Consider the following 72,089-nt stretch of genomic DNA (forward strand, 5'->3'; position numbering starts at 1 on the left):
CAAGTCGACTCGTTTAAAAGTTATTGAAGGTTAAAGTTCATCCTCAAGTGGTATACGATGACTTTCACAATTTCTTTTATATTTTATCACGAAATAACGTGTCAAAAACATAAAACATCATATTTTTCGTTAAATTCATCAAGTGTTCTTTGGTAAAACATAAAAATATTTTACGAAATACTAATAATCGTAAGGAAAATCGTTTTGTGAATTACTTGACAAGTTTCTTTCCCTTGAACGTGAGCAAAGTTAGAACTTGACTGAGGCTATTCAGCGTGAAAAAAAAAACAGCGATTTTCACTTCGCGTGAAGTTAAAAATGAATCTTTTTCCACTTTGACCACAATTCACAAGTGCACACAAGCATTTATCCCTGCGAGGTTTAATTTAGTTTGCATCGAATCGACAATACAACTCGGCACTCTTGGTTAAAAACAAGGAGTCAATTAGAATTCCAAATAGCATCGAGGTAGATAATTTTACCGCTAACAGAAACATCGATCGCCGTATCATTCCGCGATCCAGATTCCGCAGAGAAAAAGATGCAGGACACCGGAGGGTGACCCGATTCCCACAGCTCTTCCGCACCGAAGCGAGAGGGTGGAACTTGAACCGGGAACTTGGTCGCCGTGGCGCGAGGTTCAACAAGTTAACGGAGGAGGGTGTTACACACGGAGAGCGTCGAGGAGTCTAGGCGAGCGGAAAGGAGAGAAGGGGAGGAGGAGGAGGGGGTCGCGGGTCATGAATGAACTTTCATTCAAAGTTCCGTCCGCTAGTTGCCGTGCAGGTTGCGGGCATCCGGGGTGCGCAGGCGCAGTTTTATTTTAAATCGATCGGACGCTCGGCCGCGTTCGGTCCTCATCGGTCATTCAAAACTGCTCGATTTTCAACAGTCCGCAAAACCAGCAACCCTCGAAGAGCTACGCAAGAATCCAACGAGCGTTTCGCGCACACGCGTCAATGTCAATCGAAACTTTTTACCCAACATGCTAGCCAAAAATCCTTGCATCCTAAAATCTGGCTCAACTACCGTAAGCGGACTCCGGAATGCTGGGTCGATCTCGATGTGGATATCATATAATTCCTCCCTCCAGTTGCGGCGAGGCTTCGACTCGAGCAAGCCCTGGGGAGGAATCGTGGGGCTCAAATTCGGCAATTTCAAGGCGCAATCGGAGGTGCTCGAGGCAATTCGAGGCGGCCTTGGACTCGTCCGTTTCCGAATCCGCGTTTTCCTCCTCCCCGAAGGTCGATATAATGACTGTTGAAATGCCGGGGCAGCGATTTGGACCAAGTAAAATTTGGGAGGGTAGGCATTGCAGGCAGCAAGCAGCAGCAGCAGCGGAGGAGAGAAGAGCGCGCGTCAGTCGTCACAGTCGGCGGATTCCGTTCGGGTCCGCCACTCGGCCGCAAATATCGAATCGCGAATCTTCGCAAATTTTCGGTACGGCTCGCGCGAGTCCCGGGCTCAGTGTCGAGTGGGCTGCCTGGACCGCAGGCGCCTCTCCGTGAGCCTCGCGTAGCCAGCGAAAGCCTTGAGGTGATATCCTGGCCTTTCGAATAACCGTTAATCCCGGTATTTTGTTATAATATTTGCAAGAGGTATATATAGTATAAACGTAAAGTCGATCCCATGCCCGACGATATCGCATCTCCGTCGTCGAGTGAGTAACGACGGACGTTTCGCGGTGCACGCGATTACCTGTCGCGTTTACGAGTGTACGTACGATAAAGAGGGGAATAAGCGAGGTGGAAGACGCAGCAGCAGCAGCAGCAGCAGCAGCAGCAGCAGCCACATGTCGTGCCGAGTAAAGTGATCCGGGATCGAGAAATGAAGTGAGGTTTTTTTTTCCGCGTAAATCTTCTCCGCCGTTCGCTTGCGTTTTTTTCCCTCTGTTTTCCTTAGCTCTAGTATTATTTATTTATTTATTTTTTGTTTCGAACGTGAATAATGAAAACGAAGGAAGATCAGTGTGCCGGCGAGAAGATGAAGACGGATGAAGAAGGAGGTCGCGCGGAAAACGGAAGGCTGGCAATATTCGAGGAAACGTGCGACACCGCAGCCCGGAATACCCTTAAGATTTTGAATTAACAACCGACTATCAAACACGACGAAGGAATAATTATATTTGCATAGAAAATGAAAATTTGAGTGATTTGTTATTATTATTGTTATTACGATTATTATTCCTATTATCGTTATCGCAATTATTATTTTCTCGCGGGATAGAGAACGTGAGAAAATTAAATTTACAGACCTACGCGTACTATTGTATATATCGTACAATGATGTTTACGTGTTATAAAATTAACGATTGCGATAATAAATCATCAAATTTCACCGATTATTGTCATTACGTTACGACAAAAAGCCGGAGATCGAGTAACAAAGTTGTTTGAATTTTGTACGCGTAGAAATCATTGATGTACACATATATATATTTATATATATATTATAATGAATAGCGGTGATGACTACTTCAGAAATTTTCACGCAATTAACGTCAATCCGAACCTGGACTCGTATAGGACATTACACGACAATTAGGGAATAATGATTATGACAAATTTAGTAGAAACAAATGAGCACGTTGGCACAGCATATGGACTATTCCAAGTAAGTATATACATATATACAAGCACCAAGTGCTTTAGTAACCATTTGTAATCATCGATTTCACACTCCGTTTCACCTTCTCATTCGAAACCTTATCCTAATCGCTTCGTAATTATTTCAAAGTACCAGCGTCAAATCAACTTGCAGTTCGAGCCCCTTAAGATTCACTTACAATGGTCGCAAAGAAGGGGGTTGAAAAATGGTTTGTCGGACGATTTGCAGGTACGTCGAACGGCTGTTGAATTATGTTTAATCGTAAATCGTAGCCCACCTTTTCTCACACCGAGCGTATAATTCGACATTTTGCATGATGGCGGGGGGGGGGGGGGGGGGGGGGGGAGGATTTGCATCAAGGGGTTGCGAAAAGGTTCCATAGCGATTTTTCACAGACGGAAGACGTCGCAGGTGAAAATGAAATGGAGAATTAGTAAAATAGCGAAGAAATGCTTGTGACGTAAGAACAATAGCAGCTCGGCGAATAAGAATGAAAGGAAGAAAGCGATAAACGCATTGCTTTCATTTTATTCCCCATCTATTATATTCCAATACAGCACCTCGCCGTGCCGCAGTTCCTGCGGGGCTGAAAACAAAAGGAGATCCGCAACATCAAACATTTAAATTAGAAACCTCTGCCACTATGCCGCGGATTACCCTTAAATTCATATTTTCAGCCCCATTAAACAATATGCGTGTGTGTACATTTATGCACGCGTATACGCGGCCTTCTAATTTACAAATTCACACGAGTACCAACACATGTTAACATACGTGTATAACTTATACATAGACACGTACGTGCAGCCCTGCGCACGAAATCTGACGCGAGGCCCGTCTGTAATAGATTCACTATTGCTGTATATTATACGTATAGGCGGCACCTAGGCTTCGACATATAGGTATACACAGAATTTGCGCAGTAGTTGAAATTTCTACACGCTTGTTTTCAAATTAATCCTCGCGAGTTTGAGATTTATTGAAAATTTGGCACTTTGACTTAGATGCTTGTATAAAACTTGGGTGTAAAATTTCACGCTACATTCTCATCGTATATATTTCGCATCATTAATTCGCACAGAATTGAAAGAAGCTTGATCATCATGAAATATTTTCGTAACATCGTGTATACGATTATTTCAGAATCAAAGTTTATTCGGCTGAAGTTGCTCTAGCGCGTGCTTAAATCCGGTGAAACAACAAAATGCGATTGCGGGTGAGTTGCTGAGGTTGAAGGGTCGGGGGATAATGTATTTATATTTATTAAAATTTCAATGTCGATCCGCGGTAAGCGCAACGGTTTCATTCGTATTGCGAAACTGACTTGATAATGCTCGGAGCTGTGTAACGCCACCATTTCTTTTTTTTTTTTCGCAACGTCGCCGCTGGCTTTGGAGAACGAATGACGTTATCAGGATCTACGGAACGATAACAATCCTCCCGTGACGTCTAATAAAACGGGTGATACGTTTCTAACGGAAAATGTAACGATACGTACATACAAGCCTGACATTTCTGCACGCGCAGTATACAGAGGCAGTGGATTTAGTAGAGACGACGACGTGATAGTGAGTTTAATTAAAATGGAATGTAAAAAGTTTCACTCTCTGTTATAATAATCTGCAGGTATGAAAATAAAAATAAAAATAAAAAAAAAAAGAAACTGCACTCCGTATCTAATTCAGAATTTAATTATCTCCCTAATACACGTCACCTGTACGTACCTATAGGTGTAACGTATAAGTACTTAAACACAAATGGACCAGAGAGCCTAGGGAATAATTACTGAAGTACTTGCGATTCAGAAAAGAAGACAGACGCGCAAGGCTGCAGCGGAAGTACCGGAAATACGAAAGAACGTTGTACCTGGGGTTAGTATACGTATAACGCGTATACCTTTCGTCAGATTAGCCACTAATCTTGAGGAGAGGTGGAGAGCACTTTTCTCTGCTAAAGTGTATACATACCATGTACATTATACATATACACATAGGTATACCTGTAACTCGAGTTCGGGGTAATGATACGTATATAGGTTATATACATATATATACATGTAGCTATATATATCGTATATATGTAAATTTCTATGCAGAGTGGTTATATGTATATTGACATTGTTCGTATACATCTAGCGAAATAACAAAAGCCGCGTTACGCGTTTCTTCTGAAAGGGAAAAACACACCCCCACAATGAAAGATGAGGAATCAAGTTTCTGTGTAGCTACACCCGCATATCCACTGGCAAACTATTCAAGGAGAAAAAAAAAAAGAAAAAGTACCTGAGATAAGGAACAAGGAAACGGTTATTGGCACCAGACCAGCAGCCAATTAACAATTACAAATCCGATTTCGTTAGTCTTATACATGTAGATGGAAACATATATTTGTTACTTTAGAAAACTTCGCTATACTCTATATATAACGAGTACAACGGCATGATAGTTGAAGATGAGTTTTGAAGCGAATTCATTTTCTTTTTTCATTTTTTCCTCAAAGACAGTGTCAAAACGTTTTCAATAATACCAATCCAATCACGGTTAAATGAAGAATTGAGTAAAGAAATATTATCAGTTCAATATCACGGTAAAATCCGATTGAAAATAAAGCCAATCGTGGTGTGAAAAATACTGAACTGAAAACGATTAAAAACGAACCATCATATACCGAAAAACAACTACTTGTTTCGTGATTTGTTAAAAAAAAAAAAAAAAAAAAAAACTATTATCTACGATCCCGTGCGCAATATTCCCGGTGAATTGGTACAATTTTTTTCCCTCGAATCCCTTTGATTTTACCCATTTTTCAGTTTCCAACAAGCTGAACAAAAGTTCAGCCGAAAGTTTACGACCAGGTCGCAAACCGTGCGTCGTTCCTGAACTTTGATCTGCACATCAGCCGTTGGGGATTCTCTTGTCTTATAAGTATGCAGATACACGACTTTGGTATAAGGCACATGTACGTCTCGTTCCCGCACACGAGGGAAAAATTTTTTCCACCGAATTTCTTTAGGCTTTAGGTATGACGCACATACCTATATACCTATATATACATATATGCATATATATTAGACTATATCAAAAAAATTGATTATTTTTTTTTTTTAATGGTATACTGAAAATATTGTTCAAGATGACGAAAAAGAAATACCATAAAAATTTCAGATTTTAATATTGATATTTAGAAGTGCCTTATCGCGATTTTCTACTTTCCATAAGAATAACATGGCAAAAATGGTTCTTGCTCCTTGCGATTTTTATAACTAGATAACGACGCGTCGTACAGAGAATTCATAAACATGTTTTTGTAGGAAATTGAACGTTCTACTAAAAAGGTCTCTTGTCATTTTACGATAAATCTATTTTTTCAAAAGTTATTTGAGGTCAAACATCAACAAAGGACCTCAAATAACTTTTGGTATATATATATATATATATATTTACCATTTATCATATACCAAAGTATCATTTGAAAACCGTTGAAAAATCAATCGTATCAAATATCTGCAGTCAATACATAGATACTTATACGTATATGTATATAGGATTGTATGTATTTTTATAAATATATTTTTCGTCGCTGTAGAATATTAGGAAATTAATGTCGACGCGATCCATTACCCGATATCTGCATTCGGTATTTTGTCGGAGTAGATATTTAGTCGAAAGCTGAGAATCTTCGTCGGGATAAATTCTTCCTGGCTGGTCAACGAGGGCGGAACCTTTAAAGTTCTCACGAGACATCCGGGCATCGAGTTATCGCCGCCTATCGAACTCCTAAATCAAATAATTTTATTTTTCTCTACCCTCTCCTTTCTCTCCCGCCAAACTAAAGAAAAACCATTCGAGGTAAATCCGTAACAAAATATACGAGGCAGCCCAGGTTTCGGCGGACCACCTCTACAGCCGTTTTCCCCCTTTGGACAACGCAGCCTCCCTTGGACCCATGTGCGTGACTACTATAGCTGTATCTCTGCCGCCACCGTTGCCCGAGGGTACAGTCACCCAAAAAAATACACTTTTATTATTTTTCCGATATCCCCTGAGCGTCGTGCCTCGCCCCTTCCCCCCTCCTCTACCAGTTAACCCAATTTCAGATTAATTAAATGAGATTTTCTACTGTGACTGAATACACACACGTATCCTATTACCTACTCCTATATATACAATATATATATATATTTGTATTGTATATATTTATACATAGATGGAAGACATTCGAAAAACTAAGAAACAAGACGTTCATTCAAAAAGTCAGTTATCAATATTACATAAGTGTAAGTATCGGTATTTTATGCATATATTTATATGTATATGTGTATATGCAAATACGTATAATAACGGAGATACCACAATTTGAAAGGCAAGAAAAACTTTGCCTCGATTTATTGGCTTTATACATTTCTTCCTACGTTAAGAATAAGGCTTATACATACATACATGTATAGTGTTAACCTTAGCCCTGTTATTTCCTTTCACCCCCGCAAAAAACTTGTGTTTTATACCATACATATTATTGGATTTATTTTCCTTTCCTTTTTCTGTTATACGTACATGTATACATATAATGTATATAGAATGCGTGCAGCGTAAGATAAATATACTGTCCATTAAATATTTTGTTGAAAAATATATTATTCCATTCCGCATGCCTCGACTAACTTCTTTTTATTCATACACGATATCAACGGCGAATCGAATATTTTGTTATCCTAACGTAAAATGATTTGGTGGGGTGTTTTTTTTTTTTTTTTCTTTTTTTTCTATCTCTTTTTTTATGTATATATAAAGTAAAATCACTTTTTAACGGATATTGCGTAATTAAAGTCTTATTCGCGTATATATCGAGTAAGAAAAATAATTGGATATATTCAATTTTCATCTGTAAAATCTGAAATGCAATACCTATACTTCGATCTTACGTAAATTTAATTAAGACAGTTATATTGATCACAACAATCGATTTAACAATTCCAGGTACGACGAGGAAGAGACGAATTATAATTTCATCGGTTCAACTTGATAATACACTGTTTCATTACAGATATAGCTAAAATATAATCGATAAGGGTTGAATCCGCGACTGTAATTACTCCATATTATTTACCGGAAAGAGTACGTATGTAACACTCGAATAATAATAAGACAATAGCTGCCGATTTTAAGTAACTAGGCCAATTTCACGGAACCATTGAAAATATGAAAAATCTAATAACTAGACGAACCAGCACGATTTTTCACAGTACATATCCACGGAAAGGAATAAATTAACATTTTCCAGCTAAGCGTAGGTCAGTTTTCGTAAGATCCCAAATAAATCTCTAGATCAACATCGAGTATCGGTCCTCTGATCAGTCGGAGAAAAGATTTTCTCACAGGCATATTTCAGTTTTAGACGAATAATGTGATTAATCGTACGTCAAAACAAAAAAAAAAAGTTGAAACTAGTTCCAGTAATACGAAACATATGGTTGAAATAATTTCTCTTAACGATACAAAAGCAGTTTTCAATTTTTTTTATCAAAATCTCGACATATCTCGACGTATCGGGAAATAAATTATCAATATTTTCCAGCGTTTTTCTGTTTTCTTTTCACTGCCTTTAGAACCGTCCAAAAATCGATTGTAATATCTTCTTCAAATTTCTGACGAACCGATGAAACCTCTCGATCTCAAAGTGCAGCCATCATACGTAAGTATAATTTGAAGGGTCGTTAATTATACTCCCTGCCGTACTACTTTGCCGGTTGAACGCGGTTGTTTGCGAGGAAAACATAGCCGGAAGACCAGTTCACAGGTGTTCTCGTATGGCCAAAGTATGAAGTTACACCGTAATTAGGAAATGTCCGAGACACTCGACCCCCGGGCTGGGATAGTTTGATACCATCGAAACGGGGCACTAACCTTCGTTACAAGCTCTCCTCGTCGTTTCCGGAAGGTATCGGAGCTTTCCTCAACTCTGTTGAGACGACAAACATAGCTGAGCCTTGATTTCTTGTCAAATTCTCAACATCGAACGGTGCTTTCACGATTTATTTTCATTTTCATATTTTCAATATGAATTTGAAAGAGTTTCAAGTTCGTGAAGTATAAATATGGAGTCCGCTTTGTTACGGTTTACCAAATTTCATACAATCGTTAAGTACAGCGAAACAAAGATTTTCTATAAAATTAAATCGTTGAATTAACGTTTCAAACTTGAAATCTAACATAACTCGCTATGCATTCGCGTTGAAAATTGTAATGCGAAAGTGATAAAAATTTGACTGTTTCTCTTCGCCAGATTAACGAGAAAAAAAAGTTTCTTTTCCTTTGAACTAAATTGGACGATTTTGATTTTTTTGTTTAATCGTTATGCACATTCTCGAGTAAAATATCAAATTTTTCTGATGCACACAAATGTCATATTACCTCCGAAACTTTAAAGTCTTTTCATTTTCTCAGTTACATCCAAAAAAAAAAAAGCTTCAAGCGTAAAAAGCATATTTCCAAGAAGAGAAATGCATCCGATATGCTCTCTATAATATTAAAGTATCCCGACCCCAATAAAAAATGTCTGAGCATCTGTGCAGTAGATGCCAAAAAAATTTCGCAAATAGAGAAATTCTCCCTACTCAAGTATCCTCGCCGAAAAATGACCGATAAAATGTCGAAGGTGTTTCTACAACGATGCATTGAATTAAATTAATCAACTTATGCTAAAATAAAAAGAATATTCGTAGAACGCAACTGGTATCTGATTATATTCAGAATTTTTACGGGACGGTTTTTCTCAATGTCTCGTGACTATATCATCCAGCCATCCATTTTTTGAAAATACATATTTTAAGCTCTATATACACACCTTTTAGTGAAATTGAAAATATGCAGGGTTGCCAAAGTTCCACAGATACGATTATCATTTTGGTCTTGAAATTTTTCCAATCGATTGAAAAATAATCCAACCTTTTTTCCAAAGTTTTTCATCTCCTCAAGATTTTACAAAACACAAAAGATTCATCCCTCTAATCGAATAACCCGAGGCTAAACTGATATTAGCTGAGCCACCCAGCACCATGAACCGCCCTGCAAGATGAAACATTTTTTCAGCCCCGTGCTACGTAGTTCCGATTGAAAATTATCCCCCAGCCAAAGTTTTCCAGTCGCGTTCTTCTCTCGCAGGGTAGTGGATGATAAAGGATAAAAAAAAGCACACTACACATAGACAGAGAGATCCAAGGGGCGGGGGTGGGGGGTGGAAAAGGGGCATCCAGTGTCTGCCAGCCTAGCTATATTCTCATTTTTTTTCTACCGTCGCGCCACTGCCGGCGTTATTTAAGCCTTAGCCCGATTCCACGGTTCCTGGTTCTTTGGATGGCTGGTTTGTTCGTTCGGCCGTTCGTCTCAAATTATTATTATTATTATTATTATTATTATTGTTGTTGTTATTATTTATTTTTTCTTTGCTCCGTTTTGTTTTTTCTATCTTTCATTTCTCTTCGACGCTGTCCTCCCACCCCTTCAATACAAACGTATAGGTAGGTAGGTGTGTGTAGAGTACGTGCAATGGAAAAACGAGAAGCTAAAATCGACCGAAAAACCTTTTACTATCCATCTGCCATCCCCTAACCGCGTACATGCAGCAGAGGTGGTGGGAGCTGCGGGTTGCGAGTCTTTTTTTGGTTTGAAACTAGTTCAAAAATTTCAAATACCACTGCAGGGTTATTCAACACAGCTGCTATATAGACTGTTTTTCTTTACTCTGATAAAAGTTTTCATCTGGAGAATATATGTATGGGAGGGTGGGGCAAAGTGGGTACCTTGAAGTTTTTGATGTCTAAAAAATTGGGGAACAAAGTGGGCCTCCTGAAATTTTCTCAAAAAACAAGGGAAAAAATTAACCACCTGAACTTTTTATTGCAATATGAATCGTTCGGAAATCATTTACTCGAGTAATTGCAAAGCTCATAAGTTTCTGAACTTGAATTCATGATTACTTTGCTCTCGAGAAAGCTAAATAATAATTTAACATAATTGTTTATGTGAAAACTAAACATTTTATTCTGATTTTAGTTATTATTTTTTTAAGAGGCCCACTTTGCCCCACCCTCTCCTATGGTATGACTGTTTATTAATATGTTATCAATTACTTTGAAATCAATGTAGATTATACGTATGTTGTGATACGTGTTAAGGAATTTAATGATTGAAACTAGAACAGGAAACAGAAGCAAGAAACGTTTCGAAGGAGGTTTTTTCGAATGTCCGGTGTACCAACATCGCGCCAAAGAAATTCGCTCGAAACACAATGAGAATTTATTCATTCAGAATAGAAGGCACGAAGACAATATTCATTTTAACGTTTCAACAACATTTCTCAACTTCGTTCCCCTTGAATTCCTCTTCGCGATATCAATCCAGGTTTAAAATTCACGCGAGTCCATGAGGGTCGGTTGATTAAAAGATGCCCGCGTTCCATGGTCTAAAGTAAGCCTCTCCTAAGATCACTTGATAAGAAAATTATCCCAAACCTGTTTGATTCAATGTGGGAGTCGATTATAGAGTCGAGAATTCGCAACGTCTATATTCAATCCAACGAGTTGCTAAAGTTGAAAAAATTCTAAATTTTTCTCCATGCCGAACTGCATACGCAGAAAATGAACTGTTATTTTGAAACTGATTTTAAGGCATGAAATGGAACCGAAATTACACCGAATAAAAAAAAGACCCCCAACAAAAAAAAAAATAAATAAATAAATAAATACAAACGAATAGATGAATCGAAACGCTAACGATACTCGGACGAGATCCCATAAGACGATTTGCGTCCTGCGATTGGATCTTTCATGGCTGGCTCGACTGATTGGTTGTTCGGGGAACGACCGAGTCGGTTTCAGCTTCCACAGAGCCGCCTCCATTTTCGGCCCCGACTTCGTCCCTTGACTCCAACCCGGACCTTCGCATCAAGGGATTTCGGTAATTTACCTTCCCAGAGTGCGCAGCTAGAGGCAAACACTTTGCGAAATTAACGATGAACTCTGATAGCGAAACGCGCGGAGAATCAGCGAGTCAAAGCGCGTTTCACATCGCGCTAAATGCTCAAGGCATTCAGTCAAATCCCAACAACATATTTCATTAGAACAGCATTTGCATACGTATATTATTCGTATAATTACAAGAAAGGAATATAGACTGTTTATATATAACTCTTCTAGGCGTTAACTAGACAAGATTTTCACTTAGAGAAATAATAATAACAAAAAATAATGTTTCTTATACACTCGATATCAGAGCAAAATAAATATCCTGCCAAAACTGTTAGGAAAATTGATTCGTTATTCATGTTCTCTCAGATTATCACGGTAGTTAAACTCAATAGTTTTCCTTTTAATATAAAAAAAACTTGCCATCGTCTTAATTTTTCTTCGCTGTGGAGATATAACTGCATATATACCAACATCTTGAAAAGTTCGCAATCGAAATAATCAATCGTTCATACATTTATAATGTAAACTTACATTACAATACCTACACCCTCGAAGAAATGAATAACCGAGAAACTGCAGCACAACGCGACAGATATCCGATATTCCGAGTATAGGAAGTTCGCGTTGAAGTGTGTGCATCGTCTATCTCGTACAGATTATTCCTACATGAAAACGCGATGCAGTAGATAACAGAAGAGGAGGATAAAATGCAGTAGACGTTTGCAGATCTCTGCAGCTGTACTCGAACTTTTGGATAGGTGGTTACAAGAATTGGTCACACTGCAATTCGGATGGAAAATTTAATATTAGCAACGTTTTCAAATCGATGCAGTTATAAGACGGTGTAGAATGCAGCAAAAGTCTATAGGCCAAGCCGCTAGTTGTCCTCGAGGGACAAAAATTTTCCTGACAGTCAAGACTTTTCGACGTACCTAGACGTGGGGCTACCCAAGGTACATACATAGGTAACCCAACGCTCGCCGCATCGTCGACGAGAGTCGAGAGTCGCGGAAAGGACTCTTGAGATGAAATTTATTATTTCATCTGCCCGCTGTGCGGCAATGATATACCGCCGCTGTCGAGGAGAGAAGGTATGTTTCTAGCCACATACGTATATACGTGAGAGAGGTTTGGCGAATTGAGGAAAAGGAACGCACAGTGAACTCATACACGTTATATATCTATATATATATGTATATGTATATACCTATGATGAAGTGTAAGTTGTATAAAGGGATGAAAATTGCTCACCAAACCTCCAAGCACAAGGCTTGGTTCACTTAACTTTGCGCCATTTCAATTTCAAAGGGTTTGTTGACAGGTTATACGTTGTTTTGTCTGTTTTTCCAACTAATTATATATTCTACCGGTTTGATATACGGTGAGTTTCTTTATCTACGGAACGATGCATGCGCCTGATTCAAGCAACCAGAGTTACAGCTCTTACGTTCAGGTTGCGCCGCAGTCATCAAAACAAATGATATTCGACCTTTGGGATGACTATGGCAGGATACGATGCGGTGTAACTCTGGTTGCTTGAACAAGGCGCTCGCATAGTTCCACAGACAGGGAAACTCATTGGAGGTGGCTGGTCATGTGGTTTGAATGTTCCCCAGGGTGCGTGTAACACGTATAATGACACAGATGCATTTGTATATACTTTTTACGAAGATATTATATGTACGAGGATATGTCCACTGGTTAGAGACGTCGGAAAAGATTCCCTCTTTTATTTTATTTTAGAAGACTAAGAAGAAGAAGAAGAAGAAGAAGAAAGAGAAAAAAATTGTACTACTTTTTTCGAGCCTGCGGTAGACCCACGTCAGAACTCTTCGATACAAAAAGAAGAAGAACAACATAAAGAAGAAAAAGAAGAAGAAGAATAAAAAGCGAAGCAAAGTGATAAAACAAAAAAAAAAAAATGAATTACAATCTCCCGTTTCTACCGTGCACGGTTTGATAAATGATTGTTATCACAGAGACGGGCAAGAAAAAGATTAATTCAAATCTAGATGTATTTGGGAAACTTGACACGTTGTACATATACCATCCGCGATCGTAAACGAGAATGTCCTGCAGATAATTGAAATAGTGTTAATAAAATTGGGTTAGAAAGTATCAATTGACTTCATTTCGTAAATAAAAATGAGATTTCCGAACGAAGTTACTCGGGACCGTTTCATAAATCATGTATGCACACAGAATTTACGTGCACTGTCAACCCGAGTTGATATAAATCTTGCTCTCTAATTAGCACATTCGATTCAAATCGGATGAGCTAGTACGCTCGTAAACTCTTCATTCAAATGAATTTATTCACGAGCTGTACGCCTGGCGAATTAACCCGCGTTAAAAACTATAACCGTTTGAAATTATATACGCAGCTGATGTTACAGATATGTTTCTAATTTTACGGATCAATTCTGGTTTCGTCGATTGCACGATTTAATTTTGATTTTTCACCAGGCAAAACCTGGGAATATTAAAAATACCGCAAAACTTATTATTTTTGCAAAACGCGAATATCGGTAACAGTTTCACTCCTTACAATCAGTTTCGTGCCGTGAGTAATACTCTTTTTATTTAAATGATGTCTCAGTGCTCAAAATTTAATACTGCTTCGAATCCCTGCATAAAAACAAGTTTAATAAAATTTAGAACAATGCATATAACCAAAAAGAAACTGTTAGAAAGCGAATTTCATTGCAGATACATAAAATAATTCTTACTGGAATTACCAATTTTTCGAGTTAGAAGTTGGTAAAATTTTCAATCGATTTCTAGGCCACAAGTCTAGTAGAAATAAACTTCTAATAAATTGTATATATAGCAGATTGAAAAATTATGCGCCTCAAGGTTGAAGAAGAGACGAACTTTTTTTTATCGAAGTGACGTTTTTTTCTATTTTAACAAGAACTACAGTATTTTATAGATTCTTCCGCAGCCTGTAAAGGCTACCTGTTTATAGAACAGAGTCATATTCTCGGCTGTTAGTTTCTCACTCTCCGCCCTCATCTCGGTATATTCACCCTGGAATGTACTTACGTCACGTCAATTTCCCGCGGGACCCAGGCTGGCTTTTACCGCGCTAATAAATAAGGCGACGTGAAATATTGCGGTGAAACACATTAGCGGATCCGGAAGTACCCGAAATTCAAACTGCATCACAGGTGCATGGCCGAGGGTCGTGACCAGCCGGAGATTCTGCGGTATATATAGCCACAAACTCGAAGCCTGCATCTTCCACACTTTGGTGTTAAAATCTGGCTAAAAACCTCTGCATCCACTGCAATAAAACACATGCGACATACCCTGATACTATAAAGACGTTCGTAAAACGTTTTCCCATTAAGAGTCTTGTATGATACATGCACACGGTTTTTACACTAAATCCGTGATAAACTGCAGCTGCTATCTTACATGCCATAAAATTTTAACGCCCCTGAACTTTGAACGAAGATTGTTAGGTGCGATATTATTCCACATATCCACAGCGTGTCAGAAATTCTCTGATTGGGTCTCTCGAGGGGAGTATATATAATCTACCTCAGCGATACCTACTATAATTGAATCAGTCAGTTATTTTCATCTCAGTATATTTCCCATCGCTTTAAACTCCACGAGAATCTCATATTCACGTTTCAATTCTTGTACTGATAACGACCTGAATGTTCGACATTATGACTCATCATGCATGCCATAGGTAATACGAAACTGCATGAACCGCGATGTTTCGTTTATGTATAATCCAATTCACCTCTCTTTCCCTGATCCTAAACGGTGTGCAGAAATTTTGCCTTGCTTATCGGCGAAAGGAAATATATCCAATTAATTTGCAAATGTGCAGTTACGTCTTACGAGTGCAGCAGAACGTGAAAGGAATGTTACGTTGCAGTTTCAACGGCGAAGAAACGTATTTCAGAACTTTAAATTACTCTGTAAATGATAATGAAATTAATAAATGATGTATTAAATTTATACTGCAAGAGTGTAACCATGCAGCCGCGAAATAAAATCTCTTCAGATTACCGTTTGGAATAATTATGCGACACGTTAATTGATCGGATTGAAACGTGAGTTATTTACGAACCTCCGATATTCCTTACGGTTTTTTGAATCATCGGTTAATACCTGCAACATATTCCGCTAGTTAATGATTTTTGTTTTACTACATGGTAACGAATTTTCTAAAAAGCAAAGCACGGCTTCTGGTCTATCTTAATAAATTTTATCACTTGCCAAACGACATCGATGTGATGAATTCAACACGACGTTACCACGTAGATACACGTTTATCGCATTACCAAAATTACACATAGATTGAGTGTGCCAACTGTGATGTTTTTTCTGCAAATAAGCGTGATTCGAAATCTGCGCTTACCCACCCGATCCAGATTTTAAATCAGCTTGCTACGATGTCAGAGAATCAATTCATTTCTATAACTACCGTGTATCGGTATTGAACATGCGTGTTTTACACCCATTTTCACGAATACTATATTATTCTGATTTATGCATTTGCAGATCTGAGTGCAATTGAAACCACTATCGAAACGTTGAAATTCTTATTTCATATATATGAAAATTCTCTATCTGGTTTTAGTAATCGCGTGTATCGGAGACGGACTGAAATTCTGTCAAAAATTAAGTTTAACGTTAACAACGAGTACAGTAACGTCGTTGTAGTCGATTCTGCACGTCTAACGAATTAACAAGTGAAAATTATCCGTTTGCCAAAGAAATGCGACCGGTTTTCAAGCGAGAACTCGAGACTGATCGATTTATTGTGAAAATCTCGTCCCGAACGAATGGAAATGAACGACGTTGTACCTAAGCGTAGGAAAAGAGGGGTGCAGATAAAACAGAGGAAACCGGTAACAGTACGTCTAAAAGCAGGTTATAAAATGTTACAGAGGTACGGGAAAAGCCAAGTTTCCAGTTTCAACGACTCGTGGAGTTTTCATTTTTCAATTTCCCTCAAAGGCACCCGAGAGAACTGGGGGGCAGTACGTTTTGCCCGCCATGCTTCATCGTAAACAAAAATTACACGAATTACGAGAGGCTCTCCGTGTAAGTTATTGCGTGCCAACTTCCCGCTCTCCGGATGCTTTAAGGTGCCCCTAGACGTCCACGCGTGAGGACGAGGAACCGCCTTCGTCTAACTTCGCGGTTCATAGGAAATTAGTTTCATTCACAGAATGAATAAGTATATAAAGTTACGGAAAAACAATTGCGCTCGGTTGTGCATGAAATAACTTTAGATTATATAAACGCCAAGTTCCAGGACTTCAAGGATTGCGCGACGATTTAAAAACTTGAAACGATCTTTAATCTTTCTTCGAGGAAAATGTATACTTAGCTATGATTGCTTGAGACTTGATACGTTTGAAGAGTTTAAGGGAACATGTACACCTTAAACTAATAAATTCGAAGTCATTTTCAAAGGAACACAGTTGACACATGGATTCCACCAACAATACCCAGCAATTTCATTCAGAATTTTATTCGACAGTCAATAAACATAGTGATTAGAAGTACTCTACTAAATATGGGCTAAAAAAATGATAAAAATTGTCAAATTCCGAATATAGTTGGTGGAATCCATGCGCATAACTGTTTACTTTATTCATACAAAACTCCAATCATTTCAGATGAAAGATGGCATCGCAGTCATGCACAACGTGATGTAGAAACAAAAACGCGACGGCACCTCTCCAGGGGTGAACCGCTCTTCTTAATATAGTTAGGATATTTGTTTAACCAGGGAAATAATCCCGAAATATAACCCTAAACTCTTATGAAACTAAAATAAATAAAATTTATTCTCTTATCAACTGTGTTCCTTTGAAAATGATCTCGAATTTATAAGTTCAAGTTATATATATGTCCCCTTAACAAAAACATTAAAAACATTTCACAGTGTTTCATTGATTTAACACCCTAATTTAAATATATTTCACAAATTAAATAAAAATAATTCTATTCTATTTTCTAAGCCTCCAACTAGAAAGGAATTGAAAGTATTTCAAAAGTGTTTTCAAATATTCAACGGATATTTCAAGTGCAGATTTTCAAGGATTCCTCCGCCGGTTGCGGACCAGATTTCAACCGTGGTTAACCCGAGTTCGTGAAGAGCAGCTACTGCGCAAACTGTAACACGTCCGAAGGGGTGAAGTGGCCCTGGTTGTGGCCGCGTGAGCCACCCCCTCGTGCCTTCGCTGACAAGTACGTGTTTCGTATATTTGCATTTAGCTGTGTACATCGGCCGTTTTCACTTCCAAGATCACGAAAGCTGGAGAGAGAAAGAGAAAGAGGGAGGGGGGGGGGGGAGGGTGGAGTCTCGTCAAGTTGGTTGCTGGTAGAGGAGCTTCGGGAGGGGGTTGAGAGGATCGAGACTTAAAAGCGATTCCCTCGGTTAATTGTTCGTTAAACAATGAAGGGAGCCGCGAACGGTGAATGAGAAATGGGAGGATGCCAGTTTTCGTATATATTATAATTATTTTAACACCGTGTTTCGAACCGCCCTTCGGTTCTTACTCGAATAAAACGTTGGGGGTTTGCCTTCAGCGGACATTGTCGGGTGAAAATTTCGAGTGCGATGCAGTCGATTCAGGATATGATTAGAAATTGGTTTCGGTTTGTCGAATGCAGGTCGTATTCTACCGAATTCACAAATTTACTGGGATGATTTGGTTTATTTTCGTTATTTTACCCTTGTCATTATATCAACGTATGCATACTGATACTGTACATTTTGTTCATGTGAAGTCATTTTGAAAATTAGTTCAATACCGTTCGAAAAAGCGTTGGTCGATAGATCGTTTTTAGGATTATTTCAACAAATTAAAATGAATCATGCTCAATCAAGCTCATTTGTAACTTCTGTATGTATAGGTCGTTATTTGAAGCGGGGATTTCCAGTGAAATTTGTAACTTGATGAAATATTTTAGAGTTCAAAATTTCGAAGCTTTTATAATTACTTTTATACGCGTATTATTCGAGCTTTCGTTAAACCGAACAAAACCTACGATATCTATGAATCGAAAGAATCGTCCCTCCTTGATAGGAACAAACCTTGCGTAAAAAGATTTTGAAACTATCTTCTGAAATTTTTTTCTATACTTTAACAGTAGGGTAAAATAATAAAAGTTCAATTTTCGGAATTCAGCGTTTAAAATTGTACAAAAATTTATGAATCACAACAGAAGAGAGAAAATATTAAACGAAATCCGAATCTTCGAATCTTTTCAAAAACAAGGCTCATCAAACTTCGGATTCATATTCGAAGAAAGAAGATTGGGTGATAATTTTTCGAGGAAATTTGAAGACTGGATCCTGCGTCGATTTAAGGATTAAATAATTTTGGTTGAGAGCCGCGGCAGGTTTTTCGGTCTAACGTAAAGGTAGAAGCGGATGAACGTTGTTGGAAAATTCATAAGAACCCCAGTCAAAGATGCAAGTAAACCCGCTAAGCCGCGTACATCGGAGACGAATGTAGAGGGTTGTGTTAAGGCAGGGCTAGGTGTGAAGACAAAGTTGGAACGAGGGAACTCTTCCGCAAGTTTTCGCCCAAAATTATCTAAATATGAAATGATGCCCCCGGTGAGCTCGGGTAGGGTCTAAGCTACATGCTTGCTTCTATGTATTATAAGGTATCTACCGGGTGGAAATGTATCAGGACGGTGTTAAAATGGGGATGCAAAGCTTTTACTGCAGTTCCGAAGTTCCACGAATGATAAAAATTGGTAGACGTATATCCAATGATAAATATATGTATTATTCATGCCGTTAAGCATCTGTCCAATCAACTGTTCGACGTACCTCAAAGCCAAACAAAGCTAATTGTCGCCATCTCGCACCTACAACCTTAAAATCGTGGCTCAACCAATATTGCTTAGCTTTGAGAAGAGTCATGAACGAAAATTAAACGATGAAGGATTTTGACGCTGGTGGTATTTGAGAATATTATACCTTACGACTTGCCTGCTTATCTCGTTATTTACCGAGTTATTCCATTTTGCAACATTGTTATCGTCAATAACAAGTTTGCTAGTTACAGTTGTTGAAACTACTCAATCTGAACCCGATTCCCGTCGATGTTATAAATAAATTACGAGAATGCAAAACGGTCGTTCATAATCCGATTGATTTTTTGCTTTTTGCGACTGCAGGTCACGCAGGTCGTAAAGTATATCACTTTTTTTTCCTATCCCAGTACGCTTCACACGTTGAACTGTATTTCTGTAACGTGCAGTTTTGTACACACTTCATACTCGAGTATTTCACACAAATTTGTTCGGGTATGGAAAATCAACTTTTACCTGCCACGGTATATTTTTATTTTATATGTGGACTGAAATTCAATGCGAAATGTGCAGGGATTCCAAATCCTCTTGTATAATAACACTGCCACTGCAGCTTAACCACTTATTCACAAAAAATAACATGAATTTCGTATTGTAGTTGTCGAAATACGCGTACGACTTTTTTCCAATATTGTCAACTTGGTAAACTGAATATTCTATGCTTTAGTGCAAGTTTTGGCATTTTAAAATCATCATTTTTCCGATTTCTTGGTTGAAAAGAAAACATTTATTGCATAAATGGACAGAATTGAAAAATAATTATTCAACCAGAGTTAAAAGGTAGTTATAATTATACGAAAACGTTAAATTTCTTTCAAAAATTAATTAATTGAATTGAACTATCAAAATCTTTGCAAATTTCCCATAAAAATTATGAATATTCAGAACACTCTTCACTGATTGTCACCTGGAACTTTAATCGGTTGAAACACCAGTAACATTTGTTACGTACAAAAAATTTCGAGGAACGATACGCGATTCTGTACGCGAATGAGTGTAAGCAAAAAAAGTACGCAACTCAATTTCAATCCTCCGTAATCTATACATATGCATATGGAACATTGCAATTAGTTGAACTGTATATAACGATATATCGATGTACTGAATTTGATTCACCAATCACGTCGCTTGATTGGACCATTTTGAACCGGTGATCTGAAAATATTCGTTTATAATATTCGAGTGCACGTACGTTGGTCGTTAAACGCGGGGTGAATTGTTTGGAATACGAAATTGATTCACCCTGGGAAGACAGTCGTCTCTGAACTCCCGAAAACAAACCTCCTTTAATTTCTATTTCAAGGCATTAATTCTGGTATTTTAATGAATTTTAGACTCGTGAATTGAAAGCATTTTACTTGATTTGTAAATCCAGTTTCTACTCAGTGGCGTGTTGATTCGAGTTTTAATTTTGAATCTAATTCTCTTTCTGTATTCCCCGTCGATGTCGAAGAGAATTAAAGAAGTTCGATGAACGGATCTTCGATAGTAGTGAATTCCAAAGTTCCGTATTCGTGACTTTTGCTCCTTCTATACAAATTCGTCTTCATCAGTTTGAAAGTTAAAGTGAATTCCCTTTTCAAAATTTCTTCCTTAATAGGGTTGTTTTTAAATTTTTATGCTTCCAAAAGCTTAAACGCGTTCAAATAAATAGAAAAAAATTCCCTGATAATTTCAGCTATCTAAATCAACTCTCAGATAGATCGCTTTGTGATCGAAGTATCTTTCGGAAATAATATGTAAAAAAAACTTTTTTTTCCGAGTAAATATTTTATTGCAAGAGTAATAATGTTTCAAAAAAAATTACATCTGCGAGGTTTTAGCGGAAATTAGTGCTACTATCTGCTAAAAAAAAAACATACATTATCATACCGTACAATCTAAACGAATTGCACTTTCTCAAAATAAAAAAACAAAAAAAATAAAAAATGTGATTCCGAGGGTGTGCGATTCGTCCAGATTGTACGGTATGATGATGTATATTTTTTTCAGATAGCAATAGATACTAATGCTCACTAAAATCTCGAAGTTACAAATTTTTTCGCAAATTATTACTTTTAAAATGAAATATATAATACTGAGAAAAAAAGTTTTTCCCATATTATTTCCATAAGCTACTTCAATCATGAGGCGAACTACGTATCTTATCATGTTAGAGTTAATATATATAAAGAGCCCAAATTTTTATAAATTTATTTTTATTTTTTGACAATGTTTAAGTCCCTGGGAGCATAAAAACTAAAAAACAACCCTATTACTGACCACCCTAATACATAAGTAGAACCAATTGGAAATTTTCTTTAAATGTAATGAACGTAAAAGTAAATATAGTTAGAGAGTGGATCTCGTACGTACACTTTGACGCAATGATTCTGAGACCTCTAATTTTTTGACGAGTCGGTTGTTGCAGTTGAATTTTGTATTCTTTGGTTAGATTTTTTGTAACCATGACCATAACCTCTGCGCGTCGAATTTTATATTCTCGGGTTAGTTCCGACGGTTACGGTTTGTAGCACGTTTACAAAAAATCAAACCCAAAAATACAAAATCCAACGAACATGGGTGCAGATTTTATGTTTACAAAGATCGAGCCTGTTTTGTGAACGATCGGTGGTCAAATTGCAGTTTGAATCTGCATTGCCGACGTAACTGACTAGCCTACAAAATTAGCCATCTTCGTAATGACTGCGGTGAAATGTACCATAATCAACGCTACCAAATTCAATCTTGGGAGCGATCTATATATTATACATGTGTAGCTAACCCTCCGCGGTCACCTGGGGTCGATATGACCCCAGAAACTAATGTGTTTCTTACGGGACGAAAAATAAGAGTGATCACGAAGGGTTTATCTCATGTAACGATATATATGATGAACAGGCTAAAGCCGACATCAGAATTAATTTGATATTCGTCTGAATCAGAGATGTAAGGAATGATCACGTGGGTGATGGTCGGGCTGCTTCTGGCTGCGGAAACGACCTGCGGCAGAAACGTCCAATCCGGGAATGGAAATGAAGACTTGAAACAAAAGAGCAGCGGTGTGAAGGCGACTACCGCTGATGACGAGGAGATATATCGTACGTGGAGAGTATACATATATATATATATACCTATATATGAACATGCATAAAATTTTATAAAATATAAGTATGTATATAAGGGTGGCGCAAAAAAACCGAATATTTTTTTTTTTTTTGAGTCTCGTATGACCAAATGTTAGTTTTTGACGTTTTAATAGCCCACTCCAAAGGACAGCTCAAAAAAAAAAATTTTAAGAGGTCGCTCAAAATTTTTTTAAATTACAAAAATCGTCAAAAATTTAGATTAAAAAAATTATATTTTCAGTATTTTGTTTGATTTTTAATTCATGTCGTGGTGTATTGTTATCGATTCTTTCTTACTAAATTAGAGAAAAAAAATTTATGAATTTATAATATGAATATTAAAAAGGTCGCTCGAAAAGATCTAAAGAAATGCACCAAAAAATTGAAAAAAAATTATCAGCGACCTTTCAAAATTCAAATTTTGAACTGAAACTTTCGGAAACTTATTTTCTTTTTGTCTATAAAATTATACCGTAACGAGAAAAAAAATTGAAAAAAAATATCGATTTTTGACGATTTCTGACGTTTTAAAAAATGTGGAGCGACCTCTTAATAAATTTTTTTTTGAACTGTCCTTTGGAGTGGGCTCTTAAAAAATCAAAAACTAACATTTTGTCACACGAGACTCAAAAAAAAAAAAAAAAAAAATAGTCTTTTTTTTTTGCGCCACCCTAACGTATATGTATAATAGAAGGTACATATTTATTGTACGCGAGCTCGTGGATTTGTGTCCACGTGACAAGGACGGGTACACCTGAACTCGGTGGTTAAATATCATCACGTAGGCGGCAATTATCCGTCGGGCGGTACAAATTCGGGACGGAATTATACCAAGCAATATTAATATCCATACAATCATCATGAATCGGAGATAATTGATTAATTTGATTTCGCTCCCGCAGCAGCTTCGGTCTCCGCAGCTAAATTCACAAGCCTCGTTGATATAGTTGCGCGAAATTTTAGAACGCGTGAAGCTGATCGTAAATCCCACCAAATCAAGGTGAACGACAAAAATATACAGAATAAAGAATGGAAGGTCGAAGAAAAAGTGAAAAAGAAAGAGAGAAAGAGAGGGAGGGGGGACAAAAAAAAAAAAAAAAAAAGAAGAAACAGTAATGAGAAAACAGAAAAAGAGCAGAAAGTTCGCAATATTCTGCGGGGGCGGACCGAAACAAAAGAGTACCTCCGGGGTATTTGGTACATTTCGAAACAACTTAATTTACCGGTATTAACTTTCTTTCGCTTCGTTTATACCCCCGGTTTTGCTGCGCCTGCGGAGAACAGCGCTGTTATACGGTCCGTTGCAGGGGTTTTTAATTTTTTTTTTTTTTTCAAAAATTATTCACTTTTTTTTTTTTCCTCTTCTCTATATGTACCCTCCTTTTCAAAAAACTTTCCTCAAATATTTATACCTATATCTATATATATATGTACATACATACTTAGATATAAATGCACGTCAATTAAAATTCCGCGGATTTTTTACTAACCTTTTTCTGCTACACGCACACACGTTAAGTATATTATTCTGAGAAATGTTTTTTTTTTTTTTTTTTTTTTTTGTCCACGCTCCAAGTGTCACGGTTTCGGATGACAAGGAGTAGTCGATGGCGGTTTCATCCCAAGGTTTCTCATATAGGCTTAAATTATTGGTTAATATCCTCGTAGGTGCAATGAACGTATAATAGAATAATACAAGCGGGTTGAAGTAATGCGATCGATAGGATTAACGTATCATCTCTGTGGCAGTACAAAATCGTCTACTTGTTCATCTCGTCGAGCTCCGGTAAAGCTCGGCGACCTACCTGCTCACAAACGAATCATTGCAGCCTCTAGACCTATAGCAGCTGTGTACCGCGGTAATTTTACTTCGTTACCGCTGACGGTATATACATATACATATACATGCATTGTACATATATACCTCAACGTGCATAGACTGCTCGGAATAACATTGTTTAATTTTCTGTTCGTTAACTAGGCCTGACCTGCTACACCTGCGTCAACGTCAGCGACAACCAGGTACGTCTACATAGTGTATATATAACTTCGGAACATCCATCTTGCCTTTGACGGATGAATTTTGTCGATCAACGACAGACTCCAAGAATATAGACTGCAATTTTTGTATCGCGAAACCGTTTACTGCAGTTCACGACTTAGAGATAAAGGAAAGAGGATATTTGGTGGAATATGGATGTAGATCAAATATATCGAATCTATGTTTCAAGTCCATGCGAGATGATGATATAATTGTCAACTGCACGATTTCAATCGCACTAAAATCTGACAGTGATGACCAAATGACGGGAAATTAACGACGAGCAGCAGATTTATACTCGTGGGCGGTTACAAATTATTTAATAAGCGATAGAATCACGGTGATATATATGTATATATATATATATATATGTACAATACGTACAGAGCGTGGATATAAGGACACACTTCTTTTTTTCATGACAAAGTGTTATTCATAATGAAAAGGGTTCCCGGTGGACCCTTTTCGCGATAGATGCTGCAGGGGGATAAAAAATGATACCTGCACGCATCGTCTATATATATATATATATATATATAAGAATAATAATCACTAGAGATAACGCCGATATTACCTAATGAGCCTTTTGTAACCGAGGCTGCTGCCGCACGACGCGACGACGGTGGGTTGAGAAAATCTGACCTAAAAGTGCTCGATGTGCTTTTTTTCCTTACTTTTTTCAAAATCTCCTCTCAAAAAAGCTCCCTGCACCGCAGCGCTTTTGTCGGGGATGAAAAAGAAAACAAAACCCAGTCCTCAAAGCCCTGCAGGGGCCAAAGGCTCCCCGATCGAACGACCTTTGTAAACTGTAATTCGGATTTCTACCCCACTGCAAGATATACGCATTCGAGTTTCTCAATTTATTATTAAGGGGTAGTCAAAATTCAGTCTAAAAGGAACGATCAATCTTATCGAATGACCGAAGTTCCATTCGACTCTTGTCTCTCGGACGAAAAAAATTTATCCTCGAACTCATCGTTAGAACGGTGTGCCCAAGTCCTCAACCACCTGAATAATTCCTTGTACCATACATATAACAAAATTCCAAGGGAAATATCAAACAACAGAAGTAGTACGCTTGGAACGACGAATTTTAATGAATTGGACTTGGACTTTTAAAATTTTAGAGTTTCAACTTCTCTGCGGCACGATTTCAAGTATCCCGAGAAAAAGTTAAGAAATTCTGAGAGCTACTCACGGAGCCAACTTTGAGTAGAATAAACTAGGCGGGGTGGGTTAGAAGTAACGAAAAAAGAACTTTAAATACCCAATAAATTTCTACGACAATCACGTGGTTAGAATTTTGTAGTATAATTAATATGTCTGTTGCGGAAAATCGGCTGCGAGAACCGAAATTTTCTTTTCTAAAATCAGATACGCACGGGGTGAGATATTCTTCGTCGAACTTTCGCGATTTTTACATATCAGACAAATACATCAAGAACACTGTGCGAAAGAGAAAAATGAAAAATGAAATGGATATGTTAATACGTGTGTGTTTCCGTAATATCGTCTATCTTGCGGCCAAACTATCCCCCCAGCCGGAAGTGACGTTCCGCGTTCTGCTGTTTTAATCAATAGGAGAACGTAAGAGGGTTGGACGCGGAGCCGCGGAGTTGGAAGCGACCTGGGGGCCGGGGTTGACCTGGGAGCGACCTGGAGCTGCGCGATGTCAGGGACGGGGGTGGAATACTATTGTAACCGTATTAAGTCTCGTTGCACGCCGTAAACCACCGAAGAAAATCTCTCACATCCATCCAATTTGAAGTGATGTATCCTCGGGGTGCAATTTATAATAAATGCATGAATTCCAGGCACCATTGCACCCCGATTTGCATCCTGCACTTTAGATACTTCAGATGCTGCCAAGAATGAAGTACAGCGTATTCGCTTGATTTTTGACGGAAAAATTGAGCATTAGGAAGGAAAAGGATAGAGAAAAGCGAAGACCATGATTTTTGTTTCGAATGTTATTCCTTCACTGCTCAAATACAATAGTTCAGTAATTTTATGTAACATGAATATGCTCGTGTTGAACACCGCATGTTTAAAAAATGTAACTGTTTCATACATTCGAACTAAATTTATGAACTGTTGCCCTGTATCTTCATTTCCTACGATATTTATAGCGTTACATTAACGACACACAATTGCAATTTAGAAATTATTTCATTTTTTATTCTCTGTAGAGTTCAAGTTTTATGACAAATAAATTGCACTATTGAAGTAGCGTAGAGGAATAAAATGGTTAACATTTCGTGGATGGAATTTAAAATGAATGGATGTAAACAACATTGCGATTGAAATATCGGGAAACGACTCAACATTAGAAGCTTCGATCAATAAAAAATTATGATTTAATTTTCGCATCTCATCGTTGATCATTAAAACAGATTTCATGGCAGCTTGTGTTCTTAATCGAACCTCTAATGAAACTACGCTATATTATACATAATTCTTGGTCGAATTTTGTACATAACAATTCGTACAACGCGTCGCTTGATTTCTAACAGTACTGTACTTAAAACTAACTCCATGCGGCCATACTTAATTTTGGCGCAAACATTCTTGTAACTACTGGAAGTAAATCGGTGTAATTTCTTCCAATTACAATTACCTCGTTATAACTCAGCGATGCCTCGAGGCTATTATATAATACGATCGTAGGGATTGATTAGCGTAGAAGACGCGCTAACTTCGAACCGCGAGAGTTTAGATTACTGCACGTGGCGAGTTTCTTATAATATACGTAATGAGCCCGCAAACATAGACTCCGTTTTATCCGTTAACGCGGAATTATACCGGGTGTTGAGGTGAACAACGTAGATTCAAATTTATTTTCCACCATCAGTGAAGCGTACATCGCGCAGTTTCAAGTTCAGCTCCGGGCGCTTTTTCATCTGATCGCAGTTCTTTGTCTTCTCCTGGTTAGCGGCAGAAACGCATACAGGAATCCTCAAGTTTCAATGATTCAGGTTATTGCAAAAGACAGAAAGTAACGGGCGTTTTCCGTAAGAAGTTTAATTTATGGATCAATTATTATTAAGGATAAATTGGAATTCCGATCGTCCAGTAGTACGCAAATATTTTTCAAAGATTCAGGTATATATAGTAAGTATTCAAAAATGAATTTATGCTGCTATAAATTGCGACTCGGTGGGGTGATTGAATAAATTGAATTAGCTAATTCCCTTGTTAAAAGCTTACTCAAATCTGTACATATTTCGAACCAGAATCAGACTGTAAAAAACTTTGTGCAAAATACCAGAACTAAGAACATTCGTTTTTCCTCAACTAAGGATTGGTTAAGGGGACTATATCGTAAAAGTAAATAAAAATCTAACATCCTGCGATCATGCGATTCAGATATTATGAAAAAGAAAATTTTCCAAACAACAAAGATATTATTGATGATTGCAGTTGTGCGTATAATGATCACTAGCTCGATCCCATTTACGTATACATATATATAAATGTATACAAATAGTAAATTATTCGGTTGTTATGATAAGGGAATAACAAAAACAAACAATAAACATGAAAAGAGAAACAAAAGAATGTAGGGAAACGAAAATAAAGGACTGCGAACAATGCGAGGGAAAAGAACAACAAGAAAGAAAAGCTCCCCGGTTGTATTATCCCTGAAAAGGGTGGTACAACGGTCGAGTTGGTACAACGCTGCGATATTACATCACGTATACCTTATAAGCATCTCTCACGTAGCTCTCCCTGTCTCTCTCTCTCTCTCTCTCTCTCTCTCACTCTCTCCATGGCCTGGCATAGCATCGAAATATATTCAGATACGTGTATCGTTACCGGTGAATATATCATATAATCCACACAGTTCGCATATGTTTAAATATTTTTATCTTCGGGTATTTGTGACCAGTTGGAGTCCCTAACAACTATATGCAGGGTGTTTCCAAATAAACACCGCAGTATGTTGGGTTGCCTACAGCTAAGGAGAATAAATGTCGGTAAAACAGGCCTACCGAATCATTATCACTTCAGTCAAATCAAGTCAAGTTACACAACCACTTTAACGTGACTCCGAAACTCGATCATCACTTAACGCTTCAGCGTGGGTCATAAACGACGAAATAACTTCTTGGCTAAATCCAAATCGCACTACCTACCGATAACTCGTATGTACCGATATTTGTTCACCTCAGTATGGTAGGCAACCAAAAACACTGCGGTGTTAACTCGGAAACACCATGTATATACATTAGGGTGATTCAAAATAAAAAAAAAATTTTTTTTTTGCAGAAACAGGCTTAAAAGTTTTATTTAGGTATAAAAGTAAGCCTATAAAAATAAATTTGAGCTCTTAATATTAATATTAAGATGCTCCTCATCACACATTTCTATTTTACATAAGAATAACACGAAAAAAATGGATTTTGCTCTTTCTGATTTTTATGACTAGCCAACGACGCGTCGTACGGAAAATTCATAGACATATTTTGGTAGAAAATTGAACGCTCTAGAAAAAAGATCTCTTGTCATTTTTTGATAAATCTACTCTTTCAAAAGTTATCTAGGGTCAAAAATGCGACGTTGCATACACTCCAAGGGAACAACGAACTCCTTTGATGCATTATATATACGGATAGGTACAGAAGATGCATTGTGTGCTGTAAAAAGAATTTAAACCCTATGCATAGGCTTGGTAATCAGGAATCGATTCCATAGCTTCTGGAATCTCTAGAGAGGATCAAACGAGAAAGAGGGAATAAGAGAAAGAGGCGGTGGGGGGTGGGGGGGATGGGGAGGGGGGGAGGGGGGGTGGAAGCTTCTTTGACGAGTCTATTTTCATAACTTTTTTGCTTCTTTTCTTATTTTACAGATGTGCAACGAATGGGCGATAGACACTCCGTGCCCAACGGCGGGCCGGGATTTTTGCCGATCTTTGCACGTTCTCGACAGCCGTGGAAACAGCGTACTGGTAAGGAGAATTTATCGGTTTTCTCCAGAACTACAACCCTCGAGTTGCTGAGATTTGGCATGCTTCATCTTTTGATCATTACTAGCACACTGAGGTCCTCCAGCCTCTGAACAGTTTAATGGTTTTCGAGTTAATCAATTAAATTATGTAATATCTTTTTGTACAAAGTCTCGGAAATGTCAGAAAATTTTACTTTCGTAAATGAAACTTTGTTCTGATTTTCACTCGGTTTTTAGATTTTTAAAACTCCGGAAAAAAGAGCTATTACGGAATCGTAAGATTTTGATCATTTATTTAATTAGGAGGTAACTGATCACATGAACTTGAGCTCCACGATTCAAATTATTTGAAAATAATAGATCCAACGTAGGTCGAAGAAATAAGAGGAACTTAAAAATACAATTAGACAAAAACGGTAATTTTTCGGCGTACTTAAATGAATTATTTATTCTAAGTCAAGCAAGATCATAACTCGGAGGATAAATTCTTCACGAGAGGCCAAAAAAAGTTTCCAAACCAATATTCGTATATACAAGCAATTTTTTTCCGGATTCCATTTTACTCCACATTGAATTGATCAGGTTTCATCTCAGAATTACAAAGTCAAATTTGCATGATCATATAAAACCAAAAACTTGTGAGACCCATTCTCATCGAAGTCACGTAAATTTTCGAAGTTCCCTCACTTATCGTCCATCGAATTGTTTCCGCTGTTTTGAACTTTAGTCTTTTTAAGGCCGGACCCGTAATCAGTGATCCCGAAAACTTTTTGAAAATTGTTTACTTTTCGGCAGACCCCTGCGTTACTGAGCATAAGGTTTTAGCATTTCCGTCTTTTCAGCACTTATCGTTATAGTTCTCAAGATCATGTTTCCCCCCAACGCGTTTGCGCTACGCATCACAGACGGTGATTTTTCGATACATACGTGCATAACATTGAAAATTTGATGTAATGACGAACTTGTGTTAAAGGTGAGCAAGAGCTGTGCAACGAGCGACGAGTGCGGTCCAGCATCGGTGGGATGCGTACCGATCGACACTCAGAAGGTACGAAATAGCGAATTTGTTAAAAAATCGTCGAATCGATCGATCAATAAATTCGGTTATTTCGTTCCAGATATGTATTAGCTGCTGTGATGTTAGCTACTGCAACGTCGAGTCACCAACGAACGCGACAAATGCTATTTTCTCAAGGAAGAGACGTACGAAATCGAAACCCAAACGTAAACCGCCACGGAATAGCGCCAATGGTAAAACAGGAAGCGGCGTTCCCTCGTGCAGTCCCGTATATCTTATGACCGCGTCACTTCTATATGCATATCACTCATGAAACGGAAGACGAATATAATTAAATCAATTGAACCGTAAATAAATTAATGAAGATTAACAAGTATATTATATATATATATTATACACATAACGATTTCTAATGCCAGTTTAAAAATTAAGTTACACTATGTGAATCAAGGTTACCTTAATCGATTGAAAGAATATAATAATAATAATAATAATAATAATAATAATAATAATAATAATAATAATAATAATAATAATAACAATAATGATAATGATGATAATTATAATAATAATTCTATGTCTTGGAAGAACGCCGAATCAATGAATGTCTATAAGAATTACAAACGAGCGGCAACGACGGAAAGATAAATAGACGAAGGAGAGAAAGAGAGAGAGAGAGCTAGATGAGAGAAAAACATGCAGATAATTCTTCCGACGAAAATGTAGAATGACAGGGAAAAGAATTCAAATTATTAACAATTAAAAAGAAATGTACCTTACGCTAATTATTATACCATTGACTCGCCTACTAAAAAAAAATTTCATTGCTATTATACATGATATATTATATTATAAAGATATAGAGATATTAAAATTGTTACCGCATAATGTAAAACTGTTGGTAATAAAATAAAACAGATTATACTTGTAACGCCTTTCACTGTACGTACGTGGGACGATATTCTGCGGCTCTGCTGCAGTCGGCGATAAACTCAACAGTTAATTTTAAGCTAAGCTAGTTACCAGCTATTACCTATTTTCCCTCATATTTTCCGTTGACGATAAGCGTAAGTTACATCATGCATGGTTATGCAGACGTAACGCGAGAATCGTTGTCGATTTGATTTTTCAAAAATGTATTGAAATGGATTTTCTTTCTGACATTCAATAATTAAAAAGTTACAAAATACATATCATTTGCAACGGAGTTTGATTGAAGTTTGATTAAGTTGAATGGTATTCTCTGTCCAAAAACGAAAAATTATGAAGAAATCAGTTATTTAGTAATTCCAATCAATATTTAAACAGAGTAATTCCGATTTTGTAAAATCTGTATCTACCACCGGTGAAAGGAGATTATTTTTTTTTTTGCATCATCCAAGAGTTAGATCTAAACATTGCAGAAAAGCATTGCAGAGCCCCTCTTTTACGAAAGCTGACTGGCTTCGTGCAACGTAAACCCGTAATTAAAAAATTTCATAAAAAAGTTTGTCCCCCTCAACTGTGAAATTCTTGGAAAGCTTCGTCAACAGGTGTGTTCTCGAGTTGTTTATGTTTACATCGCGAAGAATCGTAAGACATACAATCAATGTGGACTAAATTATAATTGAAATACCGAAGACACGCCAAAATCATGTCGCCTGCGTTAATTACTTGCTGTTTAAAGAAAAAACTAAGAACTTGAATATGATCTTAGTGCGACAAAATTCTGGCTTGGCATAGGTATTAGTTTCGCAGACAATATTTCATCTAAGATACCTGAACGACGCTGTTTTCCCTACTTTTACACATAAAACTTATGAATACCGAAATTTTGTCGTTTTTTTTTAAATCTGTCATTGAATCCAACAACTTTCAATTACAGAGAAAAAAAAATTACGAAACATTTCGTCTGAGCAATTGAGTGCAACGAATTTCTGTCGTCAGCAAACTGAATCTAAAATTTTCATTCAACAGAATAATAAAACTGAAAGACCTATTTATAGATTACACTACACTACACTAGAAACATGAAAAACATCGGCGACTAACTTGGTGAGGATCGCGCAGGGTCAAACTTTGTTTACAAATTTACAATCACGCTCATCGTCATCACATCAAGAATCGTGGATAGTAAGAAAGCTACATCAATACGAAATTGTAAAACGTACCTTCGAACATATCACAGACGCGTCACTAACGAGGTTATGTTTTCACAAAAAACCGAAAGTTATTGTATAAATTTTCATACACTTGCGGATGAAATAAAGTTTCTTACCTTCTCAGCATGTTCGGCCAAACATCGGTTGTTGAGCCACATTCAATCACTTTTAACACACGATTACGAACACACTTTATTAAATAACTGCCGTTCTTGAAGGTTCCGCGATATAACATTTATAACATTTTTTATACGAACACTTTGAAAACTGTTCACTTCAGGCATGTGGAGCGGGCGGAAAGTAGCGCGTTTCAAGATAATTCGCGGAACCGGACCGACAAGGACTTTCCGCCCGGCTCGAGCGGGCGCAATGGCATCAGATCGAAGCGAATACAGCGCCTCTTAGCGTTACGAATACGTAGTATCACTTGGTGACATGTCGGTAAAGCAGTTTGCGACTTGACAAATTTGAACATCGCTTGAGAGTAGAGACGTTAACAACAATAAAACATTGAAATGTGCGGGTCGAATGCGATTTTGTCGCTTTGCTTGTGCGGCAACCTTCACACTCTTCAAAATCGCCGTCTTTCCGATCCTCAAATTAGCGAAAACATGGATAACATCCAGTTACCGTGTTGGCTCGAATATAATGTCGACCCGCAATTTTTTACCTGTGATTCGGAACTTTTTTTCTGGATCTGAATATAAGTTGAATTTCAGAAAACTTTAGCTTTTGCTTCATTTTGCGAAAATCGCGTTCATTTTTTTCTGATACACCGTATTCTAACGCAGCTTGGCAGTTGTTGGTGTTTTCGGCTTCCCGTACAACTATTAGTTTATAATTCGTATCATAACTATGACGAACGTTTTTGTTCACTTGATTTGTCTGTAAACCTCTACACTCGACTCTATCTGCACTCCGTACATTCATTTTCTCAATTATTGCACGCACGAAAATATCTAACGAACAATTTGTCTGTTCCAACTTCAGACTGATGCTGTGAAAAAATTGAAGTTCGAATTTTCGATTTTCGAGATTATGCGCGCAGGCGCAGTGCGCGAATATTGAATTGCAAGAATATTTCAATTATCGGTCGATAACGAAATTTTCAGTTGATCAGACAAATCCCCTATAAATCCCGAACATAAGACGAGTACGGTTTTTGAGGGTAAAGTCGCTCACCAAAAACCTCGATCTATAAGTCGACTATACGTCGGCATTTTCAACTAGACTTAAATTCGACACCAAAAAGTCGTCTATGTGTCGGAATTTCAAGTCGATTATAAGATGAACTTTAAGTTTCCTTTTTGCCAACTGTATTGTGTGGGTAATCACTACCAATACCAGTTTCATTTCTAAATTTCAAAGCAAGCGCGAATCGAAGTCTCGAAATCAGCGCCTAAGAATAGGCAATGACAGATTCGCGCAAGGTGTCGCGTGTGGCGAGAATTGAAGGTTGGAAAAGTTGCCGAGCAGTGGCGCCAGGTTCGGGGGAACAATTCCTCAGACTTCACTCTTGCGCAGTGGTCGAATCTGTGATCTATGTTAAAATGGAGGATAAAAGTCAGGTTGTAGAACCGAAGGGTAAAAAAGAGGATGTTCTCGACAAGGATGCAAAGTCTAAGAGGTAAGTGACGCTCGTTCGGGCGTCGAATAAACCCCCGAACTCAATCTCATTTAACGCTTAATCGTCAGCCCGCTTTCACTGTCACATATTGACGCTGGAAGGCCAGACCGGCCCCTTCCTGCACGCCTGCATGCCTCGCAGCCACATGACGAACACATTTGATCCTTCCTTGTTTCCCGTGGCCACCACTGACGCCCTGATCGACGACGACATCCTGCTGACTATTTGCCCCTCAGTCGTCTCCTCGCACATGCCGAATTGCACCTAAACGCATCTCGTTTCATCCTTGGTTTGTCGGCGAACCGCCCATCCTCGTTTTGACAGCAGCAAACATGGGCTGCTGCTGCTAATGACTTGACCAGTCCTTAATTCCTCTTTCCTATCATTTATCCGTCATGCCGTTCGGCGTTATCAGCTCTCCAACGATACCGGGAAACGATTGATTTTCAACGCCCAACGCTCCTCCGCCGCTTATGATTATAGTCGCATTTCACACTGCTTACAAAGATCGTATAGTTACCCGAGGATCAAGGTTTTCTTCGCTTTTTCCGCTTCCTGCATTCAACTTCTCAATCTCATTAACCTACGTTAGTTCCGAGAGAGTGCTGCTGCGGACGTGTTGACGTGGACGAATTTAAACAGTCGCGACAAAAGCTACTGTAATTGAAGAAAAAGAGATTTAAAATTCATCCAAATCCGCTACAGGCTTTTCAACTTCGTCACTGACTTCTGCTTCTCTTCTATTACGGCACAAGTAGTTCGCCAAAGCCTAGCCGCAACTCTGAGTGGCAATTCCGCAACCCTTCTGATCTCCCTGAGCTTATATACGGCCCTATTCTTCCATACTTACCATCCCAAAGTGAATTTCATTTGGGGAAACGGCGACGGTGCTCGAAAGATGAAGAGCCGGGAACCCGAAGCAATCAAATAATTTAGCACTCAATACAGCGCCGTCTCATCTGGCGCCGCGGCGGTAGACAAAAATAAGGATAATTCTTCCATATCTCGGCTTGTAGATTGTCTATATCTATCTGCAAATTGAGCGTAAAATTCGGTATCGTATCGCACGATATTTAGCAGCAGCAGCACTCTGTTATGCAATCTGCCTTAGATAACTTGCAATAAATCGTAGTGTGTTGTACATAAAAACGTAGAAACCGCGGGGATAGCTAGCGGTGGCGGGACTAACCTAATGATAATTTGATTTGCACAAAAAACAATGATGAAACTAGCTCGAAAAGACGAAATCGTAGAAAGAAGAACCTGCAGGCTGCAAACGCACCGGAAAAGGTGGGACAGAACAACGCCGGGGAAACGGAAGAATCGGAAATGCCGGGGGGCTGCAACATCTCGATAAAAGACATCCAGATGGCTATGGAGGTCTTCAACATGCAGCAGAAACCGGCCAAAACCCAGGAGGAAGCTCTTCAGAAGCCCTATCAATTCTGGAGCACTCAACCCGTCCCGAAAATGGGTACGCAAGTATAAATTTCTCCACTTCCGGTTTTTGGCCTACGAAAATACGTATTCGTCAGAAACATGTGACAAATCGTTGGTGAAAATCAGCGGTGATTTGTATACTGTACTTTTCGTATTTTCAGACGAGAAGATCGTCTGCAACGAGCCAATCGAGGCCGACAAGGCCGACATCAGAGCGGAACCCTACTCGTTACCCGCTGGTTTTCAGTGGGACACACTGGCCCTTGACGATCCCCTGGTTTTGGCCGAATTGTACTCTCTACTATCGGAAAACTACGTCGAGGATGACGATGCTATGTTTAGGTTCGATTACCCGCCGAATTTCATCAAATGGTTAGTATTAATGAAACGCTGAGTGCAAATGGTTCTCTCTGACTTCGTTTTAATCGGATATTTTCCATTTTCAGGGCGCTCCAGCCGCCCGGATGGCGGAAAGAGTGGCATTGTGGTGTTCGCGTTAGTAAAAGCGGACGCTTGGTGGGTTTCATATCAGCAATCCCGGCCACTCTTCGCGTCTACAATCAGTAAGATTATTCGGTACTACATATGTAAAAACCTAGTGTTGGATACGGTTGTTTTAAGCATCAGCAGTTAATATTTGTCTCTTCTTTCACGTCAGCTCTCAACGAATGGTGGAAATCAACTTTTTGTGTGTTCACAAGAAGCTCAGGTCGAAGCGAGTAGCTCCTGTACTAATTCGCGAAATCACACGGAGGGTCAACCTCCAGGGTATATTCCAAGCCGTGTATACAGCTGGCGTGGTTTTACCTAAACCAGTCAGTACTTGCAGGTAATAGACGACCTAGAGAGATAACTGAGAGTGTTATTGATCTTTGGTGATGCTGGCTAACGATCAAATTGCAGGTACTGGCACCGATCTCTTAACCCAAAGAAATTGATAGAAGTGAAGTTTTCGCACTTATCGCGCAACATGACAATGCAGCGTACCCTGAAACTGTACAAATTGCCCGAGACTACCAAGGTCACGGGGTTCAGGAAAATGCTCTACACTGATGTTACACAGGCCCATGAGCTTCTCGGACGTGTAGGTAGAATTTAGGACGCGGATTGAATTTTTAAGTTCAGAGAATCCAATCTGATACTACAGTTTCCTTCACTCTTTTTATAAGCTTAATAATCAATTCTGGCTAGATCAAAAATATTTGACATTAATACGAGTTATCGATTGTTGCAGTATCTCGAGAAATTTGACTTGGCGCCCGTTTTCTCACTCGAAGAATTCCAACATTGGTTTCTACCGCAAAACGGTATCGTCGACAGTTTTGTTGTCGAGAATGATGGAAAAGTTACGGACATGGTCAGCTACTACACGTTGCCAAGCACAGTGATGCACCATCAAACACACAAGATTCTGAAAGCCGCCTACAGCTTTTACAACGTATCCAGCGTCACTCCGTGGCTTGAATTGATAACCGACGCCCTGATCTCCGCTCGTAATGTAAGGTTCATTATATCGTTCAGCTCCGTTTAAATAACGGTCATTGATACCATATTGTGACAGTCGTAGAACACGAAAACGTTTAAAAAGATGTTTCTCGTGATGATCAGATTTATTCACTACAACCATTTGAAAAAAGTCTTAGTTAACACACCGGGGAAGTAATGACAAGTAACTGTTACGTATTCTTCTACAGCTTGGTTTCGACGTATTCAATGCTTTGGACCTGATGGACAACAAAGAATTCCTGGAGCCTCTGAAATTCGGTATTGGTGATGGAAATTTACAATACTATTTGTATAATTGGCGCTGTCCAAGTATGCCGCCAGGAAAAATTGGATTGGTACTCCAATAGAAAGAAAAGAGAGTCAAATTTTGAAGGCCTATAAAATACTTCGTTACTGAAGTAAAGTGTAACACCAGATTCATCGTCAGTCGGTCAACAATCAGCAGGTGATCGGCGTATGCCTGTAGAAACATTGAGAGTGCCGTTTATAGATAAGACCGTACATTGGGTTTCTTCTTTTTTTTTTCTTTTTTTTTTTTTTTGTTCCTCTTCTTTCCTTATGTAATTTGTTTATAGTCGATAACAGCGAACGGCAGCAATGGTTTATCAGGCTTTGCTAACTTTGAATGAACAATTTTTTACCGACAGCTTAAAATAATTTTTCGAAGCGTAATTTGTAGAAATATTCAAGAAATGTCATTTTCTTACGATAATAAATATGTATATGTGTCTAGAAAGCGATCCCGATTCGTATATACTATTTACGTGTCTACATATGACATATATGTATGATCATCATCACGATGAAATAAAAATCTAGTTTTCTAATTTTCAACGAACCATAATAAATTAGTATATGTATACAATACGTATAGTAACAATTGTGGAGATGGCATTCGATCACCTTATGACGCGTAACGTTTGGCCGCTTGTAATATATACTTGAGTATTAGACAATGTAGATAATTAATTATCTTGATTGATAAGAAAAATTAATAATGAGATGAATAATTCCTAATATTTCCAAACGTCATCGTACAATTTTTTCAGCTCAGTCATTTAATACGTCCGGAATCTAAATGATACAAAAATGTAACAATTTATTGTTCCTAGGAATGTGGGCGTATTATAATTTTTAAAAAATATATTGAAAAATCAAAATAAATAAAACGTTTTAAACAAAGAATCACCGTAATTTATTTCCAGGTTTGAAATTATAAATCTCCAAATTATAATTGAAAGATTTTAAACATTCTAGTTATTTACTAATCTATTTAAATTTTTATTCCATGCGTCTCAAATACAATACGTATACAATAAGTATTATCATATTGTTCTGAATACAAGTCGAGGTTTTTTCTCCTTGACAGCCGAAATAATAATAGTTATCATTATGTGCAAGTAGAATTATGCAATTTCATCGAGAATACTATTACAGAAAATGTGTAATTATTCGTCTAAATTCATTCGTGCATACAACATATACGTATGCTCTTCATTTTTTCAATGTATAATTTAAAATTTCACTTAGGATATACGTGTACACGAGTGGTTGACGGCAGCGAACGTACGTTTCCCGCAGAGCATTATAGATAACGTGTTACAACATCTTATTATTTATATCATTGACAAAATTGATCAGCTAAACTTTAACGAAATTAACAATAAATGAAAAACTACTAAAAATGTGCTACTCGATACCAATCCAAATCCGGAAGATTGTCGTAGCTGATGACTCGGCAGTTTTCTATCAGTTCCAAATCTGTCTCGGATATCGAAGTGACCTCCTTAATTTTATCGCCATCTCTATCGACATCCCCGGATCCCGAAATCGGATGACCAACGTCATCGCTCAAGGCGTTCGCCTGCGTCTCGCTGGGACTCTCTATCATATTAATTTCAATCTGGTCATCTCTCCCACCGGTTCTGCGAATCGCCTGCAGCTAAGTTTCGGGGACGGAAAATATTGGCTTGAGAAACAATTTTTTTTTTTCCTTTAGCCTTCTTTAACTACTTGTGAGACTTTTTACTTGAACAAAGTCCGTGGACTTGTTATTCCTACTCTGCGGGGAATCTTCGATCACGATCGTTTCCGGCACGAACCTTTGGTCCGTTTCGGTACTCGACCTCACCTTTAACCATCAATTTTCATTTTTATTCATGCCTATGTGTTTGTGTGTATGTATGTATTTATGCGATCGCGTTACGCAGCATCGCTAATTCATTGGTATATGTCAATTAGTGTATACGTAGGTATTTACTAAGTCTTGTTAAGTACTAACGCGTCGCCAAGTGTTAACAAGATTTTCTCAACCACGTGTTGATTCTTAGCAAAGAAAGATAAGTCTCGTTGTCTGGTTCGGCATTAGAATCGACTCTCGTTTCAGGATTTGGCAAAGTTTCCTGAATCTCACTCTCCTGCCCATGGCATTTGCTCACCTCAAAACCGCTTGTTGTCGTCGTATGGTTTGAAGGAGGTTCGCTCTTCCTCCCAAGTATCTTCACTTCCTTCTTTTGTAATCGTTGGTCGGGAGCCAAAACGGACGTAAACTGGGAACCCGGATACTGGTCATAACTGTAGCTGCCGAACATGTTGAAATCCTTGTAAGCATCCCCGTGCCCAAGAATCTTGACCGTCTCGTTCGACCCGGAATTACCAAATTGAACAATCTTCTCTTGTCCGAGCGCAGTCGTCTTACCGTGATTCTTCGGGCCCAGTATCTTTACTTCCGGTTTAATAATCGCCGTCGTATTGACAAGCAAATCATTACCGTTATCAAAATCGGGAAACCGTGGTGCTTTCGAACCGACATCGATGAGCTGGCTTTTAGCGATCGCATGATCGTTCGACGAAAGAATAGCGGCGATGCTGTGGTCGCTTGGGGAGTTATTCGAAGGTTTGAAGCTCGTGAAGCTGTTGCTGAGGGTCGGCGTGCTTCTCTGAATCAATGGGTTCATTGAATCCGACTGTAGATCTCGGCCGATCGCCTTGCTCATTGCAGTCTGCAGAGCGTCGTCCTGCAGAGCCAGAATCGGCTGAACCGAGAGGCCGTTAATTGGACTACAGAAATCTTTATTGTAGTCGTAAATTTTCTCCTGATCGAACACCGTCGACGTTATGATCGTTCCGTTTGCTGGCCGGACCGTCTCCAGCTGATGCAGACTCTTACCGCCCACGATACCGATGTCCTTTTCATCGAGGACCTCGATCCCTTCCATCGGGACACTTTTTAGAGGACCTGACCCGCCTCCGGCGTTTAGGACGGTTATTTGGCCGCTCGTATCCCCGATTTCCATCCCCTGGTTGTTCGCGCTACAGCCGCGCATGTTCACGACCGATATCGCTTCGGCCTCCTCGCCGTCGAGTATCGTCACGTCGTGGGAATTCTGAGCCATCAGATCACGCGCCTCGCTGTTCGTCATCACCTCGTAACGTCCGTCTTCCGTCGCTCGCACAAATTGAATTCCACCCTGAGCCGCCAATTCCAGTAAATCGTTGCAATCTTCTTGCGAATTTTTTTCAACGCCCTCGCTTCGCTGCACCTCACGCTGGTCTAGGCATGAGAACTCGGACTCGATTGGCTCAATCACACTCTCTGCAGTTCACCAGGAAACAAAGATATATTTTATCATCAGGAGGAATAAAGCAATCATATTCTGCTTATCTGGATTCGCGTAATTCGCCGCATGTACCTTGCTCCTGACCGGGTCCTGGTGGCTCGATGACGAAGCTGGAGCTGCCGTCGGGCCCGATGTGTTGGGTAACGGTGGCGACGACAGGTACTTTGATTTGCACGGCTTTGATACCGTCGAGTTCAGCTAAAGTGGGGCTGAGGCTCATTTTTCCAGCCATACGCAAGTCCTCAGCAGTAGCCGGTGTCAGCATCTGTTTGTGGGTTTTTGTTGTGTCAATTTTCATTGGTTGGTATTGTTTTTGCAACTTACGTTTTTCTATTTTCAATCTTAATTTTGCACAGTGGTACGTACTACGTATTGGCAATTAAGTGACGAAATTACGATCTACGTTTCTAACTCTCTACTACTAAGCACGGATGAGTATAATGTATGCATGTAGAAATGAAGTACTGGCAGTGTGTGAGTGATCTCCGACGCCGAAATGAATGAATCTTCACGGTCGCTGTATTCTTCACATTGCAATTACGATACTTGACAGAATTCACTCTATTCTAAGGAATAAAATCGAAGAAATGCTGAATTCCGGGATTTTGGGTGAGCATTGATCAGGGCGTTCTTTTCGAGAAAATCAAATTAAAATGTAACGATTTGAAATAAAATTTATGTATTTTCCGAAAAAACAGATGAAACGTTTATAAAAACAAAATTGAAAAAATTTTAACACTTTTAATGTGGTAACTTGACGATTTTTTAAAAATTAAAACCTGAATTCTACAATTCCATGGAAATCCTTGAAAGCGATGGAGATCAAGTCCGTTTCCTGAGAACAGTTCCAATAAGTATGAATGTATGTAAGGTTTTATAGAGTCAAAGTCATCGTGAAAGAATGAGAGTATAAAATGGGTGTCGCCTCATAAATCGTCAATTTCGTTGAAACTTTTTCGAGTAATTGTAAAGCTTGTAAAACACAGCCAGTTTTTCTCTTTCCATTTTATGAGAAAGTTTTGGAGTAACGAATATTCGAACCTTTTCATAGGTATATCATCCACGTTTAATGTCCTCATAAGATTCGCGGAAATTGCATTTCTTCCGAGCATTTAATATCAGTCCGATTGCGGGATCACTTTTTTTTAAATATTCTTTGGAACGTAAAGTAGAAATTTTTAAAGATTAAAAATTACAATTTAAGAGTATTGCTTGAGAAATTTATGAAAAGACAATTTACAAGAAGTTCTGCACAATCATTATTCACAGATATTTGCGAAAAACTAAATTAGAAAAAACTCGGGGTGTTTCGAACTGCTCCTTATACTTAAAGAATTTAAGTTTCAACCAGATTGAAAATAGTGAGTTTTGAAATTCGGTGAATTAGGATGCAAGCCTTATAAGTATGGTATGTGTTTAACAACTTCCTGCAACAAAAAAACCTCCAAAAAATTCCAGGTAAGCTTGAAAGACGTCTATCAATAAAAATGTTGCAACTATTTATCAAGTATCTAGTTGAAAATTTGATTTTTGTGTTGCGAGCGATGCTAAGAACTATGCTACTGTCAAATACTTGAACTACATGGAAACGGTCAAGCACAAAACAAAGCAAAAAGTAGTTTTTTTTACATAGACTACCAGCATCTGCGAAATAAGTAGATCTATAATACGTTGAAAGTACAGGTTGTAAAAAGGATTAAAATACTTGAAACGTGTAGAAAGAAGCAACGTTCAATTAATTACTTGTTTGCAATTAGCGGCACTTCCGACTTTAACGAGGACCGGAATTCCTTTGGCTGGTTTGAAGAGAGCAAACGGCGTTTGTCCTTCTAAGATAGCGTTTTCCATCGCCTTCGTCTCGATTTTATCTACAATCAGGCTGCCCGAGTGTAATCCATCCTTTTTCGAATAAAGAAACAGAAAAATGTTAAGATTTTGCTACGTGCTAGTTATGTTTGCCGTCGAGATACGAGCTAGAAAAAAAACATAAGAGCTATCAAAAAATATAAGCATTATTTTGCACAAATATACCAACGGGCTTTAAATTCTCTTTATCGGCTACTGCGTCGATGATCTGCACCGGACGCTCCCCGTTCGACATGGGTACAAGGCTTACGGGTTTGCTGGAAGAAAAATAGCAGTTTGGAAATCGGTCCGCGGTAGAAATAACTACCTTGCAGGAAGTGATTGTCTCGGAAGGTTTAAGGTATAAAGGAAATGTCGTACTTTTTCTGACCCTCTTCGGTTCCGGCGGCGTCCTGTAGGACGGCGGGAGCGTTTTGCTGGCGATATTTTATTCCGTGCTTGTACTCCTCGTGGGATCTTAGTGAAAATCGACGGGGGAATTGTTTGCCGCATATGCCGCATACGTACGGCATTTTCTCCGCGTGGGCGTGAGCCTTTACTTTGTGGCACATCAGGTTCGACATCTGATTGAAACCCTTTCCGCAAATCTCGCATTTGTACGGTCGTTCGTTTGTGTGGGTGAACACGTGGTTTCGCAAGTTTCCTAAGACGGGACGAAGCATTCCGAATTCTATTATTAATTACTATATACGCAGGTTGCGGTCGGCTTGCGATCCGACGCGAAATAATTGTCTGTATCTAATATACACTCACGTAAAGTACAAGCATATCGTTTCTCTTATTATTCATTATTGATCTTATTCCAGCTTTAGTTTTTTTTTAATGCAAAACTGGTTCGCATGATTTTTTTTTCTTTGCCAATCTCTATAGTTCGCTTTCAGAAAGTCAAATAAATTTTAGGAAACTCTCAACTTATAGCTGTAAACTTATTTTGATCAAATCCTTATATTTTTCTGATTTCTCAAAAGCGATCAGTAATTTTGCATTATTGATTACTGTTCAGCAAATGCTTCACCACTCTTTCCGAAAGTGTCTGAAACTTAGGCTCACCAAATAAAAAATACCTACATTTCTGCCCTTTGACACATTTCTGAGAAAGCTGTTTGGCTCTATTTTTTATACTATTTGATTCGTGTATTGAAAATTACGGTGGAAGTGAGGATAATTTTTTTTTTGAGATTAGTACAAAAATTAAAAAAGCATACGAACAAAGTCAGCAATCTGCATCCAGGTTTCTTATGTTACATAAAATTTTAACGTGAAATTCGTACGTAACATTCATGGATAGATCGGATAACAGGATGGATAAATGATAGAGGTATATAGGAACTGTTACCTTTTTGGTGAAAACCCTTCCCACACAAATGACATTTATGGGGTTTATGTTCAGAGTGAGTCTTGCGGTGGGAAATCAAGGTGGATACTCTAAAACGTTGAAGAAATCAAAGGGTTAGAGAGGAGCGAATTTCCGTTACGTGAAATTGTTAATAAATCGGTAGCGTACAACGCGTATATTTAAATAACCACCACCTGTTGAACGTCTTTTTGCAAAACTCGCAAACGTAGGGACGGGCATCGCTGTGAATCGCACGGTGTTGACTCAGGGTGGATAATTGTCTAAACGCTTTGCCGCATGCTTCGCACTTAAAATTTCGCTCGTCCGTGTGAGTCGGCAAGTGTCGCATCAAGGTGTACTGGTGCCGAAATTCTTTGGAGCCTATTTTTCGATTAAGTTTCATTTTTTTGTCTGAACTTGTTTTTACGCGTGATACGTTTGTTAGTAGAAAATGAACGAAACATAAACAAATAAACTTGAAGAAATAAATATTCACCAATCGATTTGCCCCAATATTCAATGTTCTAACGAACGATATTGATTGACTTTGGTATACTTACAGATTCCACATTCCCAGATCTTTAACGTTTTTCCGTCTCTCTTAAGGTACTTGACGAAATGTAATCTCGATCGAGGGTCGTCCTTGTCGACGAGCCGCGGAGCCGATGGGACCTCGTTCATCGGGTGAGAATACATCACGACGTTGTTGTCCTCGTTCGCGTTTTGCTCCAAAATCTTACGATAAAATATAAAGATTAGTGGAACTAGTAAAGGTATTATAGAAACCTTTCAAAATGCTTTTAAACTATTATTTCCGTTACAGGTTTATTATTCATTCCAATTTAACATGCGATTTGCTAATGATCACACTTGATCATTGATATCTTATGCTGTACCTTGTATTTTATCGTGTCTTTTGCCAGCAGTTTCGTTATCGACCCGTCAACGTTCATCACCTCGGATCCGATCGCTGCATCGAGATCCAAACAATCTCCCTAAAAATTGTCAACAAATCAATTCACAGAAGTCGCAATTTTGATTTTTATCTTGAATTTTTCCAATTTTTATCATTTCATAGATTTAACTGAATTTTGGTTGTTATTTCTGATATACTATATCAAATATATGATTACTACTATTAGCGTTGTAAATCTGGCCCCCTTACTTGCATGAGTTGATTGCTGGATCCTGGTTCGCCTGGCATCATCGAAATATCAGTACGCCCATCAGGGCCGACGGTTTCCTCCTTAACGTACACTTCGTAAACGCTGAAAATATATAGAAAATTTTTTTTCATAAGTAAAATCGTAAATTAGCGCCGGAATACCGACATATTTGTTGTTATACAGATATGATGAACGGAATAATCACCTGATAACTTCATCTTGAACCTGACGCGGAAATTGTTGTTGAGGATCGTCGTACGGAGCGTCCCCTGCGACAGACAGAACGAAAATTTATCCCCAAGAATTATATTTTCGATACATTATTGCATCGAATTTTTCGTTAACTTAGTAATAAATTGCGGAGTTTTAGGTTTACAGAATCGATCCCCGAAAATTTTGTTCGCTATATAAAAAAGAAAAAAGATAAAGAAAGTCAATGAAAATATCGGTTATACTTCTGCTGCTTATTAGCCAGTTTTTTTTTAGAACATTCGGAATTATTTTGTTCGATTATTCATTTCAAATTATGATAAAAGGATCAATCTGTGAAATTCCGCACAACTTTTGTGCATATTTCCGTTGACCGAAGACTGTTGAAACGGCTAAATTACTTCGAAATGTTCGTAGAGTCCTAGTCTAATTCAGATGTTCGGTAATTTTTATGTTATAATTACAATTTAAAAGAAAAAAATCTACTGGTGTGGTTCAAATGGTTAATCCATTGAATTTGAAATTATCCAAGAGAAAATGAGCCCAGTTGAAAACGAAAGTCCGTCGCGAGCGAGTTATCAATCTGTGTAAGCATGCTTACGTCAAGTTGAAAAAAAATGCAACGCTGCCGTTACCGAACCTGCCGAATGAATCTTTGATTCCGACACGGAGAGGCGTGTCATTTTGAAATCGAAGAAAGACGGATCGTTTTTGAAGAGGAGACACTAATGGGGTAGGCATTAGTGCATAAGTTGATCGTGACCTACGCCTTTGGCCATTGTTGCTCATGGCGGGGATACGAATGGGGAATGAATGCGACATTAAATAGTAAGGGCCTAGCTGTCGGTTCGTCGAAATACAGATCGCAAGGGCAGGATGAACGCGCCCCGACGGTGAAAATTCATTTTTTAAACAAAACTAATCAACCCAATCGTAAGCAAGCCAGCAAGAGATACCCACTACTCCGATTTTCCTCGTTATAGTAAATAAACGAAAACCGCCATATTGGCAGTTCATTTCACAAAAATAAATGCAGCAATGGTAACTAGAAGAGCAAGTTCGCGATGCGGATTATCGAACGGTTATAGAGATCAGGTAAACGGTACGAAAAATATCAACTCACATGTGTAGCTCTGTAGTAAATTATTGTGACTCATTTTATTGATATTGCAAATATCAGTTCGGTCTCACCAGGGTAGTCTGCGCGTCTTGCTACAAAACTGTGCCAACACAACCCTGAAGTTGGCCGTTTGTCATTGGCGTGATCTACGCCCCCGGTGGTCGATTTATTTAACACAGTGTGTGTTTCTCATAATATAAATCGCGAAGGGTCGTTGACCTACGACTTACGCCAAGGTTTATCACTAGATGACCAAACTCGGCAAATACTACGATCTGATATAGGCGAATCACCCTGAAAAAAACAAATTATCGTTGCTTTCATCGGTGTAGATATGACACAAACTTCAATCAATCAATGCTATCATGTGTCACGGCTGCATTCGTGGAAATCAGATAAAGCCAATGAGTAATTTCCGTCACCAAATATCACAACATTCCGTATAACCTTAGTCTCTACGTCCGAGAGTTCATTGACAAATTTGTCGAAGAAGTAAATACATATTTTGTGGGTAAATACGATACTTCCACTGGTTGTCAATCAATTGTCAATCTTTAATTGCGTAAGGTCGAAGGCGAAGCTCGTCGACTGTGTCGATAAGGTAGGATGCGCGAATAATACGCACGCATTTACCGGCCGAGGATACGAAGGTTGCCCACAGGCGGAGTGGAAGAATAGTCAATTTCACACTCTCACGAGCGTCGGTGAATTTCGATTCTATTATTTCTCAATTCTTCGTGTTTCCACTTTTGGACGTCCACTTTAACCTGCGAGGTTATGTCCGTACAGTGGTCCGTGGTCTGTACATCAGTTGAATTTGTGCTACGAAGAACGTATTTGTGCTTTCTAACTAACAATAATAATAATAATAATAAATATTGCTCGGATAGTAATATACGAATAGGTGTACGCTGAATTGAATGTAACGTTGTTGAGAAAATATCGTGGATAATAATACAAGAAATAACGTGAAATATGAGCATAGCTACGCAAAACCCGATAATAATAAAAATTTCTCATCATAATTCGCCTCTGACACTTGAGCTGGCGCGCAACATATAGAGTACCTGTTTAATAATAAATCAAGGTTCGATCTATTCGCCGACTGCGGATAAAAATTCGATGATATATTCCAATACCTTTAGAAACTCAGCCTTGTTCCAATGTATCCAGCAATAAGTAGTTGGTCCATCGCCGAGTGTTATTATTATTGCACGCTTCACTGCTGTCATTATTATTGTTATTGTGATTTCGTAATTTACATATTGTAATCGTATGCTAATTGATTCTTAACATATCTACATACCGCTGCATTATACTTTTCACATTTTTACCTCAGTCTAACGCTGCGATATGAGCGGCGCGGTCTCCTTATACGATGGGACGGGAAAGAAAGAGGCGACTCCTAAGAACAATACTTTGGAAAACGGCGGAGGTGCCACAAAAAAGTTATCCAGAGGCATTTCAAGAGCGACTGAAAATGCTGCGATAGTTTCTCACGCTCGCTCCCAACTTGCTCCTTTGGGAGCTGTAGATACGCCGGAATTCACATTCTCCTTACCGGATCTTTCTGTTTATCCAGGTCTGTTTCTTACCAATCAAAATCAACTAAACAACTTAATTATAGCGAACACATATATAATAATTTATTGCAGCGATCTTACATTTAAAAGTTTGTGCGAACGCCAGGAGAATTACTTTTCTTATGTCGAACAGATGATTTCCGTGAATTTTTGGAGAGAGATTTGATCGAAGGAGGCTGCCTCACGTCTCTGGAGTCTGCGGGCCGTTTGAATTGGTGGTGCGGAGTAAATGGAAAAAACGGAGGATCCAGAGTTCTCTGGCCTTTGGCTACATCAGGCGATGGAAACTGCCTTCTGCATGCAGCATCGCTCGGGATGTGGGGTTTCCATGACAGATTATTGACCCTTAGAGACGCGTTGCACACGACATTAGCTAAAGGAGAATGTCGACACGCCCTTTACAGGTATAAAGATATTATTTCCTGCCAGTTATTGTAGCTAAAAATAACAAGAGCCAGGAGTTCGTATTGGTTTCTGAAAAAACTCATTGACGTAGTAATAATATAATTTCATTAACAACGCACAAGTAGCAATAGTAATTTTGCACATTAGGTAAAATGCCTTGTTTCATTGATCTACGTATCATTATATAAGGCGATGGAAATGGAGGCAAATGGGACTGAATGCAGTTGCTGGGCTGGCTTATTCCGCAGCTGAATGGGCTGACGAATGGCAAAGCCTTGTGGACATGGCATCTGCACATCCTCGTAATCCAACTGCTAATTCGTACCAAAGTTTGGAAGAGGTAAACGCAATAACCACGTTTTCAATAAAGAAAGAAATCTAATTATCTCAATGTCATCTATATGCATCAGTGTGTGTCTACCAATTCTAGGGAAGACAGAAAATTCTACAATTATTGCTGACAGTAAGAAAGTTTGTCTAAAACTGAAATTGCATGAGTATGTATTGAAAAATCACATATTTTCAGGTCCACGTATTAGCACTAGCGCATGTACTGTGTCGGCCAATAATAGTGATAGCTGAAACGATGCTGAGGGATGCAGAAGGCGTTGCTTTAGCACCTATTCCGTTTGGCGGAGTTTATTTACCATTTGAAGTTCCGCCGTCCCGATGTCATCGAACCCCGTTACTATTGGCATACCATTCTGCTCACTTTTCACCTCTCGTCACCGTTGACGGATCCAGTAGTGAAAACGGAGGCGGGGAAGGGGTCAGCATTCCTCTGGTGGATCCAGATTCAGGGCAGCTTTTACCAGTTTTGTTTTCTGTAGACCCTGGTCCACACTGGGATTCCAGTAACGCTTCTGAAACACTACCACCTTCACATCTTGACGTGGTTAGTATTTGGGAATTCGAAATGTCTTACTGTTTCATTGTCCGGTGACAGTTTCATAGTATAAGCATATTGGGTTTTTAAGGAAGACGTCGTTTTACTTCGAGAATACTTGGACTGCGATTACCAGCTGTTGACTCCCGAGGAAATAGAAAGGTAATATGTCACTTATGTAGCCGTGATGCGTTAAAGATGTTTAGCAGCTTCTTTGAAGTAGCTACTTGATAGTGTTGTATATTATGTTAAAACTCAATGCTTTCTCAAAATATTAGGGATTCTGAAACTGACAATCCATCATCGAACAAAAGTCGAGCAGCAAAGCAGTTACTCGGAGTTGCCAAACAGTTTGGGTCGATTGGTAAATCTGTAAGTCGAAGATTATGGTCGATGGCGAAAAGACCCAAAAGTCCACCATCCGCATCGGGAGCTTCTGGTGCTCTTTGTGTTCAAATAAGAAGTAAACGGCATCAATATGCTGACCAAATGCTTCAAAATTATTTGCAATGTGCTAGTGCCAGGTGTGTTATATCGGCGTAAATAATTACCGCTCAATTCGTTTACAGAGTTTGTTGGCAATTAATAGTTCTGCTTAATCAATGCCTCAACTATTTGCTAGTGTCGCATAATAGTAATTGCAGAATGTGAATGCAGGTATTTACGCGAACAGCGGGTTCAGGATACTGGAACCGAAATGAATTACGGAGCTGGAAAGTCTAAGTTTTACGCTGCGAGCGACAGAAGCAGCCATGTCAGTGTCAGCAAGCTACTTCCAACGAACGCGAACAGCAAGGATCGCACTCTTTATCTATCTCGGTAATAGAACAAGATAGTACCGAAATACTAAAAAAATATCAGTTGCTGGCTAATTATTATTTAACTGATGACAATTCTTACAGATCGACGTTCTACAACAATCAGCCATTTTCCGGGGATGTAAGATCTGAAAAATGGAATAATAGTATCCCCGTCGAGGTTAGTTACTGTATTTATTATACTAATCAGTTTCCGGTATACCATGTTATTGTTGGCCCGAATATAAGTCGAGATTTTTGGTAAGCGACCTCAAAAACCCTCAAAAACCGTACTCGACTTATATTCGGAATTTTTAGGGGATCTGCATTATCAACTGAAAATTTCGTTATCGACCGATAATTGTAATATTCGTGCATTGCGCAGGCGTGCCTAATCTCGAAATTTGAAAATTCGAACTTCAATTTTTTCACAGCATCAGTCTGAAGTTGGAATAAACAAATTGTTCGTTGGATGTTTTCGTGCGTGTAATAATTGAGAAAATAAATATTCAAAGTGCAAATACAATCGAGTGTCGGGGTTTACAGACAAATCAAGTGAACAAAAACGTTCGTCATAGTTATGATCTGAGTTTTAAACTAATAGTTGTGCGGGAAGCCGAAAACACGAACAATTGCCAAGCTGCGTTAAAATTCGGTATATCAGAGAAAAATGTACGCGATTGTCGGAAAATTAAGCAAAAGCTAAAGTATTCTGAAATTCGACTTGAATTCGGATTCAAAAAACAAAAATTCTCGAATGCGAGGTCAACTAATATTCGGGGTCGAGTTATATTCGGACCAACAAGGTAATTTTAGAGTGAAAATCGTTGTAACGATTGTTACAAATATCCGATCATGGGACAGGCAAATACCGTCAGGTTTCCTCTGTAACTCAAGACAAATGAACCAATCTGTAAACTGATCTATTTTTCAGGATGAGCGGACTGTAAGACCGTGTCGTAACGGGGATTGTCAGTTCTTTGGCTCTGCAGAAAATCAGTACTACTGTTCAAAGTGCTCGGTGGAGCAACCTTACCGCTAATTTGCAGTGCCTATTCCGATGACAATAATTTCTGTCTTGCTAATAAGTATATATTGGCGTATTACACAAAATCAAGGTACAGATAATAACACTAGTCTTCTAAGTCGGAAATCCTAACCGATCGCAGCTATATCATTATACTTATATACATATATATTTATAACATACATATATAAGTACGCGACGTAATTTTTCGTTCTATAGTTTTCTCACTATATTTATTAATAACATTTATATTTTTGGCCGCTCATCAATCACACGAGATCAGTGCAGACATGATTTTCATAAAATCATCGATTTCAAAATAGGAATTAAATGAGAAAGTGAAAATTCGGTGCAACTCTACCACTGATCCTTTTTAATATTGTGTATTTCTTTTCTGTGTTGAAAGTATAAATCTTCAACAAACTCCATTCATCTCGCGACCTCCTGGTGACAATAAACTCATTCATTCATCAACTAGAAATTATAATCTCTAAACTAATAGATATTATAGTATATAAACCCACCTTGAGTATCGGATAACCGTTAGTAATTTGATATTACATATATCTACATTTATAGAGTATTTTCAACGATTTTAATGATAATTTGATGAAGATCATGATTTTGTTTCCGTAGTCTCGACTGTTTTCAACTTGATTAATTTAAGTTCTTCGCTAAATGAAATCCACTTTTTCGTTCGAATTTTGCTTTACGCGCCCCGATATAATCTGTAAAGAATATAAATATTATCGAATGACATAGTTATATGCGCATTATTTATGTGCCTTGAATAACGCTGCGTAAAGCCATAGTTTTATTGTCGTAGCACAAGCGTCGGTACAAATTCTTTGTTATGTTTCAAATTTTACAGTTACGCGTTAGAGTAGAGATATGCTTTCTGCGGTTTTGACGTTTTAGTAGTTCTGAGCTTTAAACGTGAAACTTTTTGTGGGAATGCAAGACAAATCAATATAGAGACAAGAAAAAAAATTTATAAATAATATGCGGAGCCAAAGTCAAACGTTCTATTGCATATCTTTGAACATTTTGCAAAGGAATTGGATTAAAATCAAACCAAAATTGGAGTGATCTATACTTACCAAAAACTATGAGAAAGAAAATAATAATTTTGTACATGCATAGGTTTGTTTATGGAAAAAAAAACTTGAAACTACGTGTTCAATTCGATCAGTAGCCTAGCTTGTAAATTTATTGAATTGACGCTGAACATATGAATATCAATTCAAACGGAATCAAAAACCTGCTCGATTTCCATGTGTGACAGTAATTATATATATAGCACTTCTTTGGGGTATATATTGTAAAAATTGCGTTGAGAATTACTTAGTATGTGAACTCACATGGGCGAATGTTTTTTAAACTTGTCAAATACCGCGATCGAAGTGACTTTCACTAGAAAAAGTGCCGCCCGTATAATTATTGTCGCACGTGTAACTTGGACAGATTTTTACCACAAAGATACAAAAAATCGGTATCTATGAATAATTATAGACTGCAATAGGTTGTGCATCGCGAACCAAAATCAATATTCGAAAACAATCTTTCATCATTACGGTGTATTACCGTGTATAAAACGTATTCTAAAGGCTAAGGACACGAAGATTCATATTTTCTTATCATTATCATACACTTCGTGTGTTGACTAATGTAGGTTTAAAAATTGCATCCGGACGGAAGAATATTATTGAGGAGAACAGCGATAGGTTCGATATACTATCATGTAATGTATATTCTCTCATAACAAGCTCTCAAGCTTTAGTATTAACGTAATGTTAAGTGTGTTATCCGCAATATAAATACTAGGGTGGCCCTTATTTGGTGTTGAAAAAATTTCAATGTGTTCGCCGCCTCGATGGCTTCAAATCTATCTTTTATAAATCTCTGTAGAAGATCAGCTCGCTATCTCAATGCGAAGGTATGCCTGCAAAGACTAACTTTTGCTCATTCAACTTTTTGTCGTAACGTCTGGGCGTTATAGGATCCTGGGACTTGGCGCATCTCTCGAACGATACCCTATGTAAGTCTGTAAAAAAGCTGGAAGTCTCTTGCATGTTTCATTATTACTCTTTAAACAATCATTTGATATCAATAATCATTTTCTTGGTATATCCTGATTTTAGGGTCTAGATCGAGATAGTAAAAATAAATCATGATATACAAAGAAAGTGATTATTTATGTAAAATATTATTGTTTAAAGTGTAATATTGTAACATGCAAGAGACTTTCGGTCCATTTTTCGAGCACCCAGAATGTGATAATAAAAAGTCAAAGGTGGCAAAATCATAAAAATGCATGTTATTTAAATGGACAAAAGTTAGCCCTTAAGGGCACACCCTCACATTGAGATAAAGACTTGAATTATGAAACAGGTTTAAAAAAATATATTTGGAACCAATTGGGTCGCGTCTGCAGAAAAATTCTCTCGAGCCTTAAATAAGGATCATTCTAATGAATGCACGAGTTTAAAATCGATGTATTTTTGAATCAAAGCAATATTTTAACGCTTTTAAATATAAGTTTCTAAGTTATTCTTCGTACATATGTTATTGTCTCGGATTCTACAAATTCTTATCAGTTTTGTTGTTTACATTATTGCGTGTGTATACTTTTTTTTATTAATTTTTTTTTGTTTTTCGATTGCACCTCCTTGTTTGTGTTTGCGGTGTCGATTTTGCTTTTTCACGGATTGAACTTATTGCCGCTAACTAATAATCGTTAGCCTTACGGAATTGAACATTGAAGCTTGAAAACTATATGCATATTTCTCGAAAAATATATTTATAACAATTATTGTCCTGTGATTATTCTACACATTGTGTACATACATATGTACTCGAAATTCATTGGTACATAAAATTTAATTTCATACACAATTGTTCAAGCAAAAAACCCTGTCTGTAAGAAATAAAGAATATTTTTTATATAAAACTGGTATTAAAATATTGACTACTCGTCGCATATCCATTTACGATAACTCTGTGGTGCATTTAAAAGTTTCGACTCACCCGCTTATCCATTTTCAGAGAAGGAGGGGCAGTTTTCATAGCGGCACCCTGGATATGAAAAATTGAATTTCCACTACATCCCCACATTTTCAAGTCTAGAGAATCCGCATCTCTGATCATTTTCATATCAATTCTTGGATGTGTGTATATAACTGTTTCTATGGTAAGATTTACGAATTATTTGCAAAATACAAATATTTTATTCCTCAATTATAATTGGAAAAAAAGAAAAAACTTGAACTCAAAATTTTCCATGCAATTCGGTATATTGCATAGTTTGACTTGGAATTTCACTAAGAATTTTTTTAAATATCATATTAGATTCAAAATTATTTGAAAATATGAAAACCTTTTTACCCAAAATTTTTACTATCACAAATCACTGGGAAGATCGGTAACTCCTAGATCTTCCAAACCGGCCGCTTCTTATGTCTTATTTCTTTCTTACTGTAAGAAACTTTTGATGGAATAAGAAAGTCTAAAGAAGATGAGACACTTTTTCTTGGGGGAGGGGGTGAGCAATTAATCATCGCTTCCGCAATAGCGATCGTTCGAGTAGATGACTTATACGACTGCATCGATTCGCAGCCGCGAGCTGAGCGGCGGAAAGTGCCTGAATAATAAATATTACAAGGGTTCCGCGATTTTCTGCGGGGAGATATAGAAAAGTAAGGGTGCCGGGGCTTCCACGGACGCTATGGTCAGCCGGAATGACGTAAAGGGCTCCAGTGGCCTAATTGTACCGCGCAGGATGATGTTGGGTCGGCGGGTAGAAGCCGAAGGCGCTGCCCCTACCCTGATGGTGAGTGCGGTAAAATATACCACGGGCTCCAATTCGTCTCCGGGGTCCCACACCCGTAAAAACTAATGTTACACGACGCTACAGCCCCGCACGTGCCTCACCGTCTCGAGAACCCCTCTTCCACACTCCCCTTCCCCACGAATTGCTTTTACACTGCAGACGTTGTTATATCCGAACCCTGCATGCTCATAGCTCACCTCCACGTATCTATGATGAAAGGAATGTACGGTAAATTGTTGAATATTGGGAAATTGGTTGATTGTCATTGAAAATATTGGTGAATTGTTGAAGATTTGAAAATTGGTAAATTGTTAAATTTTGGGAAGTTGGTAAATTGTGATTGAAAATACTGGTCAATTATTGAATATTTGGAAACTGGTAAATTGTTATTGAAAATATTGTTAAATTGTTGAAGATTTGAAAATTGGTAAATTGTTAAATTTTGGGAAGTTGGTAAACTGTGATTGAAAATATTGGTCAATTATTGAATATTTGGAAATTGGTAAATTGTCATTGAAAATATTGTTAAATTGTTGAAGATTTGAAAATTGGTATATTGTTAAATTTTGGAAAATTGGTAAATTGTGATTGAAAATATTGTTAAATTATTGAATATTTGGAAATTGGTAAATTGTTATTGAAAATATTGTTAAATTGTTGAAGATTTGAAAATTGGTAAATTGTTAAATTTTGGAAAATCGGTAAACTGTGATTGAAAATATTGGTCAATTATTGAATATTTGAAAATTGGTAAGAAAATATTGGTCAATTATTGAATATTTGGAAATTGGTAAATTGTTATTGAAAATATTGTTAAATTGTTGAAGATTTGAAAATTGGTAAATTGTTAAATTCTGGAAAATTAGTAAATTGTGATTGAAAATATTGGTCAATTATTGAATATTTGAAAATTGGTAAATTGTTAAATATTGGAAAATGTCCTCATGACGTCAGAGCCTGATTGTCGGCGCCATTTTATCACCACATAACCTAGTTTTTGATTTTAATGGAGGCGAATCGTAATTTTCCGGGCTTCAAATTACTCATGTCAGATAAATTAATCAAATGCAAACCTGTTATAGCACCCACACGCGAAAAAACACAGTAACGATCAGCTGTTAGTCTGGTTGTATTAGTTTGATTTTTTTTCACCAGATGACGCATTGCAAAGTGGCATTCCCAATAATTCGTCACCCAGTAAATATATTGAAAAAAAAAATCCTTCATCTTTCTCTATCTTTTTCTTACAAATTGACGACTTTCTCATTTTTTTTTCATATCTATATGTCGCCATTTTATTTTGTCGAAAAACAACGATTGATTAATCTTATTCTAGAATGTTTAAACCGTGTTTCATATTTTCTTGGTTGAAAATCCGTCGTTTTTCGTTGGTCTGGTAACGAAGGGTTGAGTACATGGAGAGAATAAGAGAGCGGATCTTACTCAGATCTGCAAAAAAAGAGAGACACGTCAGGTTGTTTGGTAAAATATACTTTATTGATTGAAGAATTTACTATGTTAAGAGTGAGAACCACTGTGTGCTGAGTAAAATCTGTTACATTTATAATAAAAAATATAGTTGACGTGGGTATTTTATTTTAAAAATCTTGATCTGCCCCTCTTTTCCTGCAGTTTTGAATAAATTCTGCTCGTTTTCTTCTCTCCGTGTCTGCTGCAACGTCTGTAGTACTGCAGAGGTTTTTTTATTCTAGCATTGTATTTCTATTCGAATAGAATGCATGTATATTTATAGAAACGGCTTATCACCAAATCTTGGTTTCAAATTGTCGGTTTTGGTGCAGAGAATCATACATCGATCATGAATATATGATCTAGGAATGCACAGAAAATCATACAAATAATCAGTAGCGTCGTGGTCAAAGTTGATGGATAACACTCATGAACAAACAAAAAAAAAAAAAAAAAGTTTCCTGTAGAAATTTACATAAATGAATTCTCGTATCTTTGATAAATCGAGACATTTTTTTGAAAACAGTTCTATGCAGGATTTCACACTGAAAACTGTTGCACGGGCTTTATTGTTAGATTATTAAATGTGATAATTGAAGCAAATTTACGGGTAGCTCATCATCCGTTAAAGTATCTAATTGTCAAAAGTTATTACTTTAAATCGTGAATCCTTGATTATTATTTTCTATAATGCACATAAACGTTTGATACAAACGAGTAATTTACGATTTTTTAATAAACAAATTACTCTCAATATGGTTTCGATTTTATCAATAAGATCCAATCTCACCGAATGACTATTCAGTAGTTTGTTGAAATCAACCGAAAATTCATTGTCGAAATTTGACCGTTTTTATGTTTATGCTTGTTCATTTTGATGTCCACAGGTCCAATCTCCAGATACGTGTCTTCCTACAGAAATTGTGAATTGCAACCGCCATTAGCTCGCATACTTTATTCAAAAGTGCAGAGGGATAGAAGAAGAAAAATAAAACGTGAGAGGTATTCTGCGTACTGTGGCTTCTGGCTGTGGATCAAGAAGCGAAGATTTCGTTGCGATTGTTACGTTTTTCCTGTAAGTGAAAATAACGAATTTTACATTACCCGTGTGTAGATCATGTCTATGTGTACTAAGGTGGCGTAAAAAAAACCTGATTTTTTTTTGAGTCTCGTGTGAAAAAATTTTAGTTTTTGAGGTTTTAAGAGCCCACTCCAAAGGACAGCTCAAAAAAAAAATTTTAAGAGGTCGCAACAAATTTTTTTGTCACACGAGACTCGAAAAAAAAAAAAAAAAAAATTGTCGGTTTTTTTGCGCCACCCTAATGTGTACGGATTATTGATGATGAACAGTATATGCCAATACCCAATTGTTATTTGAATAACGAATGAGATTCCGGTAAGGCAGTGCGGTTTTGAACCTTGAGGATAAGGCCTCGACGAGAGGAAGATGGTTATGAGCTGTTAATATTAATATGCCTCGAAACGAAGAGAGCTCTTTATTAATTTTCACAAAGTTTGCTTTACGACTGGCACTTGGCGCGTCGAGTTTTCAGAACATTGCGGTCTTACCGAGATTGTGATTTCGCCTCACTGATACAATTTCGTCGGACTTGATCAGCGAAATTAAAGATTACGAGTGGCTGTATGAGAATTAAATATTAATGAAAGCCAATGTTACTTGTGACGTAATTACGAAAATTTGTTGACGTCATTGAGCTAGTCTGCCGGTCCGAAAGGGGAAAAATCTTTTGATGACTTTAAAAAAAATCGTTAATTACTTCCGTCAAGTGGAAAATAATTTTCTCGAATTAAGAAAGTTTCTATTCCTTTTATAAGACAAGATCGTTCAATGGTGTCTGTGCGTAGTAAGAGATGGACACTTTTTGCAATCATTGGATAAAAGCTTGATGTAAGGTTTACCAAACTGTTTTTAATCTGAAAAATTCATTTCTTGCATGATGAATCTAATAAAAAATTGTCTTCAGTCTAGTAGAATATTTTTTTGAAACTTGAAGATAAAACATTTAATTGAATCAAAGACCAAATATGGTCATAGAAATGCTTTCCGCGGTACGCAAACTTCGTTTCAACAAATTCGTTTTGCCTTTCAGACAACTCCGATCGGTCTAAAACGGAAAATTATTAACCCTCGCATACGATTTGGCATTTCGAACGATCCAAATTTCGGCCATTCGCAGTTTCAATCATTCGGAATTTAGACCCACACCCTTATTTTCCTCCCACAATACCCTCCAGCTTCTATTTCACCAAACAATTTCCCCGCTCATTAGGGGTGGGGCTCAAACCTTGGAAAGGTTAATATTTCGAAATTTCAAACCAGGGAAAATAAACTAAAGAAAAATGAATTACTAGCCATTCTAATCAGTGACACTCTCGAAAATCACAATTTCGAACAAACAATCTTCCGTTACTTTATTTTCGCGTGTTTGAAATTTCGATACATCAGCCATTCGAAGTATCGACCCTTCTCGGTTCAACCCCCACCCCTCATTAACCGAGATGACCATACTAATCAAGAAAATAATTCTGGACACATACTGAGCGCGCGAAAAAGGGGCAGCATCGTCAGCATGTGCGGACGGTCAGAAGGGGTGTATTTTCTACCTTGCGGAAAGCATACGGTGGGGATGGTGGTGGTTGGTATTTGGGTTGACACAAGTGGAGGATATTTTTCCGAGACAATTTCGGTCGGCCGGTGTTTACCAGGGCCCTCGTTTCGAGGCCGCTGAAAATAATTGAGACTTATAAGGCGGGGCTTACCTTTCTACCTCTTATTTACCGTTTCGTTCCTTTTCGTTTTTCTTCTACTTTTCTCTCTCCTTTAATTCATCTTCCCTCGTGCTTGTTTTACACTTTTTCATACGACGAGCCGCGCGGCATGCGGCATTACACGAACGATTTGCGGACTGTCTCTGCCGCCGTGCCGTTTGGGCGAATCGAAAGCTCATTAAGGTCTAACACCGGTCTAATTTCCGAGGACCACCGCTTCGTCGTCGGCCTTCCAGCCACCCAGCCCCGCGTCGTCGCAATATAATACCATTTGAGTGTGTAATTTGCGGCTTGTAATACCCCGTCAGTCGTTTGTTACTCAGGGTTGGAGAGAAATTGGGAAGGGTGTCGGCGGTGGAGTAACTATGCGACCGCCACCTTGTCCCGACGAGAAGGGTTGCCGCCGTGGCGGCTTATGGGGGCAAGAGGAGGAGGATTCCCGAGACACGTGCATCTTCACCCCTATTCGCTCCAGTCAAACCCCGTACTTTAAGGGCTGGCCGAGTTGTTTGTGGCTAGACGGAAATTCCGCTTATGTGGAAATAGCGGCGCGCCAGGTTCAGCTTTCGTCGCAGCTGCTCGGGCGAATCCTAATTTCAGCTTTTGTCGGATGAGCCGAAACAGATCTCTTCGTATCGATAATTATCGACTCGCCACGATTTTCTGTCGCAGCGTTGCATGACGTAGTTCTTTGCGAAACTCGATATGCGTAACTGGAATTTCTTGTGTTTCGCAGCATCGATCGATGGAAGAAGACTTGAAAATCGGGGTCTTCCGATGTTATCATATCGTTTTTTCACACCAGATGTATAATATTGCCGGAAGTAACGATCGAATCGGATTGCCCGCCTCTCCGTTGCACTATTCGCGCGATATGAGCGCATGATGCATTTGTGGGTGTCGTAATTTTTTCCTCAGGGCGGAAAGCGGGTTATACGGTGCAGTTATTCGATAACGTAAAGCTGCCAAGACTGACTTTCAGCTGCGGGAGATATGAGCATGAAAATGCAAGAAAGAGTTGCTACCGTCGGATGCAAGTTTCTCACTTTGTAATGCCAATAAACGTTGACGGAGAGCCGAGAAGAACGAGCGAACCGGGAAGAAGAAAAATAAATATTCGAGAGTTGGGGAAGTTGTAGTCTAGCGTGACTGTAAATTTGCTGGCGTGAATTATTGCCGGGAAAAAGGGAAACTGCGGGTATAAGGTGCGCTGAGATATCGGGAATTATTTTCCTGCCTTCTTTTTGCGCCAACTTTCGCGCTTAAATACGGCTTACTTTCTTCAATTCTACTTTTTTTCAATCAACTCAACCATGACAGGAAGGGATCGTTTTATTCTTAGTCTTTCTCACTTACTCTGATTCGTGTTTCTCCGCTCTTGGGTCTCGAGCTGTTCCTTTCGCCTTTGTTACTCTCACAGCTTCTGCAGTCTCTTGCATTCAGGTTCAATTTAATTATCTTTTCGAATTAATGTTTGGTAAATTTGACGAGGAGTCATGATTTTTAGTCTAGTATTAAAATTAAGATCTGAATAAAAAATATTCGGAATATGAATACTTTTTTATTTACAGGGAATTTCGACCCTCAGGAACTCAAATCTGAAGTAAGTTTTGAGCTGCCTTGCCACTGTTTTGAGAAAACAGCAAAATCTAACGATTTCTGCGTTTTTCTGAAAAACTGTTATCTATAGATGAAAAATTACTTTGACCAGCGTATAGAACGGAAAATTCTACATCGAATTGTGTCTTCATACGTCAGAAACGGAGTCGAATTAACAAATGAAGAAAAAATAAATTCTACTTATCGACGGCATGCATAATTTCTTTTTTCTTAATTTGTTGATCCAACTTCGTTTCCGACGACATAATTATATGCAAAGTTTTCCGCTCTGTACGATGATCAAGTAATTTTTCAACTATCGATAGCAATTTTCAAGGAAAACGTAAGAAATGTCAAATTTTTATTTCACTATTTTTAATTAAAACCTATTTTGATTGGACCATTCAGGCGGATTTAATAATACGTGTGTATGCTCTAAAGTAAACTTCAAGAACGAATCACTCACCCCGAAATTTTAATTCGTTGCAAGACTATAAATCTTGAAGTGAAAAAAATAGAGGTTTCAATATTTCCGGTATCTGAACAGGTGGCGTGAAAATGCATCAGTCCGAAGAAAGCAATTCGTTTGAAAAGTCGCGATGAATTCTACTTCAGCAGGCAAACATTAATAATTTATGCTATTCTTTGTATACAAGCTCTGCGAAACAACGAATACTCGCGATGCTTTCGACTCCGTTTTACACCTGCGACAATTTATCGGAATCCGTAAAGTACCTGCGCTAGCAAACCAATGACGACTCAGAGCAGCCCTTATTCCGAGGTGAAATATTGTGCAGCTGCTATTTAAGCGGATTGATTGATGTAAGCGTACGGAGTGTGACCTCAGGGCGTAACGTATCGAAGCGTATAATCAAATCGCAACACTTGTTGATAGCATTGAGCCTGGTTCGTAGAAATAGGAACTCGATCGTTCGGCTAGACTGTTAGAAGAATTTAACTAAACATAATGTCTCAGCAGGTCCGTTTTATGTTAGAGTTATTTGTGGTACATTTTTGTTAGTGAATATGATATAACGTTTTCTAATTTTAACATTTAAATTCTCTCGTCAACATTGAATTTGTGTTTTCTACTTTTTTTTTACTTAGTAAGATATTAAAGAATGGTTAAATTAATCCAAAAATTTTAGTCGACTTGCTGGGACATTTTTTTTCTAGCCATGTTAGGGTAGTAGTGAAGAGTTGAGTTTTTAATTGGTCAAAGCTTAGTCTAAATAATTATTTGTCAAGAATCGGGATTACTTTCATAGAAGGGCAATATTTTGTGGGGGCATAAGTGGACCCCTTCTCAATCATCCGTAAATTACACTGGCTCTTATTGTTAGCAAAAATAAGTTTTAATTAATTATTACAAGTAAGGAAAACCTAGAATAGAAAATTTTTCATGAATTGCTTTGCCAATTATAACCCCTGAAAAGTTACGTTTACTAAAATTCTTCTGCTTGTCAAAACTTTCCAAGTCTTATAATTATTATTTTCTTAGAAATTCGATGACCATTATTTTTGTCGTCGTTACGGATTCGTTGGAATTTTTTATTTTTGGACAAATGTTCAGTAACTTGGTTTCAAATTTCTCTAGTTCAATGACATGTACATACATTTTCGTACTTTATTGTGATAAAAAATCAGTAAATTGTAAAATATTCGAGTTCGTGGAAGGAATACTTTACACAACTGCACGACTAATGGACTACTCATATGGGAGATAATACTTGTTTGCCCCCCCACCCCCCTTGTCCGAGAAAACAGGGTATTACCATCAATTTTTCGAGTCTCGTTATAATATATGGTCATCAATAACACAAGCGTCACACGCACGCGGCGTAGTAGATATAAGGGTGTGACGTCACGTTGCCCTAAGAAATGGAAGAGTAAAGCGTCAACGTGCAGTAAATAACAATACGGATAACAGCCAAGGCATAAAAGTGATTTTAGGGGCTGAAGGGCCGGGGGTGGAATTCTTTGAAACAGCCGAATGCCTAATGGCACGGTTATACGCGCCTCGGCTTTTTTGACACCAGGAAGCGAGGGGGTGGGTGGGGGATGAACGCGGGACAAAGCCTTCCTCAGTCGATATTAATTTTTACTCGGATAATTTTTCACTCAATTTACAGCTTCGCTTCCTCCCTAGTGTTACCGCCACTTTAAAAATCATCCCCGATTTAATAAAGCATGGCATATCAAATTTTCTCTCTCGGCTGTCGTACGATGACGTTTCGTTGTTCTCCCCGTGGCTCGATCCTTGACACACAATGCGATTATATTTTAGTCCTCTTAATTTCTTAACCAAATTTCGCGTGCAAGCTGGAATTTGCATTAATTAATCTCTGTAAACTTTGATGGTTCATACTTTGATGTTGAGGCTCTTCAAGCAAGCATATGATTTCATCGTTTCAAAAATTATTTGCATGACAAAACGATCTATTTAATTCAATTGGTTCAAGTTCAGTTACTCGAGACACCGCGATCAGCGGACAAAACAGAGAACTACGTAAAAAAATACTTTTCCTTTTTTTACATGCATTAACCTCTTCGGTAAGCATTATTTCTCAATTTTTAATTCAAAACATATCCATTCGCGATTAAATTTTAACTTTTTAATGGAAAATAATATTCATTAATCATTAAAGTTTAATTCTTAATGAAAATTATATCCATCGCGGAATAAAAAATGAATGATTAACGCGTTACTTTTCCGTTAAAAATTTTACAACCGTGGTCGGAAGTTATGTTGACAAGTAAAGTGGTAAAGACATGCTTTGATGTATCGTGAAGACTAATTTTGGAACAACAAAGTGTGTCGAGTATTGAAACTTCTGTCCAAAACTTGTTCAACGTTGAATTTTATTGATAAATTACGTAATTGAAGAGATTGCGAGTAAAATAAAAACTGCAAAACCTTACAAAAATGGCCGACAAATGTAGCACAGTGGCCACCAATGATGTATCTACCCTACGATTCAAGACGCAATTATGTATTATGCATCAAAAATAGTAAGCCAATATACATCACGCATGTAATGCGTTATAATTTTTCCGCATCGGAGTCAACAATAATCCTTTCATTTTTAATTCTATTTTCCACATTTTCATTCGCGCGGCTTACCTGCACGCAATCTTCTTTTATGAAATATTGCTTTGACCGACATCCGGGGTGAAAAGCTGGGGGGAGGAATATTTTTCAACAATTTGCGATATGCTGCCTGGAGTCAAGGGGTGCGTGAAATGCAAAATTGTTTCTTTGGAAGAAGCTTTTTTTTACCCTATTGTATCAAATATTTGTAAAGATTGTTTCAAATCACCTCGAACGATACAGGTATTAGAAAATACTGACGTTTTATGAGAACGATAACTCATATCGACAATCCAAAAAAATTTCCAGTGTTCTCATTAGGTAAAAAGCATTTTGAAATCATTCTAGTTCGAATTTTTAATAAATTCAGAAAGTTGCGTAATATTCGATGAAGTTACTTCTTTTTGTACTGTTTCAATTATTCATTAGCCAACTATCGCATCGGAGATCGTAATTTGAGCTTGCGCCATTTTAAAAGCGACCATTTCTGAGAGAGACAAACTCGAAAATCTCGGAGGTGAAAAGCCCGTCGCTTCCTTGTTGCATACGATTCTTTAAACAACCAGAGTAGGTATATCACGCGTTTCTCTACGAAGCACGAAATTGAGGATAGAGTTGCGTAATGTCGGATTTGTCCGCGACAGCGCATGCGCAAAGTACGGAAAATGCTACTTTCAACTCGCATGACTGGAACGTGGTCTTTTCGATACTCCGCGCATGCGCGTTCGCAGACTCACTCGCATTGGATAAAATATTTCGAACGTATCCCCGCCTTGTTTGTTTCTGTTTTCATTACACAAGAGACTTCCGACTGGTGGCAATAGTAGAGCTGGAATGCGTGGAATAGCGATTCAACGATCGTAAGGTGAGAAACCGCGTCCCCGGCGATTCCGATTCGCCATTGATCCTGCGGGTTCGACGTGCAGCGGCATGGCATTGTTGCTCTTGTCTCCTTCCCCATGGAATAGGGCAGCTCGCGTTCACGGTGACGATGAAAAATAATGGGTTCGAATTAAACTCTGCCGTTTCGTTTTCTATGGTCGATTTAGCGAGCGTATACCTATATACACATATTCCAGCCGCCTAGGCCGTGAGGGGCATCTATTTTGCACGAGTCATAAGGTCCTGTACGGGTTCGAAAGGTGAGGTGTAACTTCCCTTCGCCTCCAGCTCCTTCGGGTTACTGCACTTTAGGGACATGTTATCTCGCCGCACTAGCGGCGAAAGTCCGCTCGTTTTAAATGGGAATTTCCTCGAGTTTTCAAGCGAACGCGTAGAAAAACAAGAATAAAAAGAATGGGGGATGAAGAAAAAAACACACCGAGATCGGATAAACTTGTTCTATACCTAGGCGATGTTCAACTGCAGTATTTTACCTATAGGTATTATATAATATGTACAGGGTGAGTCAATTGAAACGTCGAGAATGGGAGGAACTTAGATGATGAACTTAGTTCGTTAGTTGTGTTGACATCAAAGTAAGGTTCGAAGTCATGAGAAATAAAGTCACGACATGACAACAAGTGAGAGATGAGAACAAGACAAGACGAACCTAATTGTTGACATTCCGCGTTGTCTTTCCTCTGTTGTCATATCTTAATCATTATTGTTTCTCATTGAGAGTGGTTACCTAGATCTAGACTTCGAACCTTACTTTGATATCAATAAAATTGATCTTCTCAAATTCTCGGCGTTTCAATTGACTCACCCTGTATAGCTTATCTCTACCTGCTCCGATAAGTCGATTCTAGTTTTGCGAAATTGTCCCACAGTTGCATCTGCAGACGTCGTTTACGTCAACGTCTCCGGTGACGGTTGCGTTTGGAATTCAGCGACGTCGACGACTCTGAACTTTCGTATCTTGCGGAAGAAAATTTGAACGTCATGTTACCTAAAATGTAACTCCTGCATATAACGGGAAGAATAAGAGAACGATAAACGTGACTGATGGAACTTTGGAGAAGGCATCGCGGTTCTTCAGTTTTACGCCCGGTATCTGTATAATAACGGAAAAAACTTTTCCATCTATATAACTCGTGCAGATTTAATGGATTTCCTCATCACATATCACGTTGATGAATTTTTCTTTTCTTCCGCCACTTGTTACACCGGCTTATTTCCTCGATGCACCCCCGAATGACCTGCTATAGTTACAGCCTCAATTGAATGGGGCAATAAAATTTCTGGTACCAGTACGCCGTTAATGGAAAGTCTGACTCACTTCTCGGGGTTCCGGTTCGCAGCTAGACGCTAGGCTGCCGCTTATAAGGTTTTGTCGTTTCTAGCGGAAAAGATGCTTTCATAAAGAATTGTTTTCTTTTTGCACACTCCTATATATACCCGAACCCAATCTCTACCCCTCGTATTTTTATTTCCCTCTTATATAGCTTGGAAGGTCGACTTTCTTTCTCTCTCTCTTTACTCTCTCTCAGTTCTCTATCTATATCTAGATATAATACACCTATTTTTATTCTCTCCATTGTATTTTTCCAACACAGGTTGATTATTTTCATCGTGTGTAGTTGCAGCTTTACGTAATCGCGATTCGAATTTCGATTTGCGTTATTATACCCATAACCGAGTGTTCTACGTTCAGATTTTCGTTTCACCGTGTATACGTATAACGAGCGTTTGAATTAGCGCCAGCATGCATAACGCGTCGATAATTCATCGCTAGACGGATATTCCCGATGCGGAAGAATTGATAACGACGATTAGCAAAATTCCATTTTCATGAAAACGCGATGTGAAAATACCTGAAATAACGATAGAAGAGAAAATGAAAAAATATTAAAAATTTAAACAACTAAACTACAATCGGGCTTACACCACCCCGCGTATCCGACACTACAAGCGTTATTTCAAAATGGAAAATCCTTCGCTGATTTGTTTAATCCGATTGCAGTGTACTGCAAGCCCGAATCGATACTCGTTCCATGTTCGCATTTGGCAAACAGGTTTGGCAATTGTGACAGGCGATGATTTCCGACGAGGATCGGCGTTGCGGTGAACGGATTGCGTCGATTCGTCGTATCCCACTATTCTACTCGATAATTCAGCCACGTCACGCCGACGTCGAGGTCGAGGGCGTCCCGACGCTAAGCTGGGTCCTCGCCATGCGAGTAATTCCGATCGAGAGGATCGTGGCGCTGGTATTTTGCGACGAGCGGCAGTTTAACGAGCGACGAGCCGGATCTGTACAGATTTATAATTGGATTCAATCCGTCGCCGTCGTGGCTCTGAGCTCGTTTCTCGGTGAAATCAAGTTATCTATCGGCGGCCACACGACGACGTTAACTCGAACCGGCTCCCTTTATAGGCGGTATATTCTTCATCGATCGAGCCAAGCCCAACAAAGGTTTTACTGCGCTTAAACCTCAAGGATCACTTATGCCGCCGCTCTGAGAAAAGATAAATGAAAATTTAAATTAAGGGGCTTGTTCATCGCACCCCCTTGGAACCGTAAAAAGTGCCACGTTTCGCGGATTATTAAAGGGACAACAATTGTTCTTGCGAAATGTGACTGGTCTTGCATGTCGAAAGTCCGTTTCTGCAAACGGCGAAAAATGTGAGTTTCCAAATTTTCTTGGCTATATATATATACACATTTATTGTACAAAAGAGTTGTCGATTTACAAAATTATCTTGCAAATTTACGAATTTGGTGTAGCTACGTAAATCAAGGTTTTAATGTTACTTAAATTTTTTAAGAAAAATGGAAAAAAGTCATTTGAATTTACTTAATTGTGTAGGAAATTTTCATTGTATTTGTAAATTAATAAATAGTAAATGTTGGTCGAATCACTGTTCCGTGTATCGGTATAAAAATTCCAATACAGTATAGGAAGATCTATCCAGAAATTTTTAACAGATCTGAATTATTTCGCAAGCGAGTAAAAATTGGTAAAATCGTTTAAAAAGCTTCTTATACAAAAATCTGTATATTCACTAGATATTTGCCTCGAAAGTCCGAAGAAATGAATTGGCCGGAAGTGATGTATCTAAGTTTCGCGAAGATGTGACTTAAATACGGTTATCCGTAAGCACGTGCATCAATATCAAGCTTCCTCGAGACCTGGAGAACTTGACTTTCCTAGAAAAGTTTCTGATAAAGCTATGTGTAACTGATCGCCATATAAGATTGCGTTTAGTGTGAAATGCATTCGGAGAACCATCGACGCGGAGATTCGGGTTCTGGATAACCGGGTTCACTCATATCTGCGGCTTCGTTCCGTCGTCGTCCCTAAAAAATAACATCAGCAAAGTGGCAAAATAAATATTACTTTTTGCCCGCAGGAATGAATTCTTCAGCATATATGCTTTGGTTATGTATATATATATATATATATATATATATATATATATATATATATATATATATATATATACAATACAGAACTGAATAATTTTTTCAGATGTTGAAATTCTCTGATTCCCTCCACGGAGATGGGCAGTCAATTTTATGAAAGGGTGTGAGAAATGCTGGGGTTAACACTGTCGTCACCAGTTTTTCACGCGGTTCTCTGTGGATATTATATAAACACGCGATGAACCGCAACGATTAATTTACCGCGGCGTTTCGCTCCGTGAGTGAAAAGCTCCGCAAAAGCTTCAAGTTGTTCTCCTGATCATTCGGCTGCGTGCAGAGGACTCATAAAAAATTTGTTTATTTGAATTTAAGAAAATTTGAACTGCAATTGCTTATTTAGTTTTGAATAGTAATTGTTTATTTCAGCAAAGTTTATGTTTTGGAAGACAAATCGAGTTGTTTGTATTTGAAAAAAAAGATTTAAACAAAAAAAAATCTATTATGTTTCGCTCCGAAAGAAACGATACTTCAATTATTTTAAACAAATTTTCACTTGATTGTGAAATTGAACGAAAAGATTAAAAAATATAGTATATAGGTATCAGCTGCCCTCGTCGCCGCTTCGCTTGCATCCAAATTTAATGGCCTAACCTTGAGCCGAACCTAATCTCACCCTCGGTATGCAATTATATGAAATACGCCAATTTGTTGAAACGACTCGCGTGACACCTGTTGTAAAATCACCCAAGTTTCATAGCAATCGGATGAATGGTACAGGCAGGCATACGGGAGAAATGAAGTAAAAAATTTTTACGTGACAAATAATCTGAAAAAATTAATTTTCACTAAACAACACAGTCCCAAAGTATGCTCGCAATCGGATGAATGGAATATGATCGTATACGTAACAAACAGACAGCAATTCCATTAATCATTCCAAAAAATATAACTTTCGCTTCTCTAACCAAATCTAAATATCCGATTATTTTATAAATCAAAAGAGTCCTTACATTACAGTAATATTTCTCGTTCTTCCGACTGTGGAGATAAAAGAAGATGAAGTTATCTGCACGCGAGAAGGACAGAGTATTTTGGCATTGTAAAAGCGCGGGAGAGAGGGGGAGAGAGAGTGGCGGGAGACCAACTGCTCAAACATGTTTCGAGGCGAAATGGCGGGCCAAAGTCGCTCCCGAGGGCGCAGAGGTGATTCCTTTCCTACGATCAGAGTTCTCCACCTGCTGGTTAAGCCGTATTCCCGGTTCACGGTTTCCGGATCCGAGTGCCAGGTTATCCCGCTTCTCGCGCCGCCTGCTCGAATGAAATTTTAATTTTTGATAAGGCGCCCCCGCCCCCCGCCCCCCTCGAAAACCACCCCCTTTCTCTCTCGAAACCCCGGGTGGCTGCCGCCGCTGCCATTCCGAGATATTAAATATTGTAGCCGGAGGGATGTTTGCCTTGGCTTGGGATTCTTGGGAAAGAACTGAAAACCGTTTAACCGGCACCACCCGCCGCGATCAACCCCTGTTGACGGCGGACAAAGAGTTGAATTCAACGGAAGGAGATCTCGTTCAGGATGTTCATCGGGGTGCGAATTGTTGCTCTCGAATTTTCATCTGCACCCCGTATACAGTCAAGTGGCACATTTCCACGTTTTCTCTCCTGGTTTCCTTCCCTCGGGAGGTCCTCCAAGAACGGAAGTACGAAAATTATATGAAACTCCGTCGTAATTGGTTCGTTCGTCAATTGTCAGCTTCACCCTCCTGATCGTTCATTCTGTACCAAGAATTAGACCGAAATTAGGTTTCTTCAAACTTCAAAGGTATTGTGATTTTGGGTTCTTATTTTCACTCGATGTTTTATCCCTTTTTCGTTAGATTCTTACCGTGTTTCAAGAAACGTTTGTCGTGTTATGGATAATTACGATTTGCCAGGTTTCATGAGCGAAATTCATACTTTTTATTAATTTTATTATGAAATAGGCGTGCGTTCATTATTTCACTGACTTTGTACAAAATAGTTTTACTCCATCTTAAATCATTCTGATGATATTCGAAATGAAACATCGATTATTCACCTCTAAGCTTACGTTTATAATTCCTGTTTTTTTTTTCATAATTGTATTTGTAAAAATATCTTCATAGATTACAAATATCATGGATTGATAAATACTCAATATACAACTATCTATATCGAGTTTCAGTCGTTCAATCTTCTCAAGTTAAATTCTGCAAGATTGTAGAGCGAATTTGAAAGCCTTTGCAGAAGTGTCAAAAATCGTGAATTTTTTCCCCCTTTTCGAAAAATTACTTGAAGCAAGTACTCAGTCTCAAAGTTTTTCAGAAGCAAAATTCCCTCCGGGTTTAAATTGGCTTTTAGCATTCATTTTTCTTGTTTATACGCTAAGTGCTTTTCAAGAAGGTACTCGGTCCCGCGCTGTATGAAGGGTTTAACGCGCATTTTCTCTCCCTTTCATTGACCTTGCCTCGAGGCTTGATGACGCATTTCTGACTTTCCAGCTCAAAAAGAGTTCCGTTCGCTCACCTGAAGCTGAACAAGCAAGCAACCCCAGCTTAGCTTAAATTTTTGTTTCTTCTTCATGCGGACTGCGTGAGAATATATCAATATTATTTTTCCCTACCTGCACACCTGAAAAAGACCTGAATTACCTCGTCAACGAAGAGACTAAATATACCACAAAAATGCTTATATACAGTTTATTCATATACCTACGTACATATACTTATATTACGGTGTGTTCTCATTTTCGTTATATATATATATGATTGGGTCCACGAATTGGTCTGCCTGGCAAACAAATGGAAATGGAGGGCCACCAGGGCGTGCAGGGGGGTTGTTTAAACTGACCAATTTTCCCTCTGTACATATTTAGAATAGATATCCTATCGTGCGCCAATGTTTACAGTCACGCCACATCTTTAACACGTTTTTGAACAAGGCTTAATTCTGGGGTTCGTCAAGCTAGTCGTGTATAGAAATAAGTATAGTAGGTACGTATTTGAGTGCAGGTAGATTTAAATGTTAAGTTTTCCGATAGAATTTCTGGACGAGAATTTTATAGAGGTTTAAAATTTTCTTTACTTCCGGGACGTGTAATGGATATACCCTAATATCCTGTCGGGGAAATTGAATTTTTTTTATATTCTCTACGCGATGAATCGTCGACTACATTCATCATGTTACGTCTAATACAATATACTACGTTGTGAAAATATTTCGATCGAATACCTATACCAACTTTAGTGTACGTGAAAAAGTGTTCATTACATGCAAAGAAAAATATCAAATCCGGCTACGTTTAGAAATAATTACTTGAAAAAGGGACAGAAAAACCACGAGCCGAGTTCTGGCTCTGCATCACTTGAAACAACGAAATTGAATGTGGAATAAAAACGATCAGACGTATAAAAAATCGGGTAAATTACGGAAAATATTCATCATAACATTATCAACAAATTCTATACGCTTAAAAAAATTTTATTGTAGAGTCAAGAAAAAAAATATCAACTTGATTACATTTGATATTTGGTACTTTTGCAAATAAACTGTCCCGATAATGGGTTTAGTACTCTTTCGTATCTGTGTTAAGGATTGCAAAAGAAAAAAAAAACCGGAATCTGACCAATGACATCGTGCGGCGTGTGGAAGTCATTAACGCCGGTAAGAAAATTAGTTTCCGAGTCTCTAGTCCGCTGAAATTGA

General features: G+C 38.2%; 4 protein-coding genes across 6 annotated transcripts; 3 read left to right on the forward strand and 1 right to left on the reverse strand.

Annotated features, from left to right (window-relative positions):
• Nucleotides 1-1,783: 1,783 nt before the first annotated feature.
• Nucleotides 1,784-31,482, forward strand: LOC124412413 (ly6/PLAUR domain-containing protein 6B-like). 2 transcript variants are annotated; one of them, XM_046892271.1, is made up of 6 exons: nt 1,784-2,617; nt 22,363-22,518; nt 24,527-24,567; nt 29,436-29,534; nt 30,507-30,581; nt 30,652-31,482. In XM_046892271.1, the coding sequence occupies exons 2-6, from the start codon at nt 22,374-22,376 to the stop codon at nt 30,862-30,864; spliced, it is 573 nt and encodes a 190-aa protein (XP_046748227.1). In that variant the 5' UTR covers nt 1,784-2,617; nt 22,363-22,373; the 3' UTR covers nt 30,865-31,482. The 2 variants fall into 2 exon arrangements, with proteins under 2 accessions (XP_046748227.1, XP_046748226.1); XM_046892270.1 differs by having other exon boundaries at nt 1,784-2,613.
• A 2,714-nt stretch (nt 31,483-34,196) lies between these two features.
• LOC124412172 (glycylpeptide N-tetradecanoyltransferase 1) lies at nt 34,197-38,447 on the forward strand. The gene is made up of 8 exons (XM_046891840.1): nt 34,197-34,319; nt 35,552-35,793; nt 35,921-36,131; nt 36,206-36,322; nt 36,418-36,588; nt 36,663-36,843; nt 36,994-37,257; nt 37,454-38,447. Exons 1-8 carry the CDS (start codon nt 34,243-34,245, stop codon nt 37,610-37,612), a joined length of 1,422 nt encoding a protein of 473 aa, XP_046747796.1. The 5' UTR covers nt 34,197-34,242; the 3' UTR covers nt 37,613-38,447.
• Nucleotides 38,448-38,964: 517 nt separating this feature from the next.
• Nucleotides 38,965-46,824, reverse strand: LOC124412170. The gene is made up of 11 exons (XM_046891837.1): nt 46,587-46,824; nt 45,459-45,522; nt 45,253-45,355; nt 44,984-45,082; nt 44,648-44,822; nt 44,282-44,468; nt 44,088-44,176; nt 43,162-43,394; nt 42,629-42,823; nt 40,958-41,150; nt 38,965-40,860 (listed from the first exon to the last, which is right to left on the reverse strand). The coding sequence occupies exons 1-11, from the start codon at nt 46,618-46,620 to the stop codon at nt 39,560-39,562; spliced, it is 2,673 nt and encodes an 890-aa protein (XP_046747793.1). The 5' UTR covers nt 46,621-46,824; the 3' UTR covers nt 38,965-39,559.
• Nucleotides 46,825-47,262: 438 nt separating this feature from the next.
• LOC124412171 (OTU domain-containing protein 7B-like) lies at nt 47,263-52,832 on the forward strand. Of its 2 annotated transcripts, none has more exons than XM_046891839.1 (10): nt 47,263-47,283; nt 47,923-48,165; nt 48,300-48,570; nt 48,761-48,911; nt 49,098-49,466; nt 49,549-49,619; nt 49,736-49,981; nt 50,115-50,276; nt 50,360-50,435; nt 51,189-52,832. In XM_046891839.1, exons 2-10 carry the CDS (start codon nt 47,937-47,939, stop codon nt 51,294-51,296), a joined length of 1,683 nt encoding a protein of 560 aa, XP_046747795.1. In that variant the 5' UTR covers nt 47,263-47,283; nt 47,923-47,936; the 3' UTR covers nt 51,297-52,832. The 2 variants fall into 2 exon arrangements, with proteins under 2 accessions (XP_046747795.1, XP_046747794.1); XM_046891838.1 differs by lacking the exon at nt 47,263-47,283 and adding an exon at nt 47,291-47,670.
• Nucleotides 52,833-72,089: the final 19,257 nt, after the last annotated feature.

This window comes from Diprion similis, chromosome 11, assembly GCF_021155765.1.
Source record: "Diprion similis isolate iyDipSimi1 chromosome 11, iyDipSimi1.1, whole genome shotgun sequence".
Lineage (NCBI taxonomy): Eukaryota > Metazoa > Arthropoda > Insecta > Hymenoptera > Diprionidae > Diprion > Diprion similis.

What these genes read in the sequence shown, in the direction of transcription:
- LOC124412413 (XM_046892271.1), top strand. Translation starts at nt 22,374, where the DNA reads ATGATCACGTGGGTGATGGTCGGGCTGCTTCTGGCTGCGGAAACGACC. An exon ending in TCAACGTCAGCGACAACCAG is followed by an intron (nt 24,568 to 29,435) that starts GTACGTCTACAT and finishes CTTATTTTACAG; the next exon opens with ATGTGCAACGAATGGGCGAT. An exon ending in GCCGTGGAAACAGCGTACTG is followed by an intron (nt 29,535 to 30,506) that starts GTAAGGAGAATT and finishes CTTGTGTTAAAG; the next exon opens with GTGAGCAAGAGCTGTGCAAC.
- LOC124412172 (XM_046891840.1), top strand. Translation starts at nt 34,243, where the DNA reads ATGGAGGATAAAAGTCAGGTTGTAGAACCGAAGGGTAAAAAAGAGGAT. An exon ending in CCCATGAGCTTCTCGGACGT is followed by an intron (nt 36,844 to 36,993) that starts GTAGGTAGAATT and finishes CGATTGTTGCAG; the next exon opens with TATCTCGAGAAATTTGACTT. An exon ending in CCCTGATCTCCGCTCGTAAT is followed by an intron (nt 37,258 to 37,453) that starts GTAAGGTTCATT and finishes ATTCTTCTACAG; the next exon opens with CTTGGTTTCGACGTATTCAA.
- LOC124412170 (XM_046891837.1), bottom strand. Translation starts at nt 46,620, where the DNA reads ATGAGTCACAATAATTTACTACAGAGCTACACAT. An exon ending in AAGACACGATAAAATACAAG is followed by an intron (nt 44,823 to 44,983) that starts GTACAGCATAAG and finishes TTTTATCGTAAG; the next exon opens with ATTTTGGAGCAAAACGCGAA. An exon ending in GATCTGGGAATGTGGAATCT is followed by an intron (nt 44,469 to 44,647) that starts GTAAGTATACCA and finishes ATCGAAAAATAG; the next exon opens with GCTCCAAAGAATTTCGGCAC.
- LOC124412171 (XM_046891839.1), top strand. Translation starts at nt 47,937, where the DNA reads ATGAGCGGCGCGGTCTCCTTATACGATGGGACGGGAAAGAAAGAGGCG. An exon ending in CACCTTCACATCTTGACGTG is followed by an intron (nt 49,467 to 49,548) that starts GTTAGTATTTGG and finishes TGGGTTTTTAAG; the next exon opens with GAAGACGTCGTTTTACTTCG. An exon ending in TTGCAATGTGCTAGTGCCAG is followed by an intron (nt 49,982 to 50,114) that starts GTGTGTTATATC and finishes ATGTGAATGCAG; the next exon opens with GTATTTACGCGAACAGCGGG.